A 72089-nucleotide genomic window follows, 5' to 3' on the forward strand; every position below is an offset into this window, starting at 1 on the left:
GTGATTTATTTATGTTAAGTTTCTCTAGTTTAGTTCTAAGTCTATCTTATGTTAGCAATGGGGGTACTTTTTGAGGTGTATTATTTAATTTAACATTACAAGCTGGGTTAGTGTAGCCCCCCAATTCTTTTGTGAAGACTGAAGAGAAGAAATTATTTAGCATTTCGCCTTCTCTCTGTCCTTTGTGGCCAGATTCCCTTCATTGTCTTTTATGGGGCCAATGAGTTTTGGCCTTGCTTTCTTACTATTTATATAATTAAAGAATTTATTGGGGTTTTTTTTTTACTCTCTTCCGCTATATGTCTCTTGTGTTCTTTTTTTAGCCACCTTGATTTCGCCTTTACATTTCTTATTGCACTCTTTATACTGTTGGAATGCTGCCAATGACCCCTCTGCCTTGTATTTTTTTAATGCCTTTTCTTTAGTATTAATATGCCTTTTTATGTTGGAGTTTAGCCACCCAGGGTTTGTTTTTGCTCTTTTAAATTTATTCCCCTATGGAATGCACTGGCCAATCCCTTTGTTTAGTATACTTTTGAAGCACTCCCATTTTTCCTCCGTGTTCTTTGTTCCCAGGGTTCTATCCCATTTGATATTTTCTAGCAAAGAGCGCAGTATTGGGAAGTTGGCTCTTTTGAAATTCAGTGTTCTTATATTACCCTTGTGTTTCCTATTACTATGATTTATACTGAAACTAATTGACCTGTGGTCACTATTTCCAAAGTTGCCCCGTATTTCTATATCCATGATCAGGTCCTAATTTATGGTAATCAGTAGGTCAAGTACCGCATTGTCTCTTGTCGATGCGTTCACCATCTGACCCATGAAATTATCCTGCAAAACATTTAGGAACTGCCGAGCCTTGGATGAATGCGTGGTTCCTGTTGCCCAGTCTATATCTGGATATTTAAAGTCCCCCATTATAATTACATTTCCCATCCTTGCTGCCAATCCAATCTGAGACGAGGATTTTGTGGACATCGCTGGATCTAGATGGGGCTCAGGTACGTTTTATGGGGGCTGGGGGGGGGGGCTGCTGCACTCAAAAGGTATTTTACCTTCATATATAGAATACAGAAAATAAAAAATCCTTCAGTCTTTACAACCACTTTAAGCCAACAATTTCAATGGCTATGAAGGTTCCACAAAAACTTTAGTTGACCAATCAGGGCACAGTCCCATTTCTACTATACTGTTCTGTATAATATGAAGCTGTATTCTGGTGGACCTAATTGTTTTTTAGTAGGATGGATTGGTTCATTTCACTGAATTTGATTTGAAATTTCAAATTTCTTGTTTGCAAAACATGTGTAGGCAATGGCCTTTAAAGTTTACCCTAGACATGTAGAGAACAAAAAAACGTGTTTTGTTTCATTTCCATTTGGTATTTACATTTTCATTTAAATGAATTCCTTTAATTTGTTTTTGTAATGTGTTTCATTTATTCGAATTAGAATCGATTCAAATTTGGAAAACCTAAATGATTTTGAATTGCATTTGAATAGTATTTCATTTGAAATTGAGTTTATTCTATTTGAAATTAACATTTTGGAAGATGGTTATATTCTTTCTATTCTATTCTTTTATTTTCTATTCTATTATTTTGTTTTCTAATATATATATATATATATATATATATTCTAATGTCTTCTATGCTATTCAAATGTATTCTATTCAAAATTTAAATTTTGGAAAACTATTATATTGCTATATATTCTTTCAATTCTATTATTTCCTATTGTCTATTCTAGTCTATTACTTTTTTTTTCTATTCTATTCTATTTGAATTAAAATTTATTCTATTCGAAATTTGACTTTCGGAAGACGGTTATACTCTTTCTCCTCAAGTATTGTTTTTTTCTATTCTATTCTTTTCTCTCCTACTCTATTCTATTTCTTTTATTTTCAATTCTATTATAATATATTATTTTCTATTCTATTCAAATTCTGGGAATTAGTTATATTCTTTCTATTCCATCCTTTTTTTTTTTTTTATTCAATTTTATTCTTTTCTATTCCATTCTATTTTGTTCGACTTTGAATTTATTCTTTTCAAAATTCAAATTTCAGAAGAAGGGTATATTCTTTCTATTTTAATATTTTCTATTCTACTCTATTCTTTTGTTTCTATTCTGTTCTATTTTGTTCTTTTTCTCTTTATCTATTATCTTCTACTCTATTGGAATTCAAATTTATTCTACTTAAAATTTGAATTTCAGAAGATGATTATATTCTTTCTATTTTATTATATTACTTTCCTTTATTTTCTGTTCTATTTTTTCTATTTAATTTTCTATTCTGTTCTGTTGTACTTTTTATTTTCAATTTTTTTATATTCTTTTGTATTCTATTTCTTTATTTTCATTTCTATTTATTCTCTTTGGAAATTCCAATTAAAATTTGATTTGAAAACTATTAGAATTCGAATTCCGTCTGAAATTTTGTTTCATTATTTCAGATTTGTTTAAATTTGTTACTATTGTAATTCAGAAATTCAGATACATCTGACTTTCTAAATAACGAAAAACTTTTCAATTTGGAAAGAAAGGAACCGCACATGTCTAGTTTACCCCCCCAGCAGTAGAAAATGTTTTCTATTGAAAGTTGTCTCTGAATAGTTTCTATCGATTCCCCGAGAGAAAATGATCCCTTTTGTATCTCTTTTACCACTTCCTGACCTGTACAGCCATCAATTGTCACAGAGTATCAAACATCACATCACAGCAATCTCTTCTGATATTTTTATTGGTGAATTTATACAGATATATGGATCATCACTGAGATTTACTGACATAATCTTTATATGATATGGGAAGTATAATACACTATAAAGAGAAGACATATAAAAGATGTATAAAATGAAAATCTATCAGATAATAAGCCATCATCCTGGCTCCTGTTAGGTGCCATTTATTATATTTGTTATATAAGTGAGTGGCGTCTATTCTTCTCTGTTATCAGATACTTTAGGACAGACGTATGTTACATTGTCATCACCTGAGCTGCTGAAAGTCCCACACGACCCATCACAGCGTGGGATCCCAATATCACTGAGCAGGACCGGATACATCAGAGGTTCTATAACTTGTCCTACAAATACCCCGAGAGGAGGCTTCTCACTAACCAGGGAAACTAACAGCAATGGTTTAAATCTGATCCAAAAATGGGTAAAGAAAACTCTATTAGGAATATATGAAACATTTTAATAGATGAGAAATGTGTATTAAGCCTGAAACATGTGCAAGAACACCTATGCACCCACAAAAACGAATGTCCAAAAAATGGCCAAAGACGCTCAACTCAGATATGAATGGGACCTTACTGAGGATTCTGGATGTGAGAGAGTCCTCCATTATACCGTCACACATTATCATTCCCCCGGTTGGACATCATATGATGTTGGGGACTTGTAGTGGAGATATCTGGATGATGGGTGCAGCTACAGGAATCATCCAGATATCTTTTTTTCAGCAGGGGATTCCCTGCAATTAAAAAACCATCATAGTGCCTGTTTAGCTGCTTGATTGCTTTTAGAGGTGGCAGGAGGGGACACCCGCCCCCTCCCGCCACCCACCAGTGCATCTCTGGTCTCACTAGTGCAATTGGGGAGCCCAAGAATGAATGTACCGGTGGCGGTGGTTTACCATAGAGCTGACCGGGGACCAGATTGTCCCCAGCCATCTCTATGACCCTCGGAGGCCGGAAGCGACGTCATGACATAATTTCCACCACCGGCAAATGTAAACAATGATGTTTTTTTAGTTTTGCTGGAAAGCCTGAGATTAAAAAAAAAATTATAAAACGATCTCAGGCTTTCCAGCTAAAACATTTTTTCATCTGCCGGCACCGGAAGTGGCGTCATGACATCGCTTCCGGCCTCTAAAAGTCATAAAGATGGCTGGGGACTATCTGGTCCTCGGTCAGCTCTATGGTAAACAATTATTTCCCCGGCTCACCAATCACACAGGTGGGTAGAAGCACCAGAGAGCCCAACAGCCGCTATGATTGTTTTTATATGAGAGGGAATGGCCAGCAGTAAAAGACAATATCTGAATAATGCATGCAGGTCACCAGAACTAGTGTCCCCATTGGAAGATTTCCCCTCTATTACTTTTCTAGGGACAACCCAAAAGTTTAGATTTTCTTTTACTTTCAATGATAATGGTAAATAGGAGAAATAGAGAGGATGAATCTTCCTAATGGGGGCACAGACAGCAATAAAAACTGACAGGGGCACTAATCCCTCTCCACTCTATCCAATACTAAAAAAAGTTTTATCTTTCGTTGTACTTTAAGTGTCTCCCCACATGTCTCTGATTTCCAATCCTAAATGTATATAAACTGTGTATAGTATTGGATAGAGGGGTGAAGCGTTAGAACCCCTGTCTGGTTTTTATTGCTGTCTGCTTCCCTCCTGTAGAGATTCTCCCTCTTTATGTCTCCTGGTGACCCCTGACACTGACAAATAAAGTGCTGGAAATCAAATATTTCCTGACTTGGAAGAGGAGATGAGGGGGAATCTTCCAATGGGGACATGTGTTCCGGTGACACCGATCTAAGAGGGTAAGTCCTCTGACCTTGGAGAGATTTCCTCTCACTTCTTGTGTCTCTGGGAACAGGAAGTGAAAAGCAATCTCCCCAAAGGGGGCACAGACAGTAAAAAAAATTGACCAGGGTTCTAACCCTTCCCTACTCTATACTAAAACAAAGAATGGTTTTATATATATTTGAAAACAAAGCCAGAAAATGAACACTTCAAAATACTAAACCTAACACCAAACACATCCTTATACCTTAACGTAGAACAAAAGGCTACTTTTTTTTCTTTTTGGATAAAGTGAGAGTAACCCCTGTCAGTTTTTTGTTGGGGAGATTTCCCTTCACTTCTTGTCCCATAGCCAAACAGGAAGTGAGAAGAAATCCTTCCAAAGTGAGGAAATCCTGGGGTGTCACCAGAACTAGTGTCCCCATTGGAAGATTTCCCCTCTATTCCTGCTCTGGTGACAACCCAGAATTTGTGATTTTTGGTGATATCAATAAACAGGATGAATAGAGAGGGTGAGTCTCCCTAATGGGGGCACAGACAGCAATAAAGACTGACAGGGGCTCCAATCCCTCCACACTCATTCCAAAATTAACAAAAAAAGTTTTTCCTTTAGTTTTAATTTATTGAAACACTTCAAAATAATCTTTAATATCTTTAAATTTAACCTTAACATAATGCCTAAAGCTGGCCATACACTATACAATCTGATTGTACAATCTGTTTTGGATTTACCATTACCTATGTAGTGTCAGTACTTGCCTGGATACAATATGAATGGATAATGTATGTGTGTCCTTTTTTGTGTTGGCTTTTTGGTAAATCTAAGGCTGACCATACACTATACAACCAAATCTCCTTTAGCTTTAACAAAACGATGTCATATGAAAAAAAAACGTAAACAGTGCTTTGAATTATTTAAAATCAGGCAGGGCCGTATACTACATAGATGATGGTAGATCTAAAGGAGATTGTACAATCGGATTGTATAGTGTATGGTCAGTCTAATGCTAAATAAACCCCCAAAGATCCCCCCTTGTCTTATTGGGTGTGGAAGTGATGGAGGACACTCTCCTGTGCTGAGATCTACCAGATCCACCGATTGAAGAAATATGTTATCTGTACAAACTGTGTCATCCTATGAACCAGATTCACATTTCTCACCAGATTTCACCGGATTCAGCTCAGATTTCCTGTAATATGATCATTTTACACGTCTCCTGACCCCCCAGATAGCTTTATGTGACCGTTCTTTACACGAAACCCAGCATGGAGGAGCTCAGTGAAGGTGGTGGTGAAGGTGTGGAGGTGTCTGATCGGGTCACACAGATCATAAAAGGACAGCTGCCCGGCCTCATAATCCACATAGATCCTGACTCTGTTACTGGAGAGATTGGGAGATATGCGGATCGGTTCATTGTCATGTCTTAGAAAACACCGACTGCTATTCCTCCACAAACCCCAGGACTTGTTATTATCTCCAATCCGTGACTGCACTCCTCTCCTCCCTATACTGGGATAACACATCCCGACTATGCACTTTTCTGACTCACTGACATCCACTTCCCAGTAATGTCGCCCCGAGGAAAATCTCTGACTGCTTAATACCTGGGCAGAGTACTGGAATCTCTCCGGTGTTTCTGGACGATTCTGCTCTATATCTGACCAGGATGCAGTTTTCATGTCATCTGATATCTGTAGATTATTATGAGCTGTGTTCACATCCAGTAATATGTCTGAAGCTTCCTGTATATTGAAGAATACATTTACCCCTTTTATCATATCAGATAATCCTGTATGTAATGTGTGTGAGATTCCAGCCACATCCAGATCCCCTCCATCATGGAGGAGTCTATCATGTCTCTCTCTGTCCTCATTATCTCCCTCCTCAGTATCACACAAGTCCCCTGTGTCTGATTCCTGTAGGACAGTCAGTGGGTCAGTCATGTTACACAGCTCCTCAATGTCCCCCATCTTCCTGGACAGATCCTCCTTCTTTATCTCCAGCTGATGGATCAGATCAGACAATGAGATCCGCTCTTCCTGGCTGGAGATGTTCCTCAGGACTCTCTTCTCCAGGTCTTCCAGCTGTCTCCTGAGCTCTATGAACAGGGCAGTGACTCTCTCTGTTAGACCGGCTGATTTTTCTTGTACTTTTCTCCTGCGATCCTGCAGACTCTGGACTCTTTTCTCCGTCTCCTCTCTCTCTGTCATCAGTTTCTGCAGAACATTTCTCAGTTTCTGTTTCTTCTTCTCAGAGGCCTCATCCAGAGTCTCCACCTTGTGTCCCTGATGTTCTCCAGCCAAACTGCAGGACACACAGATACAGGCAGAGTCCTCAGTGCAATAATATTCAAGAAGTTTCCTATGGATGGAGCATTTTCTGTTCTCCATGGAAGTGGTGGGATCAGTTAGGACATGTTCTGGTGACTTGCTGTGGACTTTCAGGTGATTATCACAGAGAGAAGCTTCACACATCAGACAGGATTTAACAGCAGGTACAGGAGAGTGAATACATTGTGTACAGAAGATTTCAGTCTTCTTCTGATCTGGCTGAGTAGATTGGAAAGCCTCCACTATGTTATGCAGTGTTATGTTCCTGTGCAGTACAGGACGATCCTGGAACTTTTCTCTGCACTGAGGACAGGAATAACGTCCAGACTCCTCTTCTTTATCCAGCACACGATCAATACAGACCCGGCAGAAGTTGTGTCCACAGCTCAGCATTACAGGATCTTTATAGATTTCCAGACAGATGGAACAGTCCAGCTCCTGTCTCAGATCAGCAGACGCCATCGCTGACAGCAGAAGAGAGAAATGAAAGTCTCAGAAACCAGAGGACACGTCTCACATATTTCTGCCCAGGGTGGGGCTGATCTGATCTTCCAACTGATATCTGCAGGAAATATGTGAACAAAGTGAATGTCTATAACAGGGGTATTGAATTAAAATTCATGGAGGTCCGATTAGCAAAATTTTCTTCCAGCAGAGGTCCAGATTGCATTTTTGCGTGATGACTCGGATTCTTTACATCACAGCCCAGGTGTGCAGGCACGACAGCCCATTCATTTGAATGGGCTGTTGTGTCTGTGTTTTCTGCTGGGAAAAGGCCCTGGCACCTTTTTAAAAACGCTGTCGCATTGAAACTGCATGGCGCGTATGTACCATGCAATTTCCATGTGTGGGAAACCGCACCTTGTATTTCATTGCATTTAAGAGTCAATTGTACCCTGCACGTTTTCTGTGCAGCTGCTTATCCCCCTTTACATCACCACTCACAGCACTGTCCCCCTTCACATCACCACTGTCCCCCCCCCCACACACACAGCACTGTCCCCCTTCACATCACCACCCCCCACACACACACACAAAGCACTGCCCCCTTCATATATTCCCCCATCAGCACTGTCCCCTTCATATATCCCCCCATCAGCACTGTCCCCTTCATATACCCCCCCCATCAGCACTGTCCCCTTCATATATCCCCCCATCAGCACTGTCCCCTTCATATATCCCCCCATCAGCACTGTCCCCTTCATATATCCCCCCCATCAGCACTGTCCCCTTCATATATCCCCCCCATCAGCACTGTCCCCTTCATATATCCCCCCCATCAGCACTGTCCCCTTCATATATCCCCCCCATCAGCACTGTCCCCTTCATATATCCCCCCATCAGCACTGTCCCCTTCATATATCCCCCCCATCAGCACTGTCCCCTTCATATATCCCCCCCATCAGCACTGTCCCCTTCATATATCCCCCCATCAGCACTGTCCCCTTCATATATCCCCCCATCAGCACTGTCCCTCTTGCATATCCCCCCAACAGCACTGTCTCTCTTTACATCACCCCCCCACCCCCCCCCACACACACACACACACACCACTGCCCCCTTATATCACCCCCACAGACCTGCCCCTTTGCATCACCCTCACACACATACACAGCACTGCCCTGTTAACACACACCCCCATAGCACTGCCCCCCTTTACATCAACACAGACCACTACCCTCTTAACATATCACCCCCACAGCATTGCTCCCCTTTACATGAAACACCACACTACCCCCCCCCCCCTGCACATGACCCCTGCTCCCCAATCAAACTTCACAGCCCTGTCCTCCCTTCACTCTCCTACCTTACACAGAGCGGAGAGCAGGAGGCGGGACAATCTCGAGGAAGACAGAGGAACGGCAGCGCTGCATGCATAGAGGCAGCCGACTGTGTGCCTCCCAGCCAATCACCTCCCGCCTCCCAGCAGCCAATCACCTTCCGCTTCCCAGCAGCCAATCACCTCCCGCCTCCCAGCAGCCAATCACCTTCCGCCTCCCAGCAGCCAATCACCTCCAGCCTGAAATGCTAATTCAGGCAGCTGCCTCCCTCCATTCAATGCCGGTCCCGCCCCCAGTCTCAGTCCCGCCTCCTGCCATCCGCCCTGCTCTGCTAATGACAGCAGCAGAGACAGGGAAGAAATCCAGCAGCTGATGGCGGCGGTCCTGATGGAGCAGCAGCGCGGGCCGGAGACGGCCCACGGGCCGCCATTTAGTGATGCCCGGTCTATAAGATAAAGGGATATTTCCATACACGGAGTGTTCTGGTCACATGCTGTAGTGACTGTCAGATTTGTTTGCATTTTTTTAAAAATAAGAACTTCAGAGATCAAACCCAACACTGAGCTAGTAATGCAGTGCCAATAGCTGGTTACATGTTAACCACTTGTAAACACAGCTGACCGTTCTTCTCTCTGAAATGATCACAGAGCGCCTGTGATCCTTCTATATAGGAACACAGGTCTCTATGATCATTTCACAAGTCCCTCCCCCCACAGTTAGAAAACACTCCCCTAGGCTCACAATTAACCCTTTGATCACCCCCTAGGTTAACCCCTTCCCTTCCAGTGTCATTATTACAGTAATAGTGAATATTTTTAGCACTGATTACTGTAGTAATGTCGCTGGTCCCCCCAAAAGTGTCAAGAATGTCAGTTAGGGATACAATCTGTCCGCCGCAATGTTGCAGTCCCGCTAAAAATCGCAGATCGCTGCCATTACTAGTAAAAAAAAAAAATTGACAGCTTTCCTGTAGTTTGTAGACATGATAACTTTTGCACAAACCAATCAAAAAACGCTTATTGGGATTTTTTTTACCAAAAATATGTAGCGGAATACAAATTGCCTGAAAGGATAAAAATAAATAGATTTTTACATTTTTTTTTTTTTTTTTTTTTTGGGGAATGTTCTACAGCAGACATTTTTTTCAAAATTGTCGCTCTTTTTTTTTTTTTTTGTTTATAGCGCAAAAAGTAAAAATTGCACAGGTGATGAAATACCACCAAAAGAAATCTCTATTTGTGGGATAAAAAGAACATCGATTTTATTTAGGTACAGCATCTCAGGACCGCGCAATTGTCCGTTAAATAACTCAGTGCAAAATCACAAACAATGGCCTGGTCATTAAGGGAGCAAATCCTTCTGGTCCAACTGGTTAATGTGTTTTAGATATTCTGTGCAAAACAAAATATTTTTCAGAGTTGAAGGACAAATTCACTTTTAGGCTAGGTTCACATATTTGCACAGGGGTGTAACTACAGGGGTTGCAATTGCAACCGGGCCCCATGCTCCAGGGGGCCTTTGCAGCTCCCCTGTACATTTGGATAAGAGGGGCGGTGGGGGCAGCATGTAGAGAAATCACTGTCCTCCTTTTTCCTCCTGTAGTTGCAGGAGGAAAATGGTGGAGATTAGTTCCTCTGTATGCTGCCCCCGCCACTCCTCCTATCCAGTTCCATTGTGTTCTGCTGTCTCTGGCTCCTGCCACCCCCCCCCCCCCCCCACTGTGCTTCCTTCCCTCTCCCGTCAGCTGCTGCAGGGGATGTGTCACAATAGAGAACAAGGAAGGGGTCAGTAAACATGTAATTCACCAGCTCCTTCCTTTTCTGAATGGACAGAGTCATAGTCACTGACATTGTAAAAAGATAAAATTAAATGATAAAAAATAATAGTTAAAATACCAAAAAATAAAAACTACTGACACCAGTGGGTGAACTTCCAGGATCACAAAGGTCACACTTGCAACCGGGCCCTGGCATTCCACCACTATGGGGAGGCCCCAAGATGGCAGGAAGGAGGTCCACTGCAGAACTTGTGAAGGGGTCCTTCTGCGGGACCATAATAAAGGGCCCTGCAACCAGAGTAAAGGGCCCCAGGATCAGTGGGAAGAGCCCCAGGCTTGAAGGGAAAGACCCCAGCCAAGGGTCCGGGGGGGCCTTCATGGTTTCTTGCACCATGGCCCTGAAGGTTCTAGTTACGCCTCTGCCTATGCAGTTTGCCCATTTTCCATATATGCCTTTTGCGGTGTGTGTTGTGTTTTTGTACCTGCATTTTGCATGAATTATTATATATATATACAGTATATATAATATATATATATATATATTATATATATATATGAATCGGCGTGTGCACCTCCCCACTGGCTATTACATGAAACAATGTACAGGTACATCGTTTCGCGTTATAGAGCCGACCTGCGGCAGGAAAAGAGTGGCAGCTGATGGTTAAACAGTAACAAACATTTTAATTGTGTTTAACCACTTGCCGACTGCCCGCCGCAGTTTTACTGCAGCAGGCTCTATCGACTGCGCGAAACAACGTAGGGGTAGTTCAGTCGTGGGAGTGGTACTGGGGGGCGAGCGCGTGCCACCGGCGACGCTCTCCCATCCCCACTAGGCAGCGGGGATGCCGATCAATGGGCCTGGCGGCCGCAATTACCGGAGTGAATAAACATTATATAAATCTTTCCCCTAGTTTGTAGATGCAATAACTTTTGCGCAAACCAATCAAAATGCGCTTATTGTGGGTTTTTTAAAAAAAAATATATAGCAGAATGCAAATTGACCTAAAAGAATGAAAATGATTGATTTTTTCATTTTGTTTTGGGAATGTGAAAAATATTGTTTTTTTTTTTATAATCGTTTTTTGTTTATAGCGCAAAAAATAAAAATCGCAGAGGTGATCAAATACCACCAAAAGAAAGCTCTATTTGTGAGAAAAAAAGGACATCAATTTTATTGGGGTACAGCGCCGCACGACCGCGCAATTGTCAGTTAAAATAACGCAGTGCCGAATCGCAAACAAATGGCCTGGTCATTAAGACCGGGCCTATTTTTGACACTTGGTGTTTACAAGCTAAAATCTGTTTTTTTTTTTGCTAGAAAACTACTTAGAACCTCCAAACATTCTATATTTTTTTTAGCAGAGACCCTAGAGAATAAAATGGAGATAGTTGCAATGTTTTTTATAACACCGTATTTGCGCAGCGGTCTTCCAAACGCAATTTTCATTGAAAAAGTTCACTTTATTAAATTTAAAAATAAGAAAACAGTAAAATTAGCCCAATTTTTTCCATAATGTGAAAGATAATGTTACGCCGAGTAAATAGATACCCAACATGTCATGCTTAAAAATTGCGCACGCTCTCGGAATGGCGACAAACTTTGGTACTAAAAATCCCCATAGGTGACATTTTACAAATTTCTACAGGTTACAAGCTTAGAGTTACAGAGGAGGTCTAGAGCTCAAATTATTGCTCTCACTCTAATGATCGTGGCGATACGTCACATGTGTGGTTTGAACACCGTTTACATATGTGGGCGCGACTTCCATATGCGTTTGCTTCTGCGCGAGGGCTAACAGGGACAGGGAGCTTTAATTTTATTTATTTTTTTCCCATTTATTTTATTTATTAATTTTACACAGTTTAAAAAAAAAAAAAAAGGTAATTTTTATTCCTATTACAAGGAATGTAAACATCCCCTCACTCGACTTCCTGTCTCTGAGGATCCGGGACCGGATCGTTTTCCCTGCCGCCGGCGAGTCCGGTAAGCGGGGAAAACGTGCGGGACGCGGTGGGAGGGGGGGCACCTCTTCTCCTGTACCGTAAGGGTGATCCCGCGGCGAATCCGCCACTAGGACCATCCTTATCTGAAAGCCAATCGCCCGCCGTTGGCTATCTGCTGCCATAACCCCGGTATTTAGCGTCAAAGGACCAACGTAAATCGACGGTGGGCGGTCGGTAAGTGGTTAAGGGGGTAACCTTAGGTGTTCAGGCGCCCTGTGCGAGCTAATATTGTGGTGCCCCCCCCCTCCTCACCCCTTGTCCCCGGTCACCTAAACATACACAAAGAGGAAAAAAATATTTGTAACAAATAGGAGAGAGATGCAGGGGCTGCGGGCATGGTAAAGGAGATGCAGAGTCTGCGGGCATGATGCAGGAGATGTTGGGGCCACGGGCATGGTGCAGGAGATGCAGGGGCAGTGGGCATGGTGCAGAAGATGCAGGGGCTGCAGACATGGTGCAGGAGATGTAGGGGTCGTGGGCATGGTGCAGGAGATGCAGAGTCTGCGGGCATGGTGCAGGAGATGCAGAGTCTGCGGGCATGGTGCAGGAGATGCAGGGGCCGCGGGCATGGTGCAGGAGATGCAGGGGCAGTGGGCATGGTGCAGAAGATGCAGGGGCTGCGGACATGGTGCAGGAGATGCAGGGGTCGTGGGCATGGTGCAGAAGATGCATGGGCTGTGGGCATGGTGCAGGGGATGAAGGGGCTGCGGGCATGGTGCAGGGGATGAAGGGGCTGCGGGCATGGTGCAGGAGATGCAGGGGCTGCGGGCATGATGCAGGAGATGCAGGGGCTGCGAACATGGTACAGGAGATGCAGGGGCCACAGGCATGGTGCAGGAGATGCAGGGCTGCGGACATGATGCAGGGCTGTGGGCATGATACATGCAGAGCTGTGGGCATGGTACAGGAGAGGCAGTGCTGTGAGCATAGTACAGCAGATGCAGCACTGCATCTCCTGAGTAGATGTAGGGGCTGTGGAGGGGTCTCACTTTCCGTTTAGTGAGGCGCCTTGGCTTTGCATTAAAAAAAATGGCACTGCCCGGCGCCAACACATCACCGTGCATGCACCGTCTGCTCGAGAATAGCCGATCGTGTACAGGCTTTCCCAAGTGGCGGCGCGCATGCGCAGTGTACCTCTCGGGCCGGCCGCGGCCATTTTTTCAGGTGCCGGTGCCGCAATTGTGCATTGATCTTCAGCCAGCCCCAGGGCAGGGGGACTTGCCCTGGCAGCGCCTGCTGTGACTCGTCAGACGAGTCTCGTCCTGTGAGTAACTGACTGCGAGCTGTGATGGCTACACGGTGCCCCTGTTGCCCATGGCGCCCTGTGCAGCCGCACAGCTCGCACACCCCAAAGGCCGGCCCTGGTTCTGGGTAGCGTGGAGGAGCAGTGGCAGGTGCATACAATGTGGGTGGAGTATGATAGGCATACTGTGGAGCCTGATAATTGGGCCGCACATGTTGGTAAACACCTGCAGTTTGGTGTGCTGCATATGGGGCCTGAGGTGGTGGCTGCTGGGGTAAGCTGGGGGTTGGTGGTGGGTTGGCAGAATAAATAAAGGAGGTCAGGCAATGAATCATAGCAATCTTCATCTCCCCCTGTTTTTCCAGAGGCTCCTGGTTTACAAAGGGGACCATTGTGTGTCAGTGGCGGAACTACCAGGATCGCAGCAGTCGCACTTGTGACTGGGCTCTTCTGGCCACTGAGCGGAGGCTGAGCTGAGCACCATATCACTGCAGCCTGGACAGCACTGCCTATCCTCTCCAAAGAGAGAGAGAAGCTGATCTATGTACAGAGGTGGAGGTGGGCACTGACAGAGTCAGCTGACCAGCTGACACCAATAGAGTGAAAGGGGGAGGAGCTCTCCCCTCTGCAAGGAGATACTATGGCACACGGCATCCCTGGAGGCACATGAACACTGAGGGGGAATCGCCTTGATGACCAAGTAAGTGAAAAATTTCCATCCTCCGCCACCTCTGCCTCTTACTGATCCCCCCCCCCCACCACAGATCTAATACCCATCACCTCTACAACAGAGGTGATGGGGGATAGAGATGAGATGGTGGGGGGATGGCACCACCACTGCCACTAATCCCACCCCCCTCACTGCCACTGCTGCCACCCACCTCTCCACCACCACTGCTGCCACTAATCCCACCCCCCTCACTGCTAATGCTGCCACCCCCCTCACCACCACCACCGCTGCCACTAATACCACCACCACCGCTGCCACTAATCCCACCTCCTTCACCACCACCACTGCTGCCACTAATCCCCCCCTCACCATCACCACTGCCACTGATCCCACTCCCTTCACCACCACCACAGCCACTGATCCCACCCCCCTCACCACCACCACTGTCGCTGCCACTAATAACCCCCCTCACCACCACCCCTGCTACTAATCCCACCCTGTGTTGGTATTCACCATCACTGGGAGTGAAAGACAGATACTTAATAGTTTGAATCGCTTCAAGTGGGACAGTAATATTTGTCAGCTGTTTGATTCATGTAACATCTTATGATTCATGATACATGTTCATTGAAAGGGCTAATCACATTTTCTTCTGTTCCATGTCCTTCAATGTCAGACAGGCTCTCCCTATTGTTTGTGTATTGAAATAATGTGTATTGTGTTAAGTCTGCCTGTCCCATTGTTAAATTCCTGGATAAGAACTGTACCCTGAGAGGAATGTGCATGTGACACATACTGCCAGTAAGTGAGTCTGGGACATCCATACTGTAGCTATGGGATAGTTGAAGAGTAATATCCCCTCTAATGTCTGCCTGGTTATCAATAGTGCTACATGTGTAAAAGAAATATTTTCAAAGTCAAAGAAGAATTTCACTTTCAGTGAACCAGAAGATGTGTCTCACATTTTTCTACACAGGGTGGGGCTGAACTGGTCTTGCAACTTATATTTGCAGGAAGAATGTGAATAAAGTGAATGTCTATAAATTGAAGTGGTGATTAAATGAGTGTTCTGGTCACATGATGTAGTGACTGTTAGACTTGTTTGTATCTTTTGAAAACCAAATTTCAGAAAAAACCCAACACTGAGCAAATAAATGCAGTGCCAATAGCTGTCTACATGTTACCACTTACCTACCGGGCACTTTCACCCCCTTCCTGGCCAGACCAATTTTTAGATTTCAGCACTGTGACTCTTTGAATGACAATTGCGCAGTCATGCAACGCTGTACCCAAACAAAATGTTTATATATTTTTTTAGACAGATAGAGCTTTCTTTTGGTGGTATTTGATCACCACTGGGTTTTATTTTTTGCTAAACAAATGAAAAGACCGACATTTTTGAAAAAAAAAATCATTTTTGTGGTTTTAGTTATACAATTTTTGAAATAATTCATTTTTCTCCTTCACTGATGTGTGCTGATGAGGTTGCGCTTATAGGCTGCACTGATGGGTGCTGATAGGCTGTACTGATGGGCACTGATAGGACAGCACTGATGGGCACTGATAGGCTGCATTAATGGGCACTGATATGCCTAACTGATGAGGCGGCACTGATGGGCACTGATGAGGAAGCTCTGATAGGCGGCACCAATGGGCACTAATAAGCGGCACTGATGGGCACTAATAGGCAGCGCTGATTAGCACTGACTGGCAGCAATGATGGGCACTGTTGGTGCTGCACTGATAATTAGGACACAGATGTCCCCTTTTTGGATTTGCCAGTTATCGGCTGTGCTCTTCTCACACGCTGCCAGCTTGAGGAGAGGATTGCCAATAACTGGCAAATACTATTTACACTGTGATCAGTTGTGATTGGATGCAACTGGTCACAGCTTTCAGCTATAGCGTGGGTGGGAAGTGGTTAAAGTAGAACTATAGGCAAATTTTTATTTCATTTTGGATAGAGTAAGGGAGGGTTATACCCCTTGTCAGATTTTTTTTTTTTTTTGTACCATCTGTGTCCCATTGCAGAGATTTCCCTTAATGTTCTGTCCTATATCCAAACAGGAAGTGAGAGGAAATCCCTATAAATTAGGGGAATCCCTTAGGGATCCCTAGGTCACCAGAACTAGTGTCCTTATTGGAAAAGTTCCCTTCAAATTATTTTCTGGGGACAACCCAAGATTTGGGACTTAGGCATTAGGATTTGTTTTACCCTTAGGTGGGAAGGGGTTAAGCTATATACAGGAGGGGAACTAAACCATGGAGCACCCAATGTGATTGTCTATATACAGTAAACCCCCCTCCATTGCGGGGGTTACGTTCCGGACCCACCCGCGAAAAGTGAAAATCTGCGAAATAGAAAAACCCTATTAAAATGCATTGTAGGCATGTTTTTTTTTTTTTTTTTACTGTCACTGTACTTTTAAAAGCATTTTAAGGTCTTTAAACATACTTTTAAAACAATAGAAACTCATTTAAACACATAAAAGATACTGAGAGACAGAGCAAGAGCTATGGAAAACACAAAAATATTGAATTCTCAATGATTTATATAGTAAAATAACATTACAGAAAAAAACGCAATATACCGGGACCGCAAAAACTGAACAGCGATGGAGCGGGGGTTTACTGTATATATTTACTATCACAAAATCTCTCTACAACCCAATTATCCCTAGACAAAATTGCAATTAATCCCTCCCCACAGTACAAACCTCCCCCCCCCCCCAAACACACACTAAAACCCCCTTCTGAGCACAAATCCCTCACCTTCAAATTCTTCCTACCAGCATAAATATTTTTCCCCTAAAATCCCCCTCCCAGCTCAGATCCTCTACCCCCAAAGTCCTGACAAAGCATGCGCACCCGTATGCAAAACGCGTTGACGTAGGCAGCACAGCTGGGCACTTGCGTCTCACAATGAGTTCCATCTACTCCATGGCGGAGGTTCCAGTGTGAAGCCTGTGGACAGAAATTTGGGTATGGCGCGCTCTATTTGTGATGTGCAATTAATACCTTATATGACAACATAATAAAAGTGCAGATTAATACATGAGATGGGAAATAATGTGCAACATATGCAAAAAAAATATTTTGTGCAACATATAGTAAAATTTATTTGCAAACAATTAAAGTGCAAATACTCAAAAAGTGTAAACAAATTCCACCAACCAATTCATTCATAAAGCATATACTATTCAAATTAATCCGTTATAATGGTGAACGATCGATCATTCACAACCCACAGCGTCCCTTTTAACACATGCAGATAGAGGTACATGCGTTAAGCAAAGAGTAAAGTGTAACATATACCAAAAGTTATGTGCAAATAATTAGCATAAAAGTGCATGTGCTCAAATTACCATGAACCAAAATTAGTCCAAAAATGAATCTGTGCTGAGAATAAACAGTCCAGAGATATAATATTGCAGTCTCTCACTCTCTTGGTTGGTATTTTTTATGATATCAAATAGGAATCCGTATCACATCCAGAGGGCAGTGCAACCGCATGCAGTGTGCCTGGTGTCTCCTCTCGTGCTCACCCCTCTGCTATTACACTCACCAGATATCTCTCCCCTTTCTACAGGGGTATCCAGCCTTTACAGCCACATCCGACTGTGTGCCTCTGACAACTTCCCTTTCACCCTCCAGCGGTATCAGCAGAACATGGAAGTAAGGGTAAACTCCATAGCGTGAATCCGTATAAAAATTTTTTATTTAAGAGAGAAAAAGTACTTACATCAAGGTAAAAGACAGTCTGCTCTTGTTTCAAAATAGGAAGTCCGGGATGTGATGCGCTCCATGGAACAAAGCCGGAAGTGGCGCAATGACGCTAGACTCGACCCTACGCGTTTCATCACTCTGACCTCATCAGTAGCGGCGCCATCTTGCTCCACTCTTCGGTTTAAATCAGGTACGGTATCCTAGCAACCCCAGAGTTATTAAAGGTCGGAGCATGTTTCCAGGCAACTCCTTAGGCAATACAAATACTGCCATCCATGGCCATCAACACAGCGGCACATGTCTGCAGGTATATGAATCTTCCCGCACCTGGTAAAGTCTACAGGCTTGGGAAGATCAGTTTGTAAATGGATAGAAAATTGGCTAAAAGACAAAATTCAGAGAGTAGTGGTTAATGATTCTTACTCTGAATGGTGTAAGGTTATCAGTGGTGTACCCCAAGGTTCAGTGTTGGGACCCTTACTTTAATATCTTTATAAATGATATCAGGCCTGGGATTAAAAGTACCATTTCAGTCTTTGCTGATGACACAAAGCTTTGCAGTGGAATAACTTCCTCACAGGATGTCTCCAATTTACAAGCTGACCTCAATGCACTTTTCATTGGGCAACTATGTGGCAAATGAGATTTAATGTTAATAAATGTAAAGTTATGCACTTTGGGGGGTTAAGAATATGCATGCATCATACATACTATGGGAAGTAGAACTGGGGGAATCCATAGTGGAGAAGGATTGTTCTGGTAGATCCTAAGCTTAATAATAGCATGCAATGCCAAGCTGCTGTTTCCAAAGCAAGCAAAGTCCTTCCTTGTATTAACAGAGGCATGGACTCCAGAGAGAGAGATATCATTTTGCCCCTGTACAAATTATTAGTAAGACCTCATCTGGAATATGCAGTTCAGTTTTGGGCACCAGTTCTCAAAAAGGATATTAGGGAACTGGAGAAAGGGCAGAGAAGGGCAACCAAACTGATAAGAGGCATGGAGGAGCTCAGCTATGAGGAAAGATTAGAGGAACTGAATTTATTCTCTCTTGAGAAGAGGAGAATAAGGGGGGATATGATCTCCATGTATAAATACATAAGGGGGGATATGATCACCATGTATAAATACATAAGGGGTCCATATAGTGAACTTGGTGTTGAGTTCTTCACTTTAAGGTCATCACAGAGGACAAGGGGGCACTCTTTACGTCTAGAGGAAAACAGATTTCGTCTCCAAATATGGAAAGTTTTCTTCCCTGTAAGAGCTGTGAAAATGTGGCATAGACTCCCTCCAGAGGTGGTTCTGGCCAACTCAGTAGATTGCTTTAAAAAAAGGCCTGGATTCTTTCCTAGGTGTACATAATATAAATAGGTACTAATATTTATAGGTAAAGTTGATCCAGGGAATATCCGATTGCCTCTCGGGGGATCAGGAAGGAATTTTTTTCCCCTGCTATAGCAAATTGGATCATGCTTTGCTGGCGTTTTTGCCTTCCTCTGGATCAACTGCGGGTATAGGATTGTGTATATGGGATTGTATGGTTGGGTTTTCTTTACTGTTTTTTGTTTTTAATCGGTTGAGCCAGATGGACTTGTGTCTTTTTTCAACCTGACTAACTATGCACTTGTTTGGACCCATATTGTTTTGCATAGGTTGTTTATCATGATATTAGGGTCATTATGTTACCACCTGTTTCATTCTAACTGCACATAAGGCAGAACTGATCCGGTGTTAGACATAGTAAAAATACATAAACATAGTAGGGTTTATATAAAGCCCTGTATGTATGAAAAAAATTAGAAATCAAATAAAAAAATATAAAAAAGATAAAAAAAATATATAAAATATATATAATAATAATCATAATAAAGTAAAGAAAAAAGACAAATAAAAATAAGAAATAATAATAAAAATAAAAATAAAGGTAAAAATAAAAAATATATATTAAAAAAATATATAATAATAAATGAAAATAAATAAATGTAAATTTAAAATAAAAAAATCTAAAGATAAAATAAGAATGAAAATATAAAAAATAAAAATAAATAACTCACATATTAGATTGAAAATAAAAGCTGTTGCTTTTAAAATAATTGGGTCGCCTTAAAAGGGCAGAGATGTATTAGTATAAGAGGATGGCAATGTAGAGGAATAAAAAGTTGGTGGTATATATACTAAACCACCTAATAAAAATCTTAGAAGGGAATACATCAATAGTCCCACCATAACAGTGATCAGCTAAATTACTGTATAGTGTACACTATATTAATGGCACTGGCTGGGTTAACATCAAGGGGCAATGAAGGGGTTAACTGTGTGCCTAACAAGTGTCATGTGTGTTACATCTTTGGCCAGGACCTGCTGACAAATTTCGGCTGTAGCCAATAACAGAGTGGGTTAGCGGCAGGCACACGCATGCGCGTCCCAAACCTGGAACAGGCTGGATGAAGTGCATGTATGTGATCCAGCCTGCCTGTAACACCCTTCCGCAGAAAGTGTACTGAAGGCATGCGGCAAGCAGTTAAAGGGAAAATGTTAGGGTTGGGTTCATATGACAGGTCTGATCAGGTCCGCCTGTCCATTTTATAGGCGGACCTCCTCTGACCCTCCATTCACAAATATAGAGTGATGGATCTAAATGAACTTGTGTCCATTTACACCCGCCCATCCCCAATCTGATCTGCTAACCAAAACGGAAGGGGATCCGTTCCCCTCTAGCGGATCAGATTGGAGGACAGTTGGATGTTAATAGACAACCAGTTTGTTTACACCATCCTTAGAGCAGACCGTGCTGTGTCCGTGTCCGCTGTGCATGAGCTGAGTTGACATGGATCTGTCATCTGCCCACTTCGCTCGTTGGGGGATGCACGGATTAATCCCCCGCTGAACAAGCAAATTCCGCTCCTTGTGAAAGAAGCCTTGATAACACACAGCAACACTGGCAGGTTAAGATTATCAGCATTATGGTAACACACATGCATCAGTCAGAAGGTTCTCTGTCACAGTGTGTCACATAGCATGGCTGTTGGTTGCTGACCTTGTTCAGAGGCGGCTCTAATTAGGCAAGTAAGGCAGCCGCCTAAGGCCTCACACTTAAAGGGGCCTCGCAGTCCAATAAAAAAATATAATTTTTTAAATTTTTTTATCATGAGAATTAGTAACCTTGCCTTGACAATTGCGACACGCCAGGTCGCTGGCAGGCACATCCACAACATTGCCGGTGCTGCGCCGGTGCTAGTATACAGCATATTAACTCCAGCCAGGCCCCGCACTCACATTGGTTTCTTCTGTGCTGCTGCTGCTGCACTGTGAGTGAGTCTCCTCCTCTTGCTCCTGCATTCGACCAATCATGGATAGTGATGACGTCACAACGTGATGTCACGTAACCCCTCCCCTGCATTCTCCCGCCTGCGGTACCAGGAGAAGAAGAGAAGAGCAGAAGACGAGAGAAAAAGGTAAGGAGAGCGAGTGACTGACCACAAGGCCTGTCCATGAGGCAGCCAGCCTGCAGTCCTGATTCATTACTGCTTCCTTCCATGGCTTTTCTTACCACCTCTGAGGACTTTACTTTATAGACTATCTATGACAAAATATTCCCTGCTGGCTAGTATGTATATGCACCACCTCATTACCACACCACATCTTCTGCAAGTGTTTTATGTATTGGGGAAAAAATGAAAACGGAATCCTTCTGAACAGCCAGCCTTTGTCTCATTCAATCCAGACACTACTTACAATGTTTGTACATTCTTTGTTCTATAATACCAGGAACTATCCATATGTCCCATGTGCACAGTGCACACACGTGAGACATATGTAGTGTATGTTATTCACTGGTGATTTATCTTCCTGTACTAAGAAAAAGCTTCAACAACTTCCTTGATTATAGAGTTAAGGGAAAATGCTGCAAATGTGAGGAAAGGGGTTTTCCACACACTCTATGACTGCTGCCTTAACCACTTGCCGACTGCCTAATGACGATTTACGTCGACAGTCAGCCCCTCACAGGCTGTAAGATTCTGGTACCTTTGGTACCCTTATTGCCCATTTTCCTTTTTATATTGCGTCCCACCTTTTTAGTTAGGTGGAACGCATATACCTTTAAGCCGGATGACATCATCGCTGAGCGCCGCTCTGAGCGGCTATTTCAATCGCCGGCTTTCTCTCTCACATTGTTCGTTCAAACCGCATGCTTACAAGCCTTGTCTTATGCTGCCGGAGCCTCCAGCTATTCTCTTCTACCTGGAACAGACCGGAACCTCGCTACTGATCCCGTAGCTCGCTACCGGATCACTTCCTTACTACTGGACCCCTTTACTTACTAACCTTACTAGTGATAAGTACCCCACAGGGGATTCCTCCATAACAAACTTACACTATCTACTTCTGCACATTAAGGACTGTTACTATCTATGCAATACTAATTCTATCCTCTGCACTGTTACATAGATTGCTAGCTCTTGAGTCTACTACCATCTATCCTTGCACTGGGTTAGTCTCTCCTGTATGTTATCTGCTGTCCTTACCACCTATTACCATACATGATTACTAACCTATCTGCATACTACCTATTACCATCTACTACTCTCCAGCACTATCAAGTGCTTATCATTGCTGTCACTGCTCACACCTGTCCCTTCAGCACATCACCTCTATACTGTCATATACATCCTATCACTCCAGGAACATCTTATTGAGTGTGTGTATATCTGTATGCTGAAGCAGACAGGTCCACAGTGATGAGTCTGGAGAGTTGGATCTGGTATTTCAACACATCTCTACATGACTACTGAGTGGAGATTCTGCAGCTGCAAATCCAGCTTACTATAAAAACGCAGGAGCGTTACACAGGCAAAGCGACGTAGGTCTACGTCGCTAGCCTGTGAGGGTCTAGGGAGCGAGCGTGCGCTGCTGGAGGAGCGCTCCCACTCCCGCTCGCTCACAGACCCCCCCCCCCCGCGTGAGTGACCGGCGGACCCGATGTCTGCCGGTCACTCGCGATCCTCGGTTACAGAGAGAGAAAGCCAGGCGGCTGATGTAAACAAATCCGCCTGTCATTCTCCCCTGTGTAAGAATGGTGATCATACGGTTCTACTATGTAGGACCGTTGATCACTGTTCTTACACATCAAGCCACATCCAATCACAGTAAGAAGCACGCCTCTAGGGACACACTTAACCCCTCCCTCTCAAAAAAAGTTAACCCCTTCCCTGCCAGTGTAATTTTTACAGTAACAGTGCATATGTATAGCACTGATTACTGTAGTAATGTCACTGGTAACCCCAAAAGTGTCAAAAATGTCAGTCAGGGGTGCGATCTGTCCGCCGCAATGTCGCAGTCCCGCAAAACAAAATCGCAGATCGCCGCCATTACTCGTTAAAAAAAAAAAATGACAAAAATCTTTCCCTTAGTTATTAAACGCAATAACTTTTGCGCAAACCAATCAAAATACGCTTTTTGTGATTTTTTTTTTTTTTTTTACCAAACATATGTAGCAGAAAACAAATTCGCCTAAAATGTTAAAAAATTTTGATTTTTACATTTTTTTTTTTTGGTGAATTTCATATAAAAAAATGTGAAAAATATTGCTATTTTTGCACAATTTATGTTTTTTTGTTTATAGCGCATGATCAAAAAATCGCACAGGTGATCAAATACCACCAAAAGAAAGCTCTGTTTGTGGGAAAAAAAGGACATAAATTTCATTTGGGTACAGCGTCGCACGACCGCGCAATTGTCCGTTAAAGTCACGAAGTGCCAAATCGCAAAATAGGCCCTGGTCAGGAAGGGGGTAAAATATTCCGGGGCTTAAGTGGTTAAAGCTGATCTCCGCTCTTCACATTTGTTTTCCCTAAAACCTTCCTAATCTTCTCTAGACCAGCCATTGCTCAGAGACTTTACTATATTTTGCTTCTGAGTTGAAAAAATAAATCATAATTTTGTCCCCAGTAACATCATGATGTTCATTCAGAAAGTAATGCAATTTTGGGCTGTGGGGGGGATCTGCAGGATGCATACAGTATGCCCCATGTGTAGGTGGGTACTTGGGAGTGTTGGCCGAGGCAGGACCACCGAGCTAAAACTGGAAGCCTGCATTCTGTCAAAACAGAGCTATTCTATTGGCTAATAATCCTCCTCTTACAAAGTTTCTGTGAGCAGTGCTGCACTGCCAATTGGGCTACCACTACAAACATAACTATGCCCCATGATGTCATTAACTCTGCTGATAGCATCCTCAGCTTCTTTGCGACTAAAAGCTGAGGTATGCTAAGCGGAGGAGAGGATATGGGGAGGTGGATCAGTGTTTGCAAAAGTAGACATAGGAAGTGCAGCACTAATTAGGGATACTTTGTTATAAATAAATGCACAATGAGAACAAGAGGAGAGGGTCAAGGAACATTGGTGTACTACAAAAAGTATCCTGCACAATTAACCACCACAAGTACATATACTGCGGCGGTCAACCCCCCCTGGGCAAAGTGACGTACCGGTACGTTACTTGCCCGCGAGCCAATAGGGGGCAAGCGGAGGCGCGCTCCCACACCGGCTCGTTGACTGGGATCCCCGCGCGAGTGACCGGCGGCTCCGATGTCCGCCAGTCACTCGCGATTTCCCGCTAGAGAAATTCTCCCTGGTGTAACTGCAGAGATCATACGATCCTGCAATGTAGGATCGTATGTCTCTGTGGTTACATCACATGCCACGCCCCTTGACAGTTAGAAGCACGCCCCTAGGGACACACTTACCCCTGCATCACCAATAAAGTTAACCCAGTGTCATTTTTACAGTAACAGTGCATATGCATAGAACTGATTACTGTATTAATGTCACTGGTACCCCCAAAAGTGTCAAAAATGTCAGTCAGGGGTGCGATCTGTCCGCCACAACGTCGCAGTCCCGCAAAAAAAAATTGCAGATCGACCACCATTACTAGTTTAAAAAAAACAAAACAATAAAAATGACAAAAATCTTTCCCTTAGTTAGTAAACGCAATAACGTTTGTGCAAACCAATCAAAATAAGCTTATTGCGATTTTTTTTTTTTTACCAAAAATATGTAGCAGAAAACAAATTGGCTTAAAATGTTAAAAAATTTTGATTTTTACATTTTTTTGGGGGAAATTCATAAAAAATAATGTGAAAAATATTGTTATTTTTTCAAAATTGTCGCTCTTTTTTTGTTTATAGCGCAAAAAGTAAAAATCGCACAGGTGATCAAATACCACCAAAAGAAAGCTCTGTTTGTGGGAAAAAAAGGACGTAAATTTCGTTTGGGTACAGTGCCGCACGACCGTGCAATTGTCCGTTAAATTCGCACAGTGCCGAATCGCAAAAAGTGGCCTGGACGTAAGACAGCAAAATCCTCTAGTGGTAAAGTGGTTAAATTACAACCTAGGAGCACCTCTAGTGCCAGTACAGGTGTTTTCTGGGTCAGTGCTGCACAGTGTGCTGCACTAACGTTCAGCACCCTGCACAGTGTGCTGCACTGACATTCAGCACCCTGCACAGTGTGCTGCACTGACATTCAGCATCTGCACAGTGCGCTGCACTAACGTTCAGCACCTGCACAGTGCGCTGCACTAATGTTCAGCACCTGCACAGTGCGCTGCACTGACATTCAGCACCCTGCACGGTGCGCTGCACTGACATTCAGCACCTGCACAGTGCGCTGCACTGACATTCAGCACCCTGCACGGTGCGCTGCACTAACGTTCAGCACCTGCACAGTGCGCTGCACTTACATTCAGCACCCTGCACAGTGCTCTGCACTGACATTCAGCACCCTGCACAGAGCGCTGCACTGACATTCAGCACCCTGCACAGTGCGCTGCACTGACATTCAGCACCCTGCACAGTGCGCTGCACTGACATTCAGCACCCTGCACAGTGCGCTGCACTGACATTCAGCACCCTGCACAGTGCGCTGCACTGACATTCAGCACCCTGAACGCTCTATTAGGAAATGCTGATTAAGTGCCGGTTCACATTTGTGCGATGCGGGAACGCTGCGAATATACAGCGTGTTCCCACATCGCATCCGCACCCCTGGCAGCTCACACTGCCATATGCGATACGCTGGGGGTGTCAATTAAAAGTTAACAACACTCCCAGTTGAGATCGCATATCGCAGTGCGATCTGCAAGTTCGCACAAATCGGATCGCACTAGTGTGAACCACCATGCGATCCGATTCTGCTGCGGATCAAAAAAAGAGTCCTGTACGTGTTTTAGTGCGATTGCGGTGCGAATTCAGCCAAACAAACAAACTGTATGGCTGAAATTTGCACCGCACAGAGATCGCATGTAATTTTTGAAGCAGTGCGCTCCGAATGTACAATGCGATCTCAGTGATCGCACTAATGTGAACCGGCACTAACCATGGCAGCTGCTCCTGAACTGACTCCTTGGCTGACATCAGTATTGAAGATCTCAGCCAATCCAATGCTTTCCTATTTAGATTATGTCAGCCAATTGGGCGGATCCAGTGCTGGTGAACTTGCACAGCTCTAGAAATGAGTTACGTTTTTTTACTACATTTAACCACTTGCCTACTGTGCACTTAAACCCCCTTCCCATTCAGGCCAATTTTCAGCTTTCAGCGCTCGCACACTTTGACTGACAATTGCGCGGTCATGCTACACTGTACCCATATGAAATTTTTATCATTTTTTTCACACAAATAGAGCTTTCTTTTGGTGGTATTTAATCATCTCTGGGTTTTTTATTTTTTACAAAAAAAAAGAATAAAGACAATACATTTTTGGAGAAAAAAAAGTTTTTCTTATTTTCTGCGAGTAAATTTTGAAAATAAAATTTTCTCCCTCACTGATGTGCGCTGATGAGGCGGCACTGATGGGCACTGATAGGCTGCACTGATGAGGTGGCACTTATGGGCACTGATGAGGAGGTACTAATATGCCGCACTGATGAGCACTGATAGGCGGCACTGATAGGTGGCACTGATAGGTGGCACTGATAGGCGGCACTGCTGGGCACTGAGAGGTGGCACTGAGAGGTGGCACTGCTGGGCACTGAGAGGCGGCACTGACGGGTGGCACTGATGGGCACTGATAGGCGGCACTGATGGGCACTGGCGGATGGCACTGATGGACACTGACGGGTGGCACTGATGAGCACTGATGGGCAGCACCATCAGTGCCCACACTCAGTGCCCATAGTGCTGCCAGTCAGTGCTCATCAGTGCCTAGATGAGCAGGCACTGATGGGCACTGACTGGCAGCACTATGGGCACTGATTGTGGGCATTGATGGGGGCACTGATGGCGGGCACTGTGGGCACTGATGGGGGGCAATTTGTGTGTTTTTTTTACCTTTAGTAATCAGGGCACTGGTGATCAGTGCCCTGATTACATTGCTGTGTCCCCGGCGGCTGTCAGCTCTCCCTCCTTCCTCACACTGCAGTGTCTGTGTGAGGAAGGAGCGCCGGCGATGAGAGATGATCTCATATGTTTACATATGAGATCATCTCTCATTGGACGGCTTGATCACGTGGTGAATGGCCGCTGTGATTGGCCATTCACCACGATCTGTGATCACGACTATTTACGGCGGCAGTCAGCCCAGTACAGGCAAAACGATGTAGGGCTACGTCGCTCGCCCACGAGCCTCTAGGGGGCAAGCGCGCGCCACCGGAGGCGCGCTCCCGCCCCTGCTCGTTCTGTGCCTTCCTTGCGCGAGTGACCGGCGGCTCCGATGTCCGCCGTTCACTCGCGATCTCCCGCTGGAGAGGGAGAAAGGCAGGCGGCTGATGTAAACAAAGCCGTCTGTCATTCTCCCTGGTGTAACTGCAGAGATCATACGATCCTGCTATGTAGGATCGTATGTCTCTGTGGTTACATCACAAGCCACGCCCCTTTACAGTTAGAAGCACTTCCCTAGGGACACACTTAACCCCTTGATTTCTAATAAAGTTAACCGCTTCCCTGCCAGTGTCATTATTACAGTAACAGTGCATATGTATAGCACTGATTACTGTAGTAATGTCACTGGTACCCCCAAAAGTGTCAAAAATGTCAGTCAAGGGTCCGATCTGTCCGCCGCAATGACGCAGTCCCGCAGAAAAAATCACAGATCGCCGCCATTACTAGTAAAAAAAAAACAATAAAAATGACAAAAATCTTTCCCGTAGTTTGTAGACGCAATAACTTTTGTGCAAACCAATCAAATACGCTTATTGTGATTTTTTTTTTTTTTACCAAAAATATGTAGCAGAAAACAAATTGGCCAAAAATGTTAAAACATTTAGATTTTTACTTTTTTTGGGGGAATTTCATATAAAAAATGTGAAAAATATTGTTATTTTTTTCAAAATTGTCGATCTTTTTTTGTTTATAGCGCAAAAAGTAAAAATCGCACAGGTGATCAAATACCACCAAAAGAAAGCTCTATTTGTGGGAAAAAAAGGACGTCAATTTAATTTGGGTACAGCGTCACACGACCGCGCAATTGTCCATTAAATTCACGCAGTGCCGAATAGCAAAATAGGCCCTGGTCTTTGAGCAGCCAAATCCTCCGGGGCTTAAGTGGTTAATTTCACCTAAGGCCTCAAAAAGTCTAGAGCCGCCTCTGCAGGAGACACATTTATTATAATTACACAGATAAGAGAGAGCAGAGAGAAGGCAGAGTGAGGATCATTACAGTGCCCTGAATGAGGGAGAATAACGCTCACTCCTGTCAATGAGGCAGGAGAACCATGGTGGCTCCCAATGCACCCCCCCTCTACAAATTGGGAAACCGCCTGAGGCAGGTGCCCCCTTTTGCCCACCCCTCCTCCCGCCTCTGCTGGGAGGGAGAATTGGGGGAGGAGGGTTTGTTCTTGGGGGGATTTGGGGGGGGGGGTAGAATTTATACTAGAAGGATTATTTGAGGGATTGAGCTGGGAGGGGAAGAGGATTTATGCTGGGAGGGGGGGGTTGGGGAACATCCACACTAGATTGTAGGAAAGGATATGTACTGGGGGGGGGGGGATTGGGGGAAGAGGGTTTGTTCTTGGGGGATTTGGGGGGGGGGGGTATGGGATTTGTACTAAAAGGATTATTTGAGGGATTGTGCTGGGAGAGGAAGAAGATTTATGCTGGGAGGGGCGATAGGGATGGAGAAGATCTATACTAGAAGGTAGGAAAGGATATGTGCTGGAGGGAGGATTGGGGGAGGAGGGTTTGTTCATGGGGGATTGGGGGGGGGGCAGAATTTGTACTAGAAGTATTATTTGAGAGATTGTGCTGGTAGGGGAAGAGGATTTATTCTGGGAGGGGGGATCAAGATGGAGAATATCCATACTAGAAGGGGAAATGGATATGTGCTGGGGGGGGGTTGTTCTTGAGAGGTTTGGGGGTGTAACGCTCCTGCGTTTTATGTATAATGTGGATTTGCAGCTGCAGAAATATTCCACTTCAGTAGTCATGTAGAGAAACGCTGAGACACCAATCCCAACTCCCAAGACTCATCATGTGTGGATAGTCTCAATTCAGCAAGCAAATAGACACTCAATAAGATGTTCCTGGAGTGACTTATGTATATAGTAATATAGTGATGATAGGCTGAAGAGACAGGTTGGGTAGAGATGATAGGTGACAGACACTTGAAAGGAATGTTCTTGAAAGTAAGATAGTAGCAGATGGGATGCAGATAGGTTAGCAATCATGTATGGTAGCAGATGATAGAGTAGCAGGTGAACATACAGGAGAGACTAACCCAGTGCAAGAGCAGATGATAGTAGGCTCAAGAGCTAGCAATCTAAATAGTGCAGATGTAGTAAAAGTCCTTGGTATGCAGAGCTAGATAGTGTAAGCTTTAGTATGAAGGTTATAGAGGATTCCCCTGTGGGGTACTTATCACTAGTAGCAATATAGCAGAGGAGAGGTTCGGCAAGAGCGGATGATCCGGTAGCGGGATACAGGGATCAGCAGCGAGGTTCCGATTGCGAGGTATGCTTGCAAGCATGCGAGCTTCAAGGCAGATTATGCGGCGTTGAACGAACATGTGAGTGAGACAGCCGGAGGTTGAAATAGCCGCTCCAGCGGCGCTCAGTGATGACAGCATCGGTCTTAAAGGTGTATGCGCACCTTACCAAAAGAGAATGGTGGGGCACATACACTTAGGGAAAGTGGAATTAGGGTACCAAAGGTACCAGAACATTACAGTACCCCCCCCCCCTTAAGGCCGGCTCCTGAAGGCCTCTGGAGCTGGTTTGTCTGGGTATTTTGTATGAAAATTGCGAATTAATCTAGGAGCATGTATGTCAGAGGTATTTAGCCAGGTGTCGTCTTGGGGCCCATAGTTCTTCCATCGAACTAAGTATTGAAGTCTTCTTCTGTGGATACGAGAATCCAGAATCTCTTTTATCTCATATTCTTCTCCACCTTCAACTTGTACAGGAGGAGGAGGTGGGATAGTAGGCCTTATTCCTTGGTCAGGAACATGGGGCTTCAGTAGCGACACATGGAAAATGGGATGTATTTTGAGGTCTGTTGGCAATGTAAGCTGTACTGCAGCTTTTCCAATAAGTTTCTTGATTGGGAAAGGTCCCAAGAACAGAGTTCCAAGCTTTTTGCTAGGGATTTTCAATCTTAAATTTTTTGTTGAGAGCCAAACGAGGTCCCCAATAGCATACTGAGGAGAAGGTCTTCTGCGAAGATCATAGTACTTCTTTTGTTGACTATGAGCGTGTGCGATGGTAGTATTAAGTAAACCCAGAGAGTCCTTTATTTGGGTAAGATAGTCTGAGGCTACTGGATTATTTGAAGGAAGGATGCGTGGTGGAAGAATAGAGGGATGAAACCCATAGTTCAAGTAGAACGGACTCTGCTTGGTCGTACTGTGGGTTGCGTTGTTGTAGGCAAATTCTGCCAAAGGGAGAAGATCCACCCAATCATCCTGTTGGTAAGAAGTGTAACAACGTAAATATTGCTCGATGCACTGGTTGACTCTTTCAGTCTGTCAGTTGGTCTGCGGATGGTAAGGAGAAGTGAGCTTCCGCTCAATTCGTAGTATGTGACATAGTTCTTGCCAGAACTTGGAAATAAATTGTGATCCACGGTCAGACAGAAGAGTTTTCGGGATACCATGTAACTTAAAGACATGTTTCATCAGAAGTTCCGCTGTTTGTTTGGACGAAGGTAGTCTGCGAATAGCAATGAAATGTGCCATTTTTGTCAGATGGTCCACTGACACCAAGATGGTATTAAATCCTTTGGAATGAGGTAGTTCTACTATAAAGTCCAAGGACACAACTTCCCATGGAGTTTGGGGTATTGGTAGACTGCATAGTAGACCGGATGGTCTCGTAGTGTCAATTTTGGACCTGGCACAGACATTGCATGAAGAGATTAATTTTTGTATAGATGTTTTCATGTCAGGCCACCAGAATTGCCTGGTAATCAAATTAAGAGTCTTTGTCATACCCATATGTCCTGCCATAGGCACATCATGCGACAATTCCAAGATCTTGGTGCGCATGGTAGGGGGTATGTAAAGTTTGTCGTTGTAGTAGAGGAAGCCTTCTGCATCAGTATTTAGTTGTGGTGGGGGTGAATCCAAACTTATACCATGCAAAACCTCTTCCTTCAAGGAACGGACAACTCCAATAATACGCTTGTGAGGTATTATAGGAACGGAAGGGATTTCGAAGTAGTTTTCTTCAGTTAGTCGTGATAGTGCATCCGCCTTTTTATTCTTATCTGCAGGTGTGTAGGTCACTAGGAAGTTAAACCTTAGAAAGAATAGTGACCATCGTACCTGCCGGTGAGAGAGAGTTTTGTTAGTCTGAAGATATTGAAGATTTTTATGATCCGTGTATATAAGTATTGGTAATCGGGTGCCTTCGAGTAGATGTCGCCAATTCTCCAGAGCCAATTTTATAGCAAGCAGTTCCTTTGCACCCACGGGGTAATTTACCTCTGGGCTGCTTAAGGATTTAGAAAAGAAGGCAACTGGATGAAGTGGTGAAGTGTTAGTTGGTCGTTGGGAGAGTATTGCTCCTACTGCCATGTTTGACGCATCTACTTCCAGAATGTATTGGAGGGATGGGTCTGGATGGCGTAGTATGGGAGCAGAAGTAAACCTTGTCTTTAACAGGTGAAAAGCTTTATTTGCTTCATCTGACCATTTGAATGGTCTCTTAATGCTAGTGAGCTGTGTGAGGGGTCTCACAATGGCAGAGAAGTTCTTGATGAACTTCCTATAGAAATTTGAAAATCCAAGGAATCGCTGTAGCGCCTTGCGGGTGGTTGGTGTAGGCCAATCCTGAATGCAGGATATCTTACTCATATTCATCTTGATTCCTGTTTTGGATATGATGTAGCCTAGAAACAGTACTTCTTCTTTATGAAACAAGCATTTTTTCAGTTTCACGTATAGGTTGTGTGCAAGTAATCTCGATAACACAAGTCTTACATGTCTTATGTGTTCAGACAAGGATCGTGAATATATAAGTATATCGTCCAGATATACCACAACACAGACATCTAGTAAGTCTCTGAAGATATCGTTTATAAATCGTTGAAAGGCTGCAGGGGCGTTGCATAGCCCGAATGGCATTACAAGATATTCGAACAATCCGTATCTGGTTCTGAATGCAGTCTTCCACTCGTCTCCATCACGGATTCGAATGAGATTGTATGCCCCTTTCAGGTCCAATTTTGAAAAATAGGTAGCTCCACGCACCTGCTCAATGAGCTCAGGGATAAGCGGTAGAGGATAGCGATCTTTTATTGTAATAGCATTCAATTGCCTATAGTCGATGATAGGCCTGAGACTTGAGTCCTTATTGCGGACAAAAAAGAGTCCTGCTGCTGTGGAAGAAGTTGAAGGTCTAATAAAACCTTTTTTCAAATTCTCATCCAAATATTCTTTGAGATGGGAAAGTTCATCCTGCGAAAGAGGATAAACATGACCGAACGGGGGAGGTAGTGCTTGAGCATTTTTCTCAAGAAAAACCTCAGACAGATCCTGATAACATAGTGGTGCAATCTCATCTGTCACCACAGACAGGATCTTCCCGTAAGACGGGAGGTTACACATACCTTCACAATAGCAAGAGAGGAATGCCAGGGTCCGTTCCTTCCAATCTATGGTTGGTTGATGTGTGTGTAACCAGGGAAGTCCCAAAACAATGGGAAAGTGGGGTGAAGGTATTAGATCGAAGGTAGTGGTCTCCATATGAGACTCGTTAGTGGTGACTAGGAGTGCCTGTGTCTGATCAGTGATCGGACCAGAGGATAAAGGAACACCGTTAATAAGACTCACTGAGACAGGTTTAGGTTTAGAAATAATAGGGACTTTATTTAAAGCAGCAAAACGTATGTCAATATAATTTCCACAAGATCCTGTGTCAATCATGGCCTTAGTAGTAATCCTGGTCTGGTCCCACTGTAATGTCAAGCAAACAAAAAGGTAAGGGTTAGTAATTGAAGTTGTCAATCCCCCTAGGAGGACATGTGAACACTCACCCTTCTTTTTGTAGACTAGGGGACAGACGTTTATCATGTGATCCGGGGATGCACAGTACAAGCAGAGATTACCAGATCGTCTCCTGGCTCTTTCCATAGTTGATAGAGGTGGGCGTATGGTTCCTACCTCCATAGGAGTAGGGTCAACGGCCGAAATCCGAGAAGAACTGGATAATGGCATTCCCATTTTTTCAGCCTTTCTTTCGCGTAGCCTTCTATCTATGGTGATACTGAGTTGTATCAATGCATCCAGGGTTTTCGGCAGATCCGCTCGGGCGAGCTCGTCTTTAACGGCCTCTGATAGGCCAAGCCTAAATTGAGTTTTCAGAGATGCATCATTCCATTCTGAATCAAGGGTCCATCTCTTGAATTCTGCGACAAAGTCTTCTACAGGTCTCCTACCTTGTTTCAAGGACCTTAATTGAAGATGGGCAGTACTCTGCCTGTTAGGGTCATCATATAGGCTAGTAAGTTCTGCTAGAAATAAGGCGTAGGAGTTGAGAAGCTGATCGCTTTTCTCAAAAAGAGAGTCTGCCCAGGCCCGAGGATCGCCTGTTAGGTAAGAAATAATAGTACAAACCTTAATGTGATCAGTAAGGTAGGTACGGGGTTTTAGCAAGAAAAGTAACTCACATGCGTTTTTAAATTCGCAAGTGCGTGTATTAACGCAGTTACTTGCTGTTTTAATTGTGTCACCTGAGTGGTTATTTCTGCTGAATCCATTTTAGGTTCGTTCAATCTGTAACGCTCCTGCGTTTTATGTATAATGTGGATTTGCAGCTGCAGAAATATTCCACTTCAGTAGTCATGTAGAGAAACGCTGAGACACCAATCCCAACTCCCAAGACTCATCATGTGTGGATAGTCTCAATTCAGCAAGCAAATACACACTCAATAAGATGTTCCTGGAGTGACTTATGTATATAGTAATATAGTGATGATAGGCTGAAGAGACAGGTTGGGTAGAGATGGTAGATAACAGACACTTGAAAGGAATGTTCTTGAAAGTAAGATAGTAGCAGATGGGATGCAGATAGGTTAGCAATCATGTATGGTAGCAGATGATAGAGTAGCAGGTGAACATACAGGAGAGACTAACCCAGTGCAAGAGCAGATGATAGTAGGCTCAAGAGCTAGCAATCTAAATAGTGCAGATGTAGTAACAGTCCTTAGTATGCAGAGCTAGATAGTGTAAGCTTTAGTATGAAGGTTATAGAGGATTCCCCTGTGGGGTACTTATCACTAGTAGCAATATAGCAGAGGAGAGGTTCGGCAAGAGCGGATGATCCGGTAGTCGGATACAGGGATCAGCAGCGAGGTTCCGATTGCGAGGTATGCTTGCAAGCATGCGAGCTTCAAGGCAGATTATGCGGCGTTGAACGAACATGTGAGTGAGACCGCCGGAGGTTGAAATAGCCGCTCCAGCGGCGCTCAGTGATGACAGCATCGGTCTTAAAGGTGTATGCGCACCTTACCAAAAGAGAATGGTGGGGCGCATACACTTAGGGAAAGTGGAATTAGGGTACCAAAGGTACCAGAACATTACAGGGTGGGGATAGAATTTGTACTAGAAGGATTATTTGAAGGGTTGTACCAGGAGGGGGAGAGGATTTATGCTGGGAGGGGGTTTGGGATGGAGAAGATCCATACTAGAATGTAGGAAAGGATATGTGCTGGGAGGGGGGGGGGTTGGGGGAGGAGGGTTTGTTCTTGTGGGATTTGGGGGGGGATATAATTTGTACTAGAAGGATTATTTGAGGGATTGTGCTGGGAGGGGAATAGGATTTATTCTGGGAGGGGGGATGGGGATGGAGAAGATCCATACTAGAAGGGGAAAAGATATATGCTTGGAGGGGGGATTGGGGGAGGAGGGTTTGTTCTTGAGAGGTTTTGGTAATTTGTACTAGAAGGATTATTTGAAGGGTTATGCTGGGAGGGTGGATTGGGATGGAGAAGATCCATACTAGATGGTAGGAAAGGATTTATGCTGGGAGGGAGGATTGGGATGAAGATGATCCATACTATACGGTAGGAAAGGATTTGTGCTGGGAGGGAGGATTGGGATGGAGAAGATCCATACTAGACGGTAGGAAAGATTTTATGCTGGGAGGGAGGATTGGGATGGAGAAGATCCATACTAGATGGTAGGAAAGGATTTGTGCTGGGAGGGAGAATTGGGATGGAGAAGATCCATACTAGACGTTAGGAAAGGATTTATGCTGGGAGGGAGGATTGGGATGGAGAAGATCCATACTATAAGGTAGGAAAGGATTTGTGCTGGGAGGGAGGATTGGGATGAAGAAGATCCATACTAGACGGTAGGAAAGGATTTGTGCTGGGAGGGGGGATTGGGGAGAAGAGGATTAAACTCTGCCATACCGGCTCCTGCTCTACTTACATTATATTGTAGATTACTATCACATATTTTTCACCAAACTTTTCATTGCCTCAACAGCTACTGGTTGCTAAGCAGTTCCTGGCTATTTTTAATGAAGTTCTTCTTTAAGGTAGGATTAGACAAAGTGTTAGCTCTCCGTCTATTTTCAGTGTGCAGAAAACCTTATGTAATGGAAGCATTTTTAAAAATGATTGTGCTGATGTTCATTTATGCTTGTGGTAGCCCTCTGAAGAGCGATCCGTGGAGGAATTGCTTTTGAAAGGCAGAGATGATGTGTTGTGTGACCTCCTCACTACCTGTTATAACCCCTAAAATTCTCATTTTGCTGCACATGGCAATATTAGCCCCATCCCCTCCTCCAACCAGGGGTGGTAGTGGTGGTGGTAGTAGTGGTGGTGGGGCGCAGTTCTCCATCTTCACCCAGGGCATTTGATGACCTTGTCCCAGCACTGCTTAGGGCTTAAGGATGCAGGAACATGCAAGCATCTCTCGGGGAAATCTTGGAGATAAAGGTTGACATTGAGTGCTACTGTTAAGCTTGGAGGAAGCAGACTACGGTTGTCCCTACATGGGTGGCTGTCCTGCCTCACATTTTAACACTGAGATACCACTAGAACCTCAGCTTTCAAGGAGTCCCTATGAAGTCTAAGGCCGGCCGTACATGGATCAAAATTTGGCGGGTTTAACAGGGACCAGAGGAATTTTGGTTCATGTATGGGCACCCTGGTTGTACACAAGTTGATCTATCGTACAACCAGCCTGTTGGGTTTTTCCCAAACAATCCGTGCTGCCAGCTGTAGCCGGAAACACTGATCTTTGTATTCTGATGGCTGGGAAGGCTCCCCATCAGCAGAATACAATGACTCAGTGGGAGTGACATTATGTGTGTGGATGGATGGGGGGGGGGGGGGGCTAGGATATTTTTTTGTTGAACCTGCTGGATGAATGATTAATGTATGGCCCCCTGAAGAGTCCAGCCAGTATTCTGGAAGGAAGAGAGGAAAGATCCCTGGTGCTGCACATCCATGGAGTCCTATGGTGTTATGAGAGAGACAACCCTAGCCTGGGCTCCAACCAGGCCATGCCCCCAATGCGTTTCAGTCTGCCCTCGGAACTTAGACATGGAGAGCCAGATCACCATGACTAAGCTCCGGGGGGGGGGGCGCAGAGTGATTTGTGTCGGGGGCGTGGCTTGGTGGGAGCCCAGACTGAGGTTATCTCTCTCATACCACCATAGGACTCTGTGGATGTGCGGCACCAGGGATCTTTCCTCTCTTCCTTCCAGTGACCACAGGAGCTGGGATGAGCTCCATCCCTTGCTGGCACTCCTGCAGTGATTGCAACATCACCCACACTACTCCCCATAGTGATCAAGCCTGAGCGGCACACCGAACAAACTGTGAGTCCAGCCAGTATAGCTCTGTGAGAGAGGGACCCAGAAGGTTGGGGAGATCTGCAGAAGACCAGAGACTGTGCTTTGAGTAGAACTTACAGGTATCCTGTGCTCCCTCCACCCTTCTTCCTATTCCTCCATGCACATATGCAATACAATCTTTAACAATCCAAAGCAAAGTGATTGGTGTCCATCATTCTACCCATTCCTGGATAAGAACTGTACCCTGAGAGGAATGTGCATGTGACACATACTGCCAGTAAGTGGGTCTGGGACATCCATACTGTAGCTATGGGATAGTTGAAGAGTAATATCCCCTCTAATGTCTGCCTGGTTATCAATAGTGCTAAATGTGTAAAATAAATATTTTCAAAGTCAAAGAAGAACTTCACTTTCAGTGAACCAGAAGACGTGTCTCACATTTTTCTGCACAGGGTGGGGCTGAACTGGTCTTGCAACTTATATTTGCAGGAAGAATGTGAATAAAGTGAATGTCTATAAATTGAAGTGGTAATTAAATGAGTGTTCTGGTCACATGATGTAGCGACTGTTGGACTTGTTTGTATCTTTTAAAAAACAGAATTTTAAACAAAGCCCAACACTGAGCAAATAAATGCAGTGCCAATAGCTGTCTACATGTTACCACTGTGACTCTTCGAATGACAATTGCGCAGTCATGCAACGCTGTACCCAAACAAAATGTTTATATTTTTTGAGACAGATAGAGCTTTCTTTTGGTGGTTTTTGATCACCACTGGGCTTTTATTTTTTGCTAAACAAATGAAAAGACCGACATTTAAAAAAAAAATATATATATATATATATATATATATATATATATATATATATATATATATATACTGTGTATATATATATATATATATATTTTTTTTTTTTGTAGTTTTAGTTAAAAAAAATTCTAAAGTAATTTTTTCTCCTTCACTGATGTGTGCTGATGAGGTTGCGCTAATAAGCTGCACTGAAAGGACGGCGCTGATGGGCACTGATAGGCTGCATTAATGGGCACCGATAGGCTTTACTGATGAGGCGGCACTGATGGGCACTGATGAGGAAGCTCTGATAGGTGTCACTGATAGCCACTGACAGGCAGCACTGATGGGCACTGCTGGTGCTGCACTGATGGCCACTGACAGGGAGCAATGATGGGCACTGACTGGCAACACTGATGAGCACTGCTGGTGCTGCACTGATAATCAGGACACAGATGTCCTCTTTTTGGATTTGCCAGTTATCGGCTGTGCTCTTCTCACACGCTCCCCGCTTGAGGAGAGGACTGCCAAAAACCGGCAAATACTATTTACACTGTGATCAGTTGTGATTGGATGCAGCTGGTCACATAGTAAAGAGCCACTGTGATTGGCTTTTTACCCCAATCTGTAATTAGCTGTTTCCCAAGGACACAGCGATTTTATATCAGTGCCGATGCGCACCACAGGGGGCAATGTGAGGCCGCTCTGTAGCCATCTTTCAGCTATAGCGTGGGTGGGAAGTGGTTAAAGTAGAACTATAGGCAAATTTTTATTTCATTTTGGATAGAGTAAGGGAGGGTTATACCCCTTGTCAGACTTTTTGCTCACGCAGTGCAACACTTCTTCTTCGCATAGAGTTGATCAGGGTGGTGATTGTGGCCTGTGGAATGTTGGTCCACTCCTCTTCAATGGCTGTGCGAAGTTGCTGGATATTGGCAGGACCTGGAACACGCTGTAGTTTACACCAATACACAGCATCCCAAACATGCTCAATGGGTGACATGTCCGGTGAGTATGCTGGCCATGCAAGAACTGGGATGTTTTCAGGTTCCAGAAATTGTGTAGAGATCTTTGCAACACGGCGCGGTGCATTATTATTCTGCAAGGTGAGGTGATGGTCGTGGATGAATGACACAACAATGGGCCTCAGGATCTCGTCACGGTATCTCTGTGCATTCAAAATGCCATCAATAAAATGCACCTGTGTTCATTGTCCATAACATACGCCTGCCCATACCATAACCCCACCGCCACCATGGGCCACTCCATCCACAACATTGACATCAGCAAACCGCTCACCCACACAACGCCATGCACGCTGCCCTAAATCTGTGGTGGTGGTTATGATACTGTAACTCCAAGTAGAAGCTTTAGCCCATTGACCTTTGCTGTTGTGGATGGAACTCTTTACATGGCCACCCATAGTCATAGGACCGGAGTGAAACACTTGGCAATCACCATGTGGCTACAATGGAGTTATAAGGCCACCTTCACTCCTAGGCTGATACAGCCTATTGGTAGCCACTCTACTTTATACGGTCATATATGTTTGTTATTTCCATCCATGGATAAATTGAGTGCAGCATGGCCAGCTCTCTGAGGCTTCTGCCTTCTGCCTAGTCTCTTAACTTCTCCAGGACAATATGAATCAGGGGATACAGAAGTGTATTAAGAGTTCCTTACTCTATACATGATCCTGGGCGGATTTGAATACGTGTTGGCCTGCCTCCATTGGCCCGATTCATACAGTCCCCTTTAACGAAACTGATAATCTAGGAGGATTTGGTATTCATGAGACATTTTATGTCTGTGTGTGCGAGACAACGTTGTCCACATTGCTTTTTACTATATGGGATGCCTGGAGGTCCTAGGATAATGATTTGTTGTCAATTTTTCAATAAAGTGTTTTTCTAATTTCATCTATATCATGGTTGGTTGTCAGTATACAACTCTTTTTCTTTATAAAGTTGGCCATGTGGTCGTCTTTTGTATGTTTTTTTTTTTCCCCCCAAATCCCCCCCCCTCAGAGCAAAAATCCCTTTTCTTCCCCAAAATATTCCCTGCCACCAAAAAGTCTCCTGATTTCTGTATGTCTTCCTTGCAGGTGGTAAGGGGTAATTCCACTGTCCATAATTATTGGTCAAAGACCCCGTATCACCAGAGGAGAGTTCATTCAGATGTGTATATAATTATGTCCTATAGTATACCGCCCCGCCAGGTAGGGATATGAACAATAAGAACATACCTTTATACCCTCTCAACATTGGGTTCCCCATTGGAAAAAATCTGATATTTTAATAAAGTAATATTAAAGGTTTTTTTTTTTTATAACAAACATGTTATACTTACCTAGGCAGAAAGACAAAATATGTACACCACTCCAAAGTTATCTGCAGGTGTGGAGTATAACAACACTACTTGTAGCATCCACCCTGGGTGCCTGCTGAGGTCCGCAATCCGGAATGTCCATATAACAGAAAGAGAGATGCGGCACATCCAGAGTAATAAAGAAGTCCTTGGTTTATTAGTATTCCATACTCACAGGCTTAAAACATGACACACAGGAGAACCACAATGTTCAGCAGACGCGTTTCACACAAATGTGCTTATTCATTGCTAGCATGTTATACTTACCTGCTCTGTGTAATGGTTATGCACAGAGCAGCCCAGATCCTCCTCTTCTTGGACCCCACCAGTGCTCCATGCCCCTCCCCCTGCCAAGTGCCCCCAGCTTGCTCCCGAGCCACTACTCCATGTGTCCATTCACACACAAAACATGGCTCGGTCCCACCCCTGCACTCTTCTCATTGGCTCACTGGCCATGATTGACAGTAGTAGGAGCCAATGGATACCACTGCTATCTCAGCCAATGAGGAGGGAGTGACCCGGGAGAGACGAGGATTTTTTGCACATCGCTGGATCAAGATGGGGCTTAGGTTAGTTTTAGGGGGGGGGGGGACGCTGCTGCACTCAAAAGGTCTCTTACCTTAATATATAGAATATAGAAAATAAAAAAAAACTTCAGCCTTTACAACAACTTTAAGCTGACAATTTTCACTGGCTATGAAGGTTCCACAAAAACTTTATTTAACCAATCAGGGCACAGTCCCATTTCTACTATACTGTTCTGTATAATATGAAGCTCTCTTCTGGTGGACCCAGTTGTTTTTTAGTAGGACGGATTGGTTCATTTCAGTGAATTTGGTTTGAAATTGCCAATTTCTTGTTTGCAAAAATTTTGTAGGCAATGGACTTTTTGGTTTACCCTAGACATGTAGAGAACAAAAATGTGTTTTGTTTCATTTCCGTTCGGTATTTACATTTTCGTTGGATTAAATTCCTTTAATTTGTTTTTGGAATTTGTTTCATTTATTCGAATTAGAATCGATTCGAATTTGGAAAATCTAAATAATTTTGAATTGCATTTGAATAGTATTTCATTTTAAATTGAGTTTATTCTATTTGAAATTCACATTTTGGAAGATGGTTATATTCTTCTATTCTATTCTTTTATTTTCTATTCTATTATTTTCCTTTCTATTATATACTAATCTCTTCTATTCTATTAAAATTTATTCTACTCAAAATTAAAATTTTGGAAAACTATTGTATTGGTATATATTTTATTCTATTCTATTCTCTTGTCTATTCTATTACTTTATTTTCTATTCTAGTTGAATTCAAATATATTCTATTCAAAATTTGAATTTCGGAAGACAGTTATATTCTTTCTACTCTATTTTATTGTTTTTTTCTATTCTATTCTTTTCTCTTCTACTCTATTCATAGTTACATAGTTAGTGAGGTTGAAAAGACATCAGGCCATCCAGTTCAACCTATGATGTGTGTGTGTGTTTGATGTTACCCGTACATTGTATACCCCTGTACGTTGTGGTCTTTAAGGTGCCCGTCTAATAATTTTTTTGAAACTATCGATACTCCCTGCTGATACCTCTGCTTGTGGAAGAGAATTCCACATCCTTACTGCTCTGACAGTAAAGAACCCCTTACGTATTTTAAGGTTAAACCGTTTTTCCTCTTATTTCCTGTCTTATTGTATTCCCTTTCTCTGAAAAGTTTGTTCCTTATGCTAGGGTCACCAGTACAGTATTTATACATTTATATCATATCCCCTCTCAAGCGTCTCTTCTCCAGAGAAAATAAGTTCAGTGCTTGTAGTTTTTCCTCATAGCCAATGCCCTCCATTCCCCTAATTATTTTTGTTGCCCTTCTCTGGACTCTCTCCAGTTCCAGCACATCCTTTCTGAAGGACCGGTGCCCAGAACTGGACGGAATACTCCAGATGTGGCCGGACCAGAGTCTTGTAGAGTGGGAGAATAATCTCTTTATTTCTGGAGTGAATCCCCTTTTTTATACATGCCAGTATTCTGTTGGCTTTGCTTGCAGCAGCTTGGCATTGCATGCCACTGCCAAGCCTGTTGTCCACTAGGACCCCCAGGTCCTTTTCCATCTTAGATTAACCCAGAGGTTTCCCCCTAGGGAGTAGCTTGTGTTCGTGTTTCTGGCACCCAAATGTATTGCCTTACATTTTTCAACATTAAACCTCATCTGCCATGTAGTTGCCCACCCCATTATTTTGTTCAGGTCCGCTTGTAAGATTTCCACATCCTGCACAGAAGATATTGGCATGCTATAGTTTAGTATCATCCGCAAATACCGAGATTGTGCTAGATATCCCCTCCTCTAGATCATTTATGAATAAATTAAACAGGATTGGTCCCAGGACAGATCCTTGGGGGACCGTACTTTCCACACCCGCTCAATCCGAGTACTCCCTATTTATCACCACCCTCTGGACTCTCCCCTGGAGCCAGTTCTCTATCCAGGTACTCACCCTATGGTCCATACCTACGTACCTTAGTTTGTATCGTAAGCGTTTTTGTGGGGAACGGTGTCAAATGCCTTTGCAAAGTCCACATACACCACATCCACAGGCCTTCCTTTATCTAGATGGCAACTCACTCCATCGTAGAAGGTTAATAGATTGGTCTGGCAAGAACGATTTTTTCATGAATCCATGATTACTACTAATAATACCGTTTTCATTACTAAAGTCTTGTATATAGTCCATTAACATCCCCTCCAAAATCTTTCAGACTACTGATGTTAGGCTGACATGTCTATAGTTACCCGGGATATATCACGGCCCCTTTTTAAATATTGGTACCACGTTGGCTTTTTTCCAATCAGCTGGCACCATACCCATCAGCAGACTATACGTAAAGATCAAGAATAAAGGTCTGGCTATCACCTGGCTGAGTTCTTTAAGAACCCTCGAGTGGAAAGCCATCCGGTCCCGGTGATTTATTTATGTTAAATTTCTCTAGTTTAGTTCTAAGTCTATCTTCTGTTAACCATGGTGGTATTTCCTGAGGTGTATTTTTTTAATTTAGCATTACAAGCTGGGTTAGTGTAGCCCACCAATTCTTTTGTGAAGACTGAAGAGAAGAAATTATTTAGCATTTCGCCTTCTCTCTGTCCTCTGTGGCCAGATTTCCTTCATTGTCTTTTATGGGGCCATTGTGTTCTGGTCTCGCTTTCTTACTATTTATATACCTAAAGAATTTCTTGGGGTTTTTTTTACTCTCTTCCGCTATATGTCTCTCGTGTTCTTTTTTTTTTTAGCCGCCTTGATTTCGCCTTTACATTTCTTGTTGAACTCTTTGTAATGTTGGAATGTTGCCAATGACCCCTCAGCCTTGTATTTTTCGAATGCCTTTTCTTTGGTATTAATATGCATTTTTATGTTGGAGTTTAGCCACCCTGGGTTTGTTTTTGCTCTTTTAAATGTATTCCCCTATGGAATACACTGGCCAATCCCTTTGTTTAGTATGTTCTTGTAAGAATATTTAATAATAAATATCTCGCGCTCGTACTTATGTCAGAATATTTATACTGCTCTGAATATAGCAGTGTATTTATTTATGGTTAATAAGCAAAGATCTGTGAAAAAGGAGAGTCTTCACCTATTGCCATAAATCAATGTCATGAATTCTTTTTAATTGATTAATTTCTTTTTAAAAGCATATACCAATCTTAGTGAGTACAGTCTACAGCGTGGAATATATATAAAAATATTTATTCTCAAGACATGCAAACACGATATATGATCAAACAAGAAGTGACACAAAAATAACTCTACATAAAAAATACTAACTTCAAATAATCAATGCAATGTGATGTTTAGCTCAATAATGAAAGTGAAAGTAAAACAAAGTGAAAGTGAAACCAAAGTAAAACTAAAGCAAGATTACCATTTCTTCCCAGGTATAGTATAAGCCATAAATAAATGTTCTATATAAACAGACTACAATGGTCTGCGAATCACAGGGCCCAAAGTCATTCCACTGCAGAAGGAATGAGAATAAGCCATGCAAAACGGAAGACTTAAAATTGCAAAAAAAATGCACTTAATCTGATATTAATAAAAATGTATAAAAACAAAAATCAGCTTTTTAGAGAAAAATATACCATGGCTTATACGGCTGGGATTGTAATCTCATTACCCTTAAATATGCAATATAAAACATATAAGGAAAGAATAAACAATTGTTGAATAAAATCAAATAATACAGCAAGGCATAATTACCACACTTAAGATAGTGTTACCAGAGTCCTAAGATGGATGCCAGTGAGGGAGGAGTTTCCTCCAAGTTTCAGATGAATGATGTGGATCAGGGAGTATGTCTGGATGAGTCTATTGAAAAATGTAATAGCATGTGTGGTGTAAGTGTGAGGTGTGTTGTCAGTAGTGTCAAGTGATCTCCTCTCTCTCATCTGGGTTGGTCTTTTATATGGTAAGAACAAAGAGCTATAAAAATTACCATAAGTAAAACCCAGAGGGATGAAACATTATCCCAATTGGTCGGGATATTCTATACCTAAACTGGTGAGATCATAGACACCTCTTTTGATAATTAACCCCATACTTGGATAATAAAGTTAAATGATTTCTCTAAATGTGAGATTAATCATATAACACAACATAAAACTTTGTCTAGACTCCCAGTACATACATAAATGTCCACCTGTATCTCCATAATTCACCTGGGCAAGTAATGCCATTCCAATAATTATATTATTTAACACAATATCATATTTTTATATGGAAATCTGAAATTATCTCAAGACTGCACCTGGTATTTTGTCTCCAGAGGGCAGTGTCGTACCGTTCATTAGATTTTGTATTTAACACTTTTACCACCATGTCCTTATCTGATGACCTCTCTGACCTCTGGCTAGTGAATAGCCATTACTTATTTGGATTGTGACATAGGGCTGTCAGACATAGTCTAGGTTTGGGAATATTTACGACACAAACTTCTCTGAAATGAGGTAATTAGTGACGAGATACATATGTCCTTACACTTATTAGAAAAAGAATTCTAAGTAAGATTATTACTGAGAATATAAACCCAAAATGTGATATAACATTCCTAAATATATATGTATATGCCTTACATAATATAATGACATAATTATGGCTAATATCTTCTCACATATGATAATGTATCTATAAAAACTTATATGGTTCATCTTTAAATGTCTGCTAGAATATACTGGGGTATTGTCCATTGTTATATACTTATAGACAGACTGAGATATCCCCCCTTAACATAGCGTCAGACTGACTAAGTTTTATCTGATCGAGATGTCAAAAGGGATCTTATTTACGATTACATAGAAATACAAAGATCTCTGTTGAAACCATAGACCCTTTGTAAGCCTGTGAGAGACATTTTGTTTAACAAGTATATATGAACTTTGTTTCACCTTAAAAACAAGATGGACGCCATCCTGTTCAGAATCTCTTATATGCATAATATGAAATATACATGGCTTTTAAAATCATTTTTCTTTTTACCTATTATTATTTTAATCAACCCCCAATAACCCCGACATATCCCCCCCTTTCTTCCCAGTAGACAAGTGAGCAACTTAGGCCTATCTGGAAAGAAAGCTTTTTAAGGAGTAGTAAAAGGAAAAAAAAAAATGTCTTGTTCTCTTTTTGTAAGAGAATAGTTCATATTGGGAATTGTTCATAACTTTTAAGTAAAGCGGTAAAAATGAGAAAAAAAAAAATCAGTTCCAAATGTCAGTTCGTAGCGACTTTGCTTAGCGTTAGCTATGTCACAAACTGTTCCTTGTTAGTTTTTTTAAATTCTGATCTCCTGGTAAAGAAACACAAATGTTCCTTGAAATCTGCATCAGCTTGTAAAGTCTTGATGGAGACAGAAATTAACTGCTGCAATGGCATTGGCAACTACCATTCAAAGCGCAGTAAAACAATGTTTGCAATCAGGAAACTGAGAAATCGGTTTGGACATTCAACCTTGGATGTTGGTTGGATAATGAATGGTTTCAGCATGGCCTAGAGTGTCATACACTTAGACTGATGTTTGCTCACATGTGCAATGCACCATTCTCACATCTCCTTCAACTGAAAACAGGAGGTAATGCGATTTCACTCAATGGATTTCCTCGGATCAAATGCACAAAGATCTGTTGAAACAAATCTTCCTTTCCGTCAACAAGAATCTGGGGCGTCTCGCAGCTTGATTCCTGAAGAGGGACCTGATGCAATGAGGGGTTCCGTCCAGAACTGGACTCTAAGGAGAGATGACCCATCCAATCGCTGTGTCTTTGGCAAACATCATCGTCTGTACCAATCAACGACCTGGCATGGAAGGTTAATCTCTTCCTATTGGATGAAACATACAGTATGAATATACATTCTTATCAATTGACATTTCAATGCGATGTTGGTACCCTAAGCTTTCTCAGAGTTCTCCTTTAGACCACCATGTGATCAGCCCTTTTATATGACACCAGGGAAGGTGAGACTATATATGTGACCTTTCCTAGGACGACTGACTTCTGGGGCTTATTAACATGGGGATGTATTTATCACCATGGATACTATGCATTGGACAATAATAAAATGATACAATATTTTGTTAAAATTTTACCTACTACTTGGGAGAAAAAAAAATATATATATATATATCTCCCCCTATGGGGCATCAATGCAATTTATTGTAGGCAATAAAACTACCTGGCATTGAGGATTCCTTCTTGGTTACCGTATACAACCTTTAACTTCTTGACTGCATTACGTCATTAGGGTTTGATCCTCCTTGGTATCACCATCATAGGCGATTGTTTTGAAATGTGTCCGCTTTAAGCGACCTGTTTGAGTCAGAGGGATGAAGTGACCACTGAAAAATAGGAGGGTAGTTAGTATCTACAACCAAGATCCCCCCCCTGGCAGGGATTTCAGGATCCTCAATGCTGTGACCTGGAATAAAATGGTGTTAGCACCTCTGTATCCTATGCCTCTACTCAGTGTATCCCTTCTGATTCCTGCCATTTGGGCATTTAAGGATTTTGTGGCCTTTGGCTGGCCACAGGATTTGTTCCTAAAGAGGAATTGTTCTAATTCTGGGCTGCAGCGCCCAAAGTGAACCAAATGATCAGCTGATCAATTTGGCTTCTATTCTGCTGAAAACTTTTACAGAATTAGATTATTGGCTCCGCCTCCTGCGGTGCCTATGTCTCTCGGGTTCAGACAGATGGGACAGATCCCCATCAGAACCAGTTACGCGGTTCTGGCATGAGGTCTGGGCCTTAATGTCTCTCGAACTTTCCGAGGATTTTGGGGAGCCCTAGGATGGGGCAAATCCCTATTTATTTGCGGGTGTCCCCCCCTTGTTAATGGGATGTCCGGTGTCCTCCTTAAGGTATCCGGTGTTTCCTTTTGGGGCCTAGGTGGCATGTCACCTGTTACTACCTTAGTTTAAATCTATTATTATGTACATGGGCAATGCCTCAATGTACAGGGATTTAAATTCCAGGTGGTTGTACTCCTTCATTGAAGGGTGTTAGGCACTTTTGAGTACAGCAAAAATTACAATGGGGCTTTGGTGCTGTGTACATTTTAAATTGTAGATAACAGCTCTAGCAGCAGTGAAGTTTTGTATGGGCTGACTTTTAAATTACATCCTGCAGGCACAACACAGACAGTTGTTTTCATAGGCCTCAGGATGATCAATAATGTCTAAGGACCCTTTATTAACAAAATCAGGACAGTACTCTTTTTAAAACTTTGTTAAAAAAAAAAAAACTGGAGGTGCATGGTGTCTTTTTAGGGGTGCTAGTCTTTTTGCAGTGACCTGATATGACTCATACCTATTTATGCATGGCTGCCCAATTTCTGCCCTCCTATATTAGAAGATGGCTGGGGTAGGACATGGACTCTTTGCCTGACTCCCCCCCTTTGTCTGGGTCATGACCATCAGACTGGGAATCATATCTGGGTCTATGAATAATTACATCATATTTTTATAATGCAGGACTAATAAAGCATTGCCCTTTTGTATGGACACCATGACCTTATGGAACTCTCCTATGTATTTACTTATGAGTTCCTGTCATGACTTGAACTGTTACATTTTTATTTATTTTTATTTTCCACTGCTGGTTACTCGGCAACTTTTGCTAGAAAACATTTTTCCTTGCTTAAAACTTCCTTATTATTGCATTAATCATTTACATTTCTCTTTCACATGATTACTTTCATTACAGCTTGCTTGATAAAACTTCTGCCAAAGTTCTACTTTATTTTTCAGTTTCACGCTACATTCTCTTAACTGAGGTGTCCCAATAGAGGTTACTTTCACCTGCTCATGGAGGTTCCTAATCTCATTCTCTCATTTATTTGGAGTGAAGATTGAAACTTTACTAAACTCCTTTTTGCTGAGCCTTCTGGTGCAGTTCCTCATAAAGATACAGTAAGATTAGCCATGACCAAAAAGTATGTGATTACACTTCCTGATGTCTTTGGTGTTAGATAAGCTTATTGGTGAGTTCATACATACAGGTTGTCCTCTACCCATGTCAGATGCCCTTTATTGGCCCGACTTCTGAGGATTTTGATATATGACTCTAACCAGCATTTACATTTTCCACCATTTCAGACTCAGAGAGGTGTTTCCACACATTTATGATCTGTGCCAAATCTACTGGGGTTGTGGCATTACCACTAGGGACTCACACCTTGCCAGAGTTGGCAGCGTGAACATTTCCTGCTGTAGACATTTTTAAGGCATTTCTATCACATTCAAAATTAATAAAAAAAATTCCAAAAAAAAAAATTTTTTTTTTTTTTTTTTTTAAAGTTATTGATTATGTCACCTGATCAATATTATGATTGGTATATGTAAGAAATCAATAATTATCTCGCTGGGGCCTCCATTATATGTAAGAATATTTAATAATAAATATCTCGTGCTCGTACTTATGTCAGAATATTTATACTGCTCTGAATATAGCAGTGTATTTATTTATGGTTAATAAGCAAAGATCTGTGAAAAAGGAGAGTCTTCACCTATTGCCATAAATCAATGTCATGAATTCTTTTTAATTGATTAATTTCTTTTTAAAAGCATATACCAATCTTAGTGAGTACAGTCTACAGCGTGGAATATATATAAAAATATTTATTCTCAAGACATGCAAACACGATATATGATCAAACAAGAAGTGACACAAAAATAACTCTACATAAAAAATACTAACTTCAAATAATCAATGCAATGTGATGTTTAGCTCAATAATGAAAGTGAAAGTAAAACAAAGTGAAAGTGAAACCAAAGTAAAACTAAAGCAAGATTACCATTTCTTCCCAGGTATAGTATAAGCCATAAATAAATGTTCTATATAAACAGACTACAATGGTCTGCGAATCACAGGGCCCAAAGTCATTCCACTGCAGAAGGAATGAGAATAAGCCATGCAAAACGGAAGACTTAAAATTGCAAAAAAAATGCACTTAATCTGATATTAATAAAAATGTATAAAAACAAAAATCAGCTTTTTAGAGAAAAATATACCATGGCTTATACGGCTGGGATTGTAATCTCATTACCCTTAAATATGCAATATAAAACATATAAGGAAAGAATAAACAATTGTTGAATAAAATCAAATAATACAGCAAGGCATAATTACCACACTTAAGATAGTGTTACCAGAGTCCTAAGATGGATGCCAGTGAGGGAGGAGTTTCCTCCAAGTTTCAGATGAATGATGTGGATCAGGGAGTATGTCTGGATGAGTCTATTGAAAAATGTAATAGCATGTGTGGTGTAAGTGTGAGGTGTGTTGTCAGTAGTGTCAAGTGATCTCCTCTCTCTCATCTGGGTTGGTCTTTTATATGGTAAGAACAAAGAGCTATAAAAATTACCATAAGTAAAACCCAGAGGGATGAAACATTATCCCAATTGGTCGGGATATTCTATACCTAAACTGGTGAGATCATAGACACCTCTTTTGATAATTAACCCCATACTTGGATAATAAAGTTAAATGATTTCTCTAAATGTGAGATTAATCATATAACACAACATAAAACTTTGTCTAGACTCCCAGTACATACATAAATGTCCACCTGTATCTCCATAATTCACCTGGGCAAGTAATGCCATTCCAATAATTATATTATTTAACACAATATCATATTTTTATATGGAAATCTGAAATTATCTCAAGACTGCACCTGGTATTTTGTCTCCAGAGGGCAGTGTCGTACCGTTCATTAGATTTTGTATTTAACACTTTTACCACCATGTCCTTATCTGATGACCTCTCTGACCTCTGGCTAGTGAATAGCCATTACTTATTTGGATTGTGACATAGGGCTGTCAGACATAGTCTAGGTTTGGGAATATTTACGACACAAACTTCTCTGAAATGAGGTAATTAGTGACGAGATACATATGTCCTTACACTTATTAGAAAAAGAATTCTAAGTAAGATTATTACTGAGAATATAAACCCAAAATGTGATATAACATTCCTAAATATATATGTATATGCCTTACATAATATAATGACATAATTATGGCTAATATCTTCTCACATATGATAATGTATCTATAAAAACTTATATGGTTCATCTTTAAATGTCTGCTAGAATATACTGGGGTATTGTCCATTGTTATATACTTATAGACAGACTGAGATATCCCCCCTTAACATAGCGTCAGACTGACTAAGTTTTATCTGATCGAGATGTCAAAAGGGATCTTATTTATGATTACATAGAAATACAAAGATCTCTGTTGAAACCATAGACCCTTTGTAAGCCTGTGAGAGACATTTTGTTTAACAAGTATATATGAACTTTGTTTCACCTTAAAAACAAGATGGACGCCATCCTGTTCAGAATCTCTTATATGCATAATATGAAATATACATGGCTTTTAAAATCATTTTTCTTTTTACCTATTATTATTTTAATCAACCCCCAATAACCCCGACATTCTTGAAGCACTCCCATTTTTCCTCTGTGTTCTTTGTTCCCAGGGTTCTATCCCATTTGATATTTTCTAGCAAAGAGCGCAGTTTAGGGAAGTTGGCTCTTTTGAAATTCAGTGTCGTTATATTACCCTTGTGTTTCCTATTACTATGATTTATACTGAAACTAATTGACCTATGGTCAATGTTTCCTAAGTTGCCCCATATTTCTCTATCCATGATCAGGTCTGTATTGTTCGTAATCAGTAGGTCTAGTACCGCATTGTCTCTTGTCAGTGCATTCACCGTCTGACCCATGAAATTATCCTGCAAAACATTTAGGAACTGCCGAGCCTTGGATAAATGCGTGGTTTCTTCTGCCCAGTCTATATCTGAATATTTAAAGTCCCCCATTATAATTACATTTTCCATCCTTGCTGCCAATCTAATCTGAGACGAGGATTTTGTGCACATCGCTGGATCAAGATGGGGCTCAGGTAAGTTTTAGAGGGGGCTGGGGGCGCTGCTGCACTCTTTTACCTTCATATATAGAATATAGAAAATAAAAAATCCTTCAGCCTTTACAACCATTTTAAGCCAACAATTTCACTGGCTATGAAGGTTCCCCAAAAACTTTAGTTGACCAATCAGGGCACGGTCCCATTTCTGCTATACTGTTCTGTATAATATGAAGCTGTATTCTGGTGGACCTAATTGTTTTTTAGTAGGACGGATTGGTTAATTTCACTGAATTTGGTTTGAAATTTCCAATTTCTTGTTTGCAAAACTTGTGTAGGCAATGGCCTTTTAGGTTTACCCTAGACATGTAGAGAACAAAAAAATGTGTTTTGTTTCATTTCCATTTGGTATTTACATTTTCATTTAAATGAATTCCTTTAATTTGTTTTTGTAATGTGTTTCATTTATTCGAATTAGAATCGATTCAAATTTGGAAAACCTAAATGATTTTGAATTGCATTTGAATAGTATTTAATTTGAAATTGAGTTTATTCTATTTGAAATTGAGTTTATTCTATTTGATATTAAAATTTTGGAAGATGGTTATATTCTTTCTATTCTATTCTTTTATTTTCTATTCTATTATTTTGTTTTTTAATATATTATAATGTCTTCTATGCTATTCAAATGTATTCTATTCAAAATTTTAATTTTGGAAAACTATTATATTGCTATGTATTCTTTCTATTCTATTATTTTCTATTGTCTATTCTAGTCTATTACTTTTTTTTCTATTCTATTCTATTTGAATTAAAATTTATTCTATTCGAAATTTGACTTTCGGAAGACGGTTATACTCTTTCTCCTCAATTGTATTGTTTTTTTCTATTCTATTCTTTTCTCTCCTACTCTATTCTATTTCTTTTATTTTCAATTCTATTATAATCTATTATTTTCTATTCTATTCAAGTTTAAATTTATTATATTCAAATTCTGGGAAATAGTTATATTCTTTTTATTCCATCCTTTTTTTTTTTTATTCAATTTTATTCTTTTCTATTCCATTCTATTTTGTTCGACTTTGAATTTATTCTTTTCAAAATTCAAATTTCAGAAGAAGGGTATATTCTTTCTATTTTAATATTTTCTATTCTACTCTATTCTTTTGTTTCTATTCTGTTCTATTTTGTTCTTTTTCTCTTTATCTATTATCTTCTACTCTATTGGAATTCAAATTTATTAAGTTGGCTTGGAACAGCCAACTTACTGATATTGTATTTAAACTTATTATTATTCTTCTTCTTATTATTATTTTTCTGGCCGGTAAATTTTTGGACACTAACTCCTCCTAGACCGTTCAAGCTACATACTCCAAACTCGGCACAGACCTTCATACTGTTCTGACTCGGTGTGCTATATCTTTTTAGACTGGTTTGAGTTACGGTTTTCCTAAAAATTAAAATTAAAAACCCAAAAAATGCCCATAGACTTTCATTGACAGGATGTTCAGATGACCCAAGCTCCAAATCCCATTAGACTCAATCAAGCTTTGATGCTAATCAATGTAAACTCATTCAAACTCATCTAATCTATCTATCTATCGATCGATCTTCAAACCTTTTCGATCGATCGATCTTCAAACCTTTTCGATCGCAATCCTTTTCGATCGATCGATCTTCAAACCTTTTCGATCGATCGATCTTCAAACCTTTTCTATCAATCGATCGATCTTCAAACCTTTTTGATCGATCGATCTTCAAACCTTTTCTATCGATCGATCGATCTTCAAACCTTTTCTATCGATCGATCGATCTTCAAACCTTTTCGATCGATCAATCTTCAAACCTTTTCGATCGATCAATCTTCAAACCTTTTCGATCGATCTATCTTCAAACCTTTTCTATCTATCTATCGATCTTCAAACCTTTTCTATCTATCTATCGATCTTCAAACCTTTTCTATCTATCTATCGATCTTCAAACCTTTTCTATCAATCGATCGATCTTCAAACCTTTTTGATCGATCGATCTTCAAACCTTTTCTATCTATCTATCGATCTTCAAACCTTTTCTATCTATCTATCGATCTTCAAACCTTTTCTATCTATCGATCGATCGATCTAAACTTTTCAAACTTTCTGGTCAGGCTTTCTCAAGCCAACTTAAAGTTTGTCTCGACAAACTTTTTTTTCTAGTTCTACTTAAAATTTGAATTTCAGAAGATGATTATATTCTTTCTATTTTATTATATTACTTTCCTTTATTTTCTGTTCTATTTTTTCTATTTAATTTTCTATTCTGTTCTGTTGTACTTTTTATTTTCAATTTTTTTTATATTCTTTTGTATTCTATTTCTTTATTTTCATTTCTATTTATTCTCTTGGAAATTCCATTTAAAATTTGATTTGAAAACTATTAGAATTCGAATTCCGTCTGAAATTTTGTTTCATTATTTCAGATTTGTTTAAATTTGTTACTATTGTAATTCAGAAATTCAGATACATCTGACTTTCTAAATAACGAAAAACGTTTCAATTTGGAAAGAAAGGAACCGCACATGTCTAGTTTACCACCCCAGCAGTAGAAAATGTTTTCTATTGAAAGTTGTCTCTGAATAGTTTCTATCGATTCCCCGAGAGAAAATGATCCCTTTTGTATCTCTTTTACCACTTCCTGACCTGTACAGCCATCAATTGTCACAGAGTATCAAACATCACATCACAGCAATCTCTTCTGATATTTTTATTGGTGAATTTATACAGATATATGGACCATCACCGAGATTTACTGACATATTCTTTATATGATATGGGAAGTATAATACACTATAAAGAGAAGAAATATAAAAGATGTATAAAATGAAAATCTATCAGATAATAAGCCATCATCCTGGCTCCTGTTAGGTGTCATTTATTCTATTTGTTATATAAGTGAGTGGCGTCTATTCTTCTCTGTTATCAGATACTGTTGGACAGACGTATGTTACATTGTCATCACCTGAGCTGCTGAAAGTCCCACACGACCCATCACAGCGTGGGATCCCAATATCACTGAGCAGGACCGGATACATCAGAGGTTCTATAACTTGTCCTATAAATACCCCGAGAGGAGGCTTCTCACTAACCAGGGAAACTAAGAGCAATGGTTTAAATCTGATCCAAAAATGGGTAAAGAAAACTCTATTAGGAATATATGAAACATTTTAATAGATGAGAAATGTGTATTAAGCCTGAAACATGTGCAAGAACACCTATGCACCCACAAAAACGAATGTCCAAAAAATGGCCAAAGACGCTCAACTCAGATATGAATGGGACCTTACTGAGGATTCTGGATGTGAGAGAGTCCTCCATTATACCGTCACACATTATCATTCCCCCGGGTGGACGTCATATGATGTCGGGGACTTGTAGTGGAGATATCTGGATGATGGGTGCAGCTACAGGAATCATCCAGATATCTTTTTTTTCAGCAGGAGATTCCCTGCAATGAAAAAACCATCATAGTGCCTGTTTAGCTGCTTGATTGCTTTTAGAGGTGGCAGGAGGGGACACCCCCCCCCTCCCGCCACCCACCAGTGCATCTCTGGTCTCACTAGTGCAATTGGGGAGCCCAAGAATGAATGTACCGGTGGCGATGGTTTACCATAGAGCTGACCGGGGACCAGATTGTCCCCAGCCATCTCTATGACCCTCGGAGGCCGGAAGCGACGTCATGACATCATTTCCACCGCCGGCAAATGTAAACAATGATGTTTTTTTAGTTTTGCTGGAAAGCCTGAGATTAAAAAAAAATTATAAAACGATCTCAGGCTTTCCAGCTAAAACATTTTTTCATCTGCCGGCGCCGGAAGTGGCGTCATGACATCGCTTCCGGCCTCTAAAAGTCATAAAGATGGCTGGGGACTATCTGGTCCTCGGTCAGCTCTATGGTAAACAATTATTTCCCCGGCTCACCAATCACACAGGTGGGTAGAAGCACCAGAGAGCCCAACAGCCGCTATGATTGTTTTTATATGAGAGGGAATGGCCAGCAGTAAAAGACAATATCTGAATAATGCCTGCAGGTCACCAGAACTAGTGTCCCCATTGGAAGATTTCCCCTCTATTACTTTTCTAGGGACAACCCAAAAGTTTAGATTTTCTTTTACTTTCAATGATAATGGTAAATAGGAGAAATAGAGAGGATGAATCTTCTTAACGGGGGCACAGACAGCAATAAAAACTGACAGGGGCACTAATCCCTCTCCACTCTATCCAATACTAAAAAAAGTTTTATCTTTCGTTGTACTTTTAGTGTCTCCCCACATGTCTCTGATTTCCAATCCTAAATGTATCTAAACTGTGTATAGTATTGGATAGAGGGGTGAAGCGTTAGAACCCCTGTCTGGTTTTTATTGCTGTCTGCTTCCCTCCTGTAGAGATTCTCCCTCTTTATGTCCCCTGGTGACCCCTGACACTGACAAATAAAGTGCTGTAAATCAAATATTTCCTGACTTGGAAGAGGAGATGAGGGGGAATCTTCCAATGGGGACATGTGTTCCGGTGACACCGATCTAAGAGGGTAAGTCCTCTGACCTTGGAGAGATTTCCTCTCACTTCTTGTGTCTCTGGGAACAGGAAGTGAAAAGCAATCTCCCCAAAGGGGGCACAGACAGTAAAAAAAATTGACCAGGGTTCTAACCCTTCCCTACTCTATCAATCCAAAAACAAAGAATGGTTTTATATATATTTGAAAACAAAGCCAGAAAATGAACACTTCAAAATACTAAACCTAACACCAAACACATCCTTATACCTTAACGTAGAACAAAAGGATACTTTTTTTTTCTTTTTGGATAGAGTGAGAGATAGAGATAAAGTGAGAGTAACCCCTGTCAGTTTTTTGTTGGGGAGATTTGCCTTCACTTCCTGTCCCATAGCCAAACAGGAAGTGAGAAGAAATCCTTCCAAAGTGAGGAAATCCGGGGGTGTCACCAGAACTAGTGTCCCCATTGGAAGATTTCCCCTCTATTCCTGCTCTGGTGACAGCCCAGAATTTAAGATTTTTAGCGATATCAATAAACAGGATGAATAGAGAGGGTGAGTCTCCCTAATGGGGGCACAGACAGCAATAAAGACTAACAGGGGCTCTAATCCCTCCACACTCATTCCAAAATTAACAAAAAAAGTTTTTCCTTTAGTTTTAATTTATTTAAACACTTCAAAATAATCTTTAATACCTTTAAATTTAACCTTCACATAATGCCTAAAGCTGGCCATACACTATACAATCTGATTGTACAATCTGTTTTGGATTTACCATTACCTATGTAGTGTCAGTACTTGCCTGGATACAATATGAATGGATAATGTATGTGTGTCCTTTTCTGTTTTGGCTTTTTGGTAAATCTAAGGCTGACCATACACTATACAACCAAATCTCCTTTAGCTTTAACAAAACGATGTCATATGAAAAAAAAAGGTAAACAGTGCTTTGAATTATTTAAAATCAGGCAGGGCCGTATACTACATAGATGATGGTAGATCTAAAGGAGATTGTACAACTGGATTGTATAGTGTATGGTCAGTCTAATGCTAAATAAACCCCCAAAGTTCCCCCCTTGTCTTATTGGGTGTGGAAGTGATGGAGGACACTCTCCTGTGCTGAGATCTACCAGATCCACCGATTGAAGAAATATGTTATCTGTACAAACTGTGTCATCCTATGAACCAGATTCACATTTCTCACCAGATTTCACCAGATTCAGCTCAGATTTCCTGTAATATGATCATTTTACATGTCTCCTGACCCCCCAGATAGCTTTATGTGACCTTCTCCTATCCATAACCCAGCATGGAGGGGCTCAGTGAAGGTGGTGGTGAAGGTGTGGAGGTGTCTGATCGGGTCACACAGATCATAAAAGGACAGCTGCCCGGCCTCATAATCCACATAGATCCTGACTCTGTTACTGGAGAGATTGGGAGATATGCTGATCAGTTTATTGTCATGTATTAGAAAACACCGACCTCTATCCCTCCACAAACCCCAGGACTTGTTATTATATCCAATCCCTGACTGCTCTCCTCTCCTCTCTATACTGGGATAACACATCCCGACTCTGTAATCTTCTGACTCACTGACATCCACTTCCCAGTAATGTCGCCCCGAGGAAAATCTCTGACTGCTTAATACCTGGAACCAGAACTGAAATCTCTCCGGTGTTTCTGGACGATCCTCCCATATATCTGAGCTGGATGCAGTTTTCAAGTCATCTGATATCTGTAGATTATCATGAGCTGTGTTCACATCCAGTAATATGTCTGAAGCTTCCTGTATATTGAAGAATACATTCCCCACTTTTATCATATCAGATAACCCTGTGTGTAATGTGTGTGAGATTCCAGCCACATCCAGATCCCCTCCATCATGGAGGAGTCTATCATGTCTCTCTCTGTCCTCATTATCTCCCTCCTCAGTGTCACACAAGTCCCCTGTGTCTGATTCCTGTAGGACAGTCAGTGGGTCAGTCATGTTACACAGCTCCTCAATGTCCCCCATCTTCCTGGACAGATCCTCCTTCTTTATCTCCAGCTGATGGATCAGATCAGACCATGGGATCCGTTCTTCCTGGCTGGAGATGTTCCTCAGGACTCTCTTCTCCAGGTCTTCCAGCTGTCTCCTGAGCTCTATGAACAGGGCAGTGACTCTCTCTGTTAGACCGGCTGATTTTTCTTGTACTTTTCTCCTGCGATCCTGCAGACTCTGGACTCTTTTCTCCGTCTCCTCTCTCTCTGTCATCAGTTTCTGCAGAACATTTCTCAGTTTCTGTTTCCTCTTCTCAGAGGCCTCATCCAGAGTCTCCATCTTGTGTCCCTGATGTTCTCCAGCCAAACTGCAGGACACACAGATACAGGCAGAGTCCTCCTTGCAGTAATATTTAAGAAGTTCTCTATGGATGGAGCATTTTCTGTTCTCCATGGAAGTGGTGGGATCAGTTAGGACATGTTCTGGTGACTTGCTGTGGACTTTCAGGTGATTATCACACAGAGAAGCTTCACACATCAGACAGGATTTAACAGCAGGTACAGGAGAGTGAATACAGTAAGTACAGAAGATTTCAGTCTTCTGATCTGGCTGATTAGACCGGAAAGCCTCCACTATGTTACGCAGTGTTATGTTCCTCTGCAGTACAGGACGATCCTGGAACTTTTCTCTGCACTGAGGATATGAATAACCTCCAGACTCCTCTTCTTTATCCAACACACGATCAATACAGACCCGGCAGAAGTTGTGTCCACATCTCAAATTTACAGGATCTTTATAGATTTCCAGACAGATTGAACAGTCCAGCTCTTGTCTCAGATCAGCAGACGCCATCGCTGACAGCAGAAGAGAGAAATGAAAGTCTCAGAAACCAGAGGACACGTCTCACATATTTCTGCACAGGGTGGGGCTGATTTGATCTTTGAACTTTTATATGCAGGAAATATTTGAACAAAGTGAATGTCTATAAGATGAAGGGATATTTCCATACACGGGAGTGTTCTGGTCACATGCTGTAGTGACTGGTAGACTTGTTTGCATTTTTTTTTTTAAATTAGAACTTCAAATCAAACCCAACACTGAGCTAGTAATGCAGTGCCAATAGCTGGTCACATGTTAACCACTTGTCGGCCACCCGCCTAATATATACTGTAGCAGGCTAGCTCGGCTGCACGAAATGCCATACCTGTACGGCGATCCGTGGAAGCGCTCCTGAGGGCAAGCGCGCAGTGGCACGCTCCCACCCCCACTAGGCGGGGAGGATGCCGATCTAGGGGACCGGTGGCACTGATTGCCGCTGGGCAACCGCGATCGCTACCCGCTGAGAGAGGACGGTCGGCTGTTGTAAACATAGCTGACCGGTCTTCTCTCTGAAATGATCACAGAGAGCCTGGGATCCTTCTATATAGGAACACAGGTCTCTATAATCATTTCACAAATCTCTCCCCCCACAGTTAGAAAACACTCCCCTAGGCTCACATTTAACCCTTTGATCACCCCTAGGTTAACCCCTTCCCTGCCAGTGTCATTATTACAGTAATAGTGTATATTTTTAGCACTGATCACTGTAGTAATGTCACTGGTCCCCCCAATAGGGTTGAAAATGTCAGTTAGGGATCCAATCTGTCTGCCGCAATGTCGCAGTCCCGCTAAAAATCGCTAATCGCCATCGTTACTAGTAAAAATAAAAAAATTAAATAAATCTTTCCCGTAGTTTGTAGACGCGATAACTTTTGCGCAATCCAATCAAAATACGCTTATTGGGATTTTCTTTTTACCAAAAATATGTAGCAGAATACAAATTGGCCTAAAAGGATAAACACTGTACCCCTACCCATTCACCCCATAAAAGGCAGTGTATGTAAATAATGACAGGAGACGTTTTGAAAAGTTTATTAAAAATCTTCATCCGGTCTTCTCCCTCCGCTCCGGTCTTCTCCCCTCCAGTCTTCTCCCCTCCGCTCTTCTGCCCTCCGCTCTTTTGCTCTTTTGCCTCCCCTGGTCTTCTTCTTCCTCCGGTCCTCCTCCGACGCTGTCCCCGGTGATTATGCCGGTCTCCGGTCTCTGCAGCTTATTATATAGCCATTAGGGGCGTGGCCTCCCGGTGACGTCACCGGGAGGTCATGCCCCTAATGGCTATATAATAAGCTGCAGAGACCGGAGACCGGCATAATGACCAGGGACAGCGTCGGAGGAGGACCGGAGGAAGAAGACGACCAGAGGAGGCAGAAGAGCGGAGGGCAGAAGAGCGGAGGGCAGAAGAGCGGAGGGGAGAAGAGCGGCGGGGAGAAGAGCGGAGGGAGAAGACTGGACGAAGATTTTTTAATAAACTTTTCAAAACGTCTCCTGTCATTATTTACATACACTGCCTTTTATGGGGTGAATGGGTAGGGGTACAGTGTACCCTATACCCATTCACACAGGGAGGGGGTCCGGGATCTGGGGGGCCACCCTCGTTAAAGGGGGCTTCCAGATTCCGATGAGCCCCCTGCCCGCAGACCCCCACAACCACCGGCCAGGGTTGTGGGGATGAGGCCCTTGTCCTCATCAACATGGGGGCAAGGTGCTTTGAGGTGGGGGGTGCAGAGCCCCCCCTGCCCCAAAGCACCCACACCCCCCCATGTTGAGGGCGTGTGGCCTGGTATGGTCCAGGGGGGGTGGGGCCACTTGCTCGTCCCCTCCCCTTTCCTGGCCTGCCGGGCTGCATGCTCGGATAAGGGTCTGGTATGGATTTTGGGGGGGGACCCCACGCCGTGTGGGGCTACCCTCAAATTCCATACCAGACCCGAAGGGCCTGGTTTGGAACCTGGGGAGGAACCCCACGCCGTTTTTTTTCCCCATTTTGGCGTGGAGTTCCCCCTCAAGATTCTCACAGCGCAAGTCGCACCGCAAGTCGGATCATCCTGATCCGACTTGCGGTGCGCCTTCCATTTTCCCATAGGTAACCATTGATTTTGAATGGAGGCAGAAAAAACGCTGCTAAAAGCTACGTTGCCAAACGTGCAATAACGCAAATGGAAAACGCTACTGAAAGCACGTTTTTGCAGCTGCTTTTTCCTGGCGTTAGAAGTGGCTCTGCAGCTCGTTTTTTCTGACACCCAGTGTGCATGAGGCCTAAAAATCATTGATAATAACATGACAGATCTAATATAAGGTAATTTCATTAGTGGATTCAGATTCCCCTAAAACATAATACACAATAGTGAAATGCCAGTAGAAGACGAGCATTACACAATGGACCAAACATAAAACAGAATATACAAGACAAACAAACCTGGACTAATTCATACACAAACAACATATATCTTCTGGCAATTGGACCGAACACAATGGATTCATGCGCAAGAGGGTTCGGACACCAAACAGACAAGACAATCAATATGATTCCAGACCTACGTTTGTTAATATCCAAACATCCCAGAAATGGCTTGCCAGGGTACAGGCTCCAAAATAGGCCTCAACAAACACTCTACTTTCCCCGAAACAATCACCAAATCCATAAAGGGAGGAGAAACCCTGAGACCCCACCTACAAGAAAGGCTTGTAGGTGAGGACCTCATTAATTCCTGGGGGGGTGGTAGCCTCCAGGTATTCAATCCAATATGCTTCCCTCTGCATATTCCTCTTGTCCCAGTCCCCTCCTTGGGGGTCTGGGGCTATAACTTCTAAGACAAAAAAGGAGCTTACTGAATTATCATATTTGTGATAGGCCTATTGTAAAGGCCTATATGGCGGGTAACGGTCGTTATTATCTTACCTCCCTCTGAGTGATAAAGATGATCTCCAATTCGCTGGTTAAGTTGTCTAATAGTTTTCCCTACATAAAAGACTTTACATCTGCATATCATTAAATTTACTACTCCTTTGGTAGTGCAATCCGCGTAATGCCTGGATCGGTGCCAACTGCCATTAGGCAGGCGGACACCCCTACCCTCCATAATCCAGGCACATCGCACGCACCCACTACATTTATACAGTAGGTTCCCTTACAGTGAATGTTTGTGTACCTATTGGTTGTGTAATGACTTGTGGTCAGACAGTCCCTTAAAAAAGGGGCCCGCCTGAACACCAGTTCAGGGTGCGGTTTGAGGTATTTCCCAAGAGTATAGTCATTTGTGAGTATATGCCAGTGTTTATCAATAATGCTGCGTAATTCCCTTTCATGCATTGAGAACTTGGTAATAAACTGGACAGTATCGCCCTCTGTTTTGGGGGTGGTATTATAAATTAATTCTGCTCTCGAACGTGCTTTGGCCTTGTTGAAAGCTTTCCTAAGGGTAAACCTAGAGTACCCCCCGCTCAAGTAGACGAGCCCGAAGGCTGTCTGCTTGATTCTGAAAATTTGCCTCTAACAAGCAATTCCTTCTAAGTCATAGCTACTGGGCGTAGGGGATACTCCTAACCAAGGGGGTGGAATGGGCACTTGCTGCGCATAGAAACCTGCGCTCGGTTTCCTATATAAATCGGTCTCCAGTTTCCCACTAGGGAGGATACTGATATTGAGGTCGAGAAAGGAAATAGTTTTGCGACTGATGGTATGTGTAAAACTTGAATTAAGATCGTTGGTATTTAATGCATCTAGGAACATAGTAAGTTCCCTATATGGGCCTGTCCAGATCAATAACAAGTCATCTATAAATCTATGCCAACACAAAATGTATGGCATCCATTGTTCCATCAAGTCGCTTGAAAAAATATTCCTCTCCCAACCTCCCAAATAAAGGTTCGCGTAAGAGGGTGCACAGCAAGTGCCCATAGCCACCCCCTGAGTTTGTAGGTAGTATTGGTCCCCAAACGTGAAATAGTTCCTAGTCAACACAACGGAGTAAACGTAAAACAAATCTCATCAGAGGCCATTCAGTATGTCTGAGTTCTTGCAGAAAGAATTCAACCATCTGGATGCCCCGCTCGTGTGGGATACTTGAGTACAAAGCCTCGATATGCACCGCCACGAGCAGGGCATCCGGAGGGACTTGAATCCCCTCTAAATGTTTTAAGAGGTCGTTCGTATCCCAAATATAGGACGGGAGTCCCAAAATGTGTGGCATTAAAAATGAATCAATATATCTACTTGCTCTTTCTGTCAAAGATCCTATACCCAACACTATAGGCCGGCCCGGGGGGTCTGTTTGGCTTTTGTGTATCTTTGGAATATTACAGAATGTTGGTATTCGTGGATGCTTGGTATCGAGAAAGTCCAATGTGTCTTTGTTAATCAATCCCTGTGTGAATGCTTCTACCACCAGAACACGGAACTCATGGATAAAATATTGTATTTCTACCGATTCTAAAGGACGATACCAGTGGGTGTTACTTAGGACCTTCAAGCACATGCGCTCATTTTGGGTACAGGTCATAATCACAATGTTATCACCCTTATCTGAGGGTTTTATTACTATAGATTTATTCGATTGTAGTTGTTGGAGTGCTGAACATTGTTCTGTACTCAAATTACTATCAAATGTTGGCCAAACCATGGTCTTGATGTCCCGTGCAACGCATTCTACAAATGTCCAGATCTGTGGATTTGTAGTCAGATCTGGAAATTTCTGTGATTTTAATTTGAGCTTATGTTTGTTCCTGCTTGTGATGTTACATTCAGACAGGGACCCTGCTGTGTCTTTTCCATCTCTAATGGACACTACCTCAGGGTTCCCCTCCTCATAAAGGAGGATGAGATCCCTGAGGGCCCTACATTCAGCCATACTGAAATTTTTGATTTTTTTCTGCTAAATCTCTTTCAAGTTTAGTTTGCTTTCTCTCCTCATCGAATATATACTTATATGTTCGATTTTGCGCAAGGAGATGTAAGTCTTTGATGGTTTCCCTCGGGTCCAAAGAGTTGGAAGGACAAAATCCTAGTCCTAATTGTAGGACCTGGATCTGAGCAGAAGTTAATGTTACATCCGATAAGTTGATAATATTTAATTTGTTGGGGCTATTGTCTGTCCCATATTGGCTGTTTGATGTACAAACGGATCCAGACTCCCTTGTCTGGTCATTTTGGGCATCGGTGTTGCTGGTAATTCTAAAAATCCATCATCAGTTACCCTAGGTAAGTTAGATGTTCCAGCTGTGCCTTTAGTTAGAACTTTTTGTAATATCGGTGTGAGATTTGAAGATCGTGCGGTTTTATTTTGTGCAGTACGTGATTCTGTGCATTTTTTTGTTATTAGTGGGGTGTGTGGGTGATGGGCCATTACTATTGCGCCCACGTTTTTGTGATTTTAGGACGTGTTCTTTGAAATGTTGCAGTTCTAAATCGTGTGTTCTGTGAAATCGTGCTAGAAAGAGAAGAATCCGAATCCATTGTCTCCTCTATTGTATCGTGTGTGGTGTGTGTGTCTTGCTTACGTGCTTGAGTAAACCATGTTCTATCCATCCATCCATCGGTAGGCGTATATCCATCACTAAATGCCTGTTTATCTCTGTTAAATTTAGATTGTTTTTGGAGATAATTTCTTTACTGAGGGTCTCTAATCGGTTCTTTAGTTCCTGCCAATTTGTAGAAAGGGTAACTCAAAGACATGCTTAAACTGGACACCCAATTGTTCGATTTCCGTGTCCAATGTAGTCATGTCTCTTGTATAATGTGCAATAAGTAGATAGGGGATATTATGAATCCAAACCAATAACATATATTACAACATTAATTTGATTTATACACATGTATACATAACTATATATGTGTGTAAGGAAAACACACAAAAGACTATAGTAGAGGCAAAACACAGTGTAAACTAGACATAACCACGGAACAATAGATTCCCGACATAAAAGTTGCCCTCGGGTGTGTTATCCACCCATTCAGAATATTAAATAGTTTTGTGTCATTGGGGTAGACTAGGACACCAAAACTATATAGAATTGTACCTACATCCCAAAAATGATTGAAAAATCAAGGACTACTATGTCCTACCACATAGTGGCCCATATGAGGGCTTGAGCAAAAAGGGGGATTTTAACCACTTTAGCCCCAGCGGTCGCAGATGTACTGCGGCAGGCTGGTGCTCCCAGGCAAAGTTCTGTACATGTACAGCGCTCACCTGGGTGGAGCTAGGGGGCGATCGCGCAACGCCGGAGGCGCGCTCCCACCCCCGCTTGTCAGCTGGGGAGCCAGTGCGTGTGACCGATGGCCGCTGGCCACTCGCGATCTCCCGCAGCTGACAGAGAAGGACAGACGGCTGATGTAAACGCAGCCGTCTGTCATTCTCCCTGAAGTGATCACAGAGGCTATGTGATCCTGCTATATAGGATCGCATGTCTCTGTGATTACTTCACATGCCACGTCCCCTGACAGTTAGAATCACGCCCCTAGGGATAATTTGAGGTTTACTGGTGAGCTTTTGATTTTAATGAGTAACCCAATATTTGTGATGTCTTTGTGTATTTGTTTTCTTTTCATGCACATTTCTGTGGAAACATTGTAATAAAGTTTGTATTTTTTATAATTGATGGTTTAACTTTTTATTAAGTACCATTAACCACTTTCAGACCGGAGGATTTGGCTGCTCAATGACCAGGCCCTATTTTGCGATTCGGCACTGCGTGATTTTAACGTACAATTGCGTTGTCAAATTATCCGCCATAACGGCTACATCCAACGGATAATGCCTGACATGTTTCGCTGTCGCTTCTTCAGGGACATATAACTGTAATGAGGTGATCTCTAAGGTTCTACATTGAAAGATAAATAACATTATTACACATACATAGACAAATATGTTTTCTTGCTAAGTGAATGGCCACCACGGTATAGCATCTGTATATCAAAGTATACACCACCACCAATGACTAGATGGAAACGAATCATGAAACTGAGTGCACACCTGGACAATTCTCTTGGGGGGACGAGTGTGGGAGCCGGCATATGGCAATAAGTCATATCAAAGTTAGCTGATCAACAGGAAAAATCAAAGGTGTGTTCACATGCATGCACTGACGTTTTATATAAAATATTTCACCAATGCATGTAATCATTAGAAACAGGAAAGGATTATTGTATGCCACAATGCATCAATATCATACCAGTTAGTTCAGAGCTCCTTAGAAGGGGAGGGAACATCCACTACAGATACTACCTACCTAGGATCTGAAGAGCCATCCACATCCCAAAAAAAACCCTACATCGTTGGATAACTCCCTGATGTCCTTTATGGTGATTTAATACACCAAAACGCTCATTTTAGTGTTAATGGAGGTAAGCGGCCATTGCACTTGATTTGGGATAAAAAGCTCAAGAATAATCGCACACGATTGTCACTGGATGTTATTTTTTATTCACTGGATCACCTATGAACTTTCACTTTAACCACTTTATTTGTTATTATTATTTCTGCACATTGCTTAGTTGCACATGGACTCTTGCTTTCTTCTGAATACTTGTTCGCAGTTCACAGCATTTGTGCTGCTTATTTGCACTTTCATCATATTTATATTGATCATTTATTGACCACCATATTTATTTACAAGCACTCCAGCACTTATTTGCATCTTTTGTATATCTATATAATATTTGATCACTTTATCTTTATATCAGCACTTATTTGCATTTTTTCCATTACATGTTGGATGTTTAATATTGTATATTGATTTATATTTTACCCACATTGTCATTTCTACATTTGTCATCTCCCATTAGTTTGGGACATCCTTCACTTTATTGATTTTTATTCTTATTTATTTATTACTCCCGTGGCCCACCATTTCAGAAATTGAGTGCTGATTTTCCTCTTCTCATATCTTCTGATCAGTACGTGGTGACACTACTAAATCAGCTGCTGATTTTGGTGCTCCACTATTTATCACTTCTATTTAGTTTATTTCCTTTCATTTACCCCAGTGGTAGCGCATTGGTCCTCCCCTCTCTCCTAAAATAAAAAGATTTTCTGTATCAAACAATGGTCCCACCAGCAGAGTCTCCCCTGTCTAAAAGCATATTTCTAGTGGAGCCAGTATTACATACCTTCCGTACTGTCACATGCACCTGCATCCTACGGCTTGCCGCCAATATGGCTGCTCACTGTTTAAATACCGGCTCCAACCCAGCGTGTCACTTCTGGCGGAAGTGACAATTGCCGGGCCCGGTCTCACAATCGACGCATGCGCAGTGCCAACTTGGTGGAACCAACGGAGGCCCCGAGGTTCCAAAAGCCATAGGGGAACAAGAAATTGACAAAGCAATCTCTGTTGCCCTATCGAGAGACCGCACACTCGTCCCCACAAAAGCATAACCAGGATAATTGCCCCCAGTGGCTGGAGGCAGAAGAACACAATGGACACAGAATACCTGTTGGGAGTGCCTCCAGTCAGCGGAAATTACATAGACCACTACAATGTCTAAATTAAACCATACATATACAGTGGGTACGAAAAGTATTCAGACCCCCTTAAATTTTTCACTCTTTGTTATATTGCAGCCATTTGCTAAAATCATTTAGGTTCATTCTTCTTCCTCATGAATGTACACATAGCACCCCATACTGACAGAAAAACACAGAATTGTTGACATTGTTGCAGATTTATTAAAAAAGAAAAACTGAAATATCACATGGTCCTAAGTATTCAGACCCTTTGCTCAGTATTTAGTAGAAGCCCCCTTTTGATCTAATACAGCCAGGAGTCTTTTTGGGAAAGATGCAACAAGTCTTTCACACCTGGATTTGGGGATCCTCTGCCATTCCTCCTTGCAGATCCTCTCCAGGTCTGTCAGGTTGGATGGTAAACGTTGGTGGACAGCCATTTTTAGGTCTCTCCAGAGATGCTCAATTGGGTTTAAGTCAGGGCTCTGGCTGGGCCATTCAAGAACAGTCACGGAGTTGTTGTGAAGCTACTCCTTCATTATTTTAGCTGTGTGCTTAGGGTCATTGTCTTGTTGGAAGGTAAACCTTCGGCCCAGTCTGAGGTCCAGAGCACTCTGGAGAAGGTTTTTGTCCAGTATATCCCTGTACTTGGCCGCATTCATCTTACCCTCGATTGCAACCAGTCGTCCTGTCCCTGCAGCTGAAAAACACCCCCACAGCATGATGCTGCCACCACCATGCTTCACTGTTGTGACTGTATTGGACAGGTGATGAGCAGTGCCTGGTTTTCTCCACACATACCGCTTAGAATTAAGGCCAAAAAGTTCTATTTTGGTCTCATCAGACCAGAGAATCTTATTTCTCACCATCTTGGAGTCCTTCAGGTGTTTTTTAGCAAACTCCATGCGGGCTTTCATGTGTCTTACACTGAGGAGAGGCTTCCGTCGGGCCACTCTGCCATAAAGCCCCGACTGGTGGAGGGCTGCAGTGATGGTTGACTTTCTACAACTTTCTCCCATCTCCTGACTGCATCTCTGGAGCTCAGCCACAGTGATCTTTGGGTTCTTCTTTACCTCTCTCACCAAGGCTCTTCTCCCCCGATAGCTCAGTTTGGCCGGACGGCCAGCTCTAGGAAGAGTTCTGGTCGTCCCAAACATCTTCCATTTGAGGATTATGGAGGCCACTGTGCTCTTAGGAACCTTAAGTGCAGCAGAAATCTGTCTCTGAGCTCTTCAGACAGTTCCTTTGACCTCATGATTCTCATTTGCTCTGACATGCATTGTGATCTGGAAGGTCTTATATAGACAGATGTGTGGCTTTCCTAATCAAGTCCAATCAGTATAATCAAACACAGCTGGACTCAAATGAAGGTGTAGAACCATCTCAAGGATGATCAGAAGAAATGGAAAGCACCTGAGTTAAATATGAGTGTCGCAGCAAAGGGTCTGAATACTTAGGACCATGTGATATTCCAGTTTTTCTTTTTTAGTAAATCTGCAACAATGTCAACAATTCTGTGTTTTTCTGTCAGTATGGGGTGCTATGTGTACATTCATGAGGAAGAAGAATGAACTTAAATGATTTTAGCAAATGGCTGCAATATAACAAAGAGTGAAAAATTTAAGGGGGTCTGAATACTTTTCGTACCCACTGTAAAACATATTATATTCTATTCAAGTCAAAATATTTTAAACTACTTGCATCATACTATCTCCATGCAATGTATACATTGGATAAATATGTGTACATACAAGACATTAAAAATCATTGATAATAACATTGCAGATCTAATATAAGGTAATTTCATTAGTGGATTCAGATTCCCCTAAAACATAATACACAATAGTGAAACGCCAGTAGAAGACCAGCATTACACAATACACAATGGACCAAACATAAAACAGAATATACAAGACAAACAAACCTGGACTAACTCATACACAAACAACATATATCGTCTGGCAATTGGACTGAACATCATGGATTCATGCGCAAGAGGGTTCGGACACCAAACAGACAAGACAATCAGTATGATTCCAGACCTACGTTTGTGTTATGATAATTCAGTAATCTCCTTTTTTGTCTTAGAAATTATAGCCCCAGATCCCCGAGGAGGGGACTGGGACAAGAGGAATATGCAGAGGGAAGCATATTGGATTGAATACCTGGAGGCTACCACCCCCCCAGGAATTAATGAGGTCCTCACCTACAAGCCTTTCTTGTAGGTGGGGTCTCAGGGTTTCTCCTCCCTTTATGGATTTGGGGATTGTTTTGGGGAAAGTAGAGTGTTTGTTGAGGCCTATTTTGGAGCCTGTACCCTGGCAAGCCATTTCTGGGATGTTTGGATATTAACAAACTTGGGTCTGGAATCATACTGATTGTCTTGTCTGTTTGGTGTCCGAACCCTCTTGCGCATGAATCCATTTTAAATTTTTGAAACCTTTATTAGCGAAATCCAAACATTTTTGCAGAATAATTTTAAATTTAAAAACTTTTCTCTTTTTTAAATAACCACAAAACTGATTTTTTTTTTATTACGACAGGCAGTAGATGCATTATAGCATGATGATAATGCATAACATTTATTTGATTTTACCAATTCTGGACCAGAAGGTTTTACCCCCCCATAATGACCAGGCCATTTTTTTGCCATACGGCATTTAACTGACAATTGCGCGGTCGTGCGATGTTGTACCCAGAAAAAAAATTTACATCATTTTGCACACAAATAGAGTTTTCTTTTGGTGGTATTTGATCACCTCTGCAGTTTTTATTTTTTGCGCTATAAACAAAAAAAAAAGCGACAATTCTGAAAAAAAAGATTTTTTTTACTTTCTGCTATAAAACACAGCGGAAAAAAAAAAAAAATTATCAAAAATATCAAATTTTTTCATCAATTTAAGCCAATATACACTGCTCAAAAAAAATTAAAGGAACACTTTTTAATCAGAGTATAGCATCAATTCAATTAAACTCCTGGGATATTGATCTGGTCAGTTAAGTAGCAGAGGGGGTTGTTATTCAGTTTCAGCTGCTTTGGTGATAATTAAATTAACAACAAGGGCACTAGATGGGCAACAATAGGACGACCTCCAAAACAGGAATGGTTTTACAGGTGGAGGCCAATGACATTTTTTTCCCTACTCATCTTTCTGACTGTTTTTCACTTGTTTTGCATTTGGCTAGAGTCAGTGTCACTACTGGTAGCATGAGGCCATACCTGGACCCTATAGAGGTTGCACAGGCAGTCCAACTCCTCCAGGATGGCACATCAATACGTGCCATTGCCATAAGGTTTAAAGAGCAAGAAGGAGATTCCAGGAGACAGGCAGTTACTTTAGGAGTGTAGATACAAAACAAAGAGAGGGCGCACCAGCCTAGCGCATTATCCTCAGCGAGTTTATTAAATCAAAATACATAAAAATCAGCTACTCACAAACATTCGTGAAATTCAGGCACATCAATTCCATATAACCGCCTCATAGCAGAGGTCCGATATCTCAATGGAAGCAGAGGGCTGACGCGTTTCGAGGCTATGCCTCTTCCTCGGAGCTCTGATAAATTTGAGGATTATTGATAATAAACTCGCTGAGGATAATGCGCTAGGCTGGTGCGCCCTTTCTTTGTTTTGTATCTACAGTGTTTGGTCGACCGCCCTGGTCGTAAGGGACAGCAAGGCCTGGCCATAATGGATGCCAAGTACTAGCACGAGTTCCGGGATTGTGGCAGCCTGAGGACCAGGTTCTGAGCGCAGGAGTGGGGTGCTGTACAGCACATATCTTTTTTGGAGTTACTTTAGGAGAGCTGGACAGGGCCATAGAAGGTCCTAACCCATCAGTAGGACCGGTATCTGCTCCTTTGTGCAAGGAGGAACAGGATGAGCGCTGCCAGAGCCCTACAAAACTACCTCCAGCAGGTCACTGGTGTGAATGTCTCTGACCAAACAATCAGAAACAGACTTCATGAGGGTGGCCTGAGGGCCCAATGTTTTCTAGTGGGCCTTGTGCTCACTGCCCGGAACCGTGGAGCTGGATTGGCATTTGCCATTGAACACCAGAATCGGCAGGCCCACCACTGGCACCCTGTGCATTTCACAGATGAGAGCAGGTTCACCCTAAACACACGTGACAGACATGAAAGGGTCTGGAGAAGCCGTGGAGAACGTTATGCTGCCTGTAACATCATTCAGCATGACCGGTTTGGTGGTGGGTCAGTGATGGTCTGGGGAGGCATATCCATGGGGGGGGGGGGGGGTGCACAGTCCTCTACAATCTTTGGACCCATTGTCAGACCCTACACTGGTGAAGTGGGTCCTGAGTTCCTCCTGGTGCAATGCCTGGCCTCATGTGGCTAGAGTATGCAGCCAGTTCCTGGA

The 72089-nt window shown here is 42.3% G+C and overlaps 1 protein-coding gene across 1 annotated transcript; it reads right to left on the reverse strand.

Annotated features, from left to right (window-relative positions):
* Window positions 1-4823: 4823 nt before the first annotated feature.
* LOC309555536 (E3 ubiquitin/ISG15 ligase TRIM25-like) lies at window positions 4824-59262 on the reverse strand. The gene is made up of 2 exons (XM_082257603.1): window positions 57932-59262; window positions 4824-7341 (listed from the first exon to the last, which is right to left on the reverse strand). Exons 1-2 carry the CDS (start codon window positions 59244-59246, stop codon window positions 5753-5755), a joined length of 2904 nt encoding a protein of 967 aa, XP_082113729.1. The 5' UTR covers window positions 59247-59262; the 3' UTR covers window positions 4824-5752.
* Window positions 59263-72089: the final 12827 nt, after the last annotated feature.

This window comes from Pelophylax lessonae (genome assembly GCF_965119305.1).
Source record: "Pelophylax lessonae genome assembly, chromosome: 5".
NCBI classification, from domain to species: domain Eukaryota; kingdom Metazoa; phylum Chordata; class Amphibia; order Anura; family Ranidae; genus Pelophylax; species Pelophylax lessonae.

Excerpts from the sequence above, each read along its gene's own strand:
- LOC309555536 (XM_082257603.1), bottom strand. The coding sequence starts at position 59,246 with ATGGCGTCTGCTGATCTGAGACAAGAGCTGGACTGTTCAATCTGTCTG. Across the intron at positions 7,342-57,931 it reads AGAGCAGTCAGGGATTGGAT|CGATGGCGTCTGCTGATCTG; the intron begins ATAATAACAAGT and ends TTCTGCTGTCAG.